The following is a 72,089-nucleotide window of genomic DNA, read 5'->3' as shown; positions in this document are numbered from 1 at the left end:
TAACTACTCCTCTTAGGCTTGGTATTCCTTTATAGATCTGGTATTCCTTTTGCACATAACTTTGACAAAACACTTTGAGTCAACAAGTGACATTAGGTACTTCTCTAAACGGGAGTGAATTTGATCTTGAACTCATCGAATAGACAAAGTTTGAACTTAACGCACTTAATTTGCTTTGGTCGCTTTAAAATATGTGAGGTCATACTCTTGACCCTGAGATATCCCCTGTTAGGTCTATTCTAGGATAGACCTTCAACTCTATCAAGTCTATCTCAACGCAGACCACCATGACTGGCTACAGAGTATCTATGGGCACCACGAGCACTTTGTACTCATGTCATTATGCGGCGAATTCATTAGGTTTGTCTCAACAAAACCACCCTTTCTCAAAGAGTTATGAATTCATTAAGAGCTGTAGCTCAACCTCACATGCGGTGAATTCATTAAGTTTGTCTCAACAAAACCACCCTTTCTCAAAGAGTTATGAATTCATTAAGAGCTGTAGCTCAACCTCACAGGTACACACACTGTCGGAATGACCAACTAGTGTACTATTTTGTAACTCTTTTCATGGTTTCGTTTGACCACAGAAGTGGGATCCACCACGAATTCATTACCACTTGGACTTTAAGTCCTTCCAATGAGTCAACGACTAATCCTCATAATTAGCCCTCAAGTAAGTTGATTCTCTTGACCAAACTTACATGCACTTTGACGAGTACTTCGTTTACTCGTAAATAATCCCTTGAGATTTTCATGTTTAACATGAAACATTCTCTTTCATCATTATTCTCGATCAATACTACAGAGAAACTTTTGATGAAAATATAAGGAGTTTATTACCCCCACAATGCAACACTTACAAATATTTTTGTCAAACGTATTTGATCTCTTACTCAGACTGATCTTTGGTTCCCAACTTTAGCTCCTTTGTAGACTGAGTTTTGCCGATTTGCTTTGTGGAGCATTATAGAAGCTTCGCACTCTGCCTGATACATGCTCAACAGTTGAATATATTTCAACCAACTTGGTTATTTCAATTGATCACAATTACCCTTTAACTAGGAATTATAGGTATTTCAATATGACTCAACCAAGAGTTTAAATAATATATATACAAATGCTCATTGTTAGTAAGCCATAGAAATAATGTTGTCCACATGCTACATCAAGTTGAACAACATAATCACAAATTTCACATCATATTCTTATAAGAAATTAATCTCATACAAAAGGAATATGTTTGAGCTCATATTTATTCGGAATATCTCTCAACAATGAGACTTCAGAGTTGCCACTAGCACAATTTTCCTTCCCTTAAGGAATTTAAAACTCATATAAAGCATTTATAGGATGCAGATGAATATTACTATTGCAGTACTTCAACAACTTCTATTGCAAGGCTTTGATTGTATTAGCAACATATGAAAGTCATCCTCATTTCAGGTAAAGATCAAGTGGCGCTCTAACTAGCCTGCATGATCAACACCCTACCTCTTAAAACTCCCAGGTCGAGTGGTGAAACCGAAGTTTACTTAAAAACCATCTTCCTAGACAGAGTGTTCAAGAATAATGACTTTTCCATGTTCTCACTAAATTACAATTGAAGCCTATGATATATGCTCTTAATTTTATACAAATAATTTTAGTAAAAAGTTTGAGCAATATCTATGCACGAATTATTTCAATCAATGTCATTAGTATTCAAAATACTAAAGAAATAAGTACTACTAAGTAATCAAAATCTAGACAGCTCAACTAGAATTCAGTACTAAGATAACCATACTTCATGCGAACCCTTAGAACTAGAGCAAATATAGTTACTCAAAATAACTATTTATTTAAAGAGACTCAATACTCATCTTGCTCTGTCAGATTGACTTTTGTTAGTTTTGCCCTTCTGATGGTAGCACTGGTGTGCTCGGTGTCCTTGCTTTTTGCATGTAAAACACCTTCCTTTGAACTTCTTGATTTTTCTACTCCTTTTGTTGTAGACAGTTCTGACACTTTGATTTTCAGTTTCATTGGAACCGTACTTTTCTGACAATGATTCCCAAATGACTTTTGCCGAATCTTGTTTGACATAGACGTCGAACAAATCGTCATTCATTTGTGACAGCAGGTATCCTCTGACTGCCGCATTGTCATTTCTAAATTGAATCAGATTTACACCCGGTTCTTGACCCAGAATGTAATCTATTTCAGGACTGCTTTCTCTCGATTCTTCACCCGGAGTGTAATCAGGTTCATGATTACATTTTGTAGCACAAAACGGAGATAACACTGTTGGAGTAGGTTCAGGTGCAACTGAATATAGCACGTAAACCAACTTTAATTGTTCGAAAAGAATAAGCATTCTTTTAGCCCACCTATTGTAATTTTTCCCATCAAGGGCGGTGATTTTTGATAGATCCGGTATGACAGTAGGTGCCATAATGCTGAAGGTTGACTGTTGCAGAATAACGCTTTTAACTGTTGGGGAAAATAGCAACGTCAACGCACGATCTGGAAGCCTTTTAAGAAGCACGGACACTATTGGTGTATGGTTGAAAGGAAATCTGTGCCGTGTTACAATAACACTACCTTAAAAGCGTTATTTGCCGGTAACGGTGCAGTTAGAATCCTGGCACGCTTTCGACAGGCTACACAGACCTACTACGGACAGCTTGCACTAGCAATCACGTAGGCGAACCTCACTATTGCTCAGGCCTTAACCGATAGACACGAATTATATATATTATATTATAATATATATTAATTCTTGTATAGAAAGAAGGAAGAAGCTTTTTTCCTGCCTTTAGACAAGATTTCCTTGCTTGTTTATATAGTGTGTAGGAAGGTGAAGACACCTTTTGTCCCAACCACACAATAGCTACAAGCAAGGGAAGTGGTAATGACAAAAGGTCATTTAGCCACATCATGTACACAAATGACGGAAGTCATTTGTTGGCTCCCCAATAATTAAGGCCGATTGTTTGAATGGATTATATCCAACAGTTTTAAAGATGTACATTCGTGTTGATTTTGTTTGTGCTCAATTTGTGAAAATATTCATTAATGCACACAAATTTGTGTGTGTGTGTGTGTGTGTGTGTGTGTGTGTGTGTGTGTGTGTGCGTGCATGTTTGTTGGACATGACCCATATAGTTTTAATTGTGTGCTTACATGAAATTAAATAAATTGAAGAAGGCAACTACCATGTAGTGTGATGACATCCCGATTATCATTCCAAATGGATGGTCATAGGTTTGAACCCTGGTGGTGGGGACTTAGATTCTTTGGGCTTCTTTGGGTTGAAAATGTTTGAGAAAGTATAGCATAGAACAGATACTACCTTGGAGAAAAAAGAGGATGTACACATATGTGATTATTTTGTTATGTAGAAAAATAAGCTTATTTTGTTGTTGACTTACATATTTTTATGAAAGTTTAGAATTTTGCTTGGACAGATTTTCCCTTTTAAGTGATTTTATGGGAAATTTCTATTACTTATTAGGTGCATGAATTTAGGATATTGACGTTTAATCATAGTCATTGATATCTTAATTTATATGGTTTAGATATATTTTGATATTCTCGTGTGGGGAAGGGTTCTCATATGATCAAATGAGTTTCATCTTCTATCTGAAAAATTGTAGACTAATCCTGGCAATTCATTTTGTATTTTTTTATGGATGTGATTTACTGTTGCACACATGACGACACAGATTCCTTTGTGTTTTTAAGAAGTGGTCGTAGGGTTATTTTGTGTATTTTTGTAACTGCATGTTGGGGGTATACGTATGTTGCATGCGTGATTGAAAGTGTGTTTCCTATTTTATTGTTTGGTTTTCTGCTGCAAGATTGGAGGTGTTATTTCGTCGTCTTTGATCCCGTGTTCATCCATGGAAAGTGGCAAGGTTTTTTTTTTTTCCTTTTTTAAATTTTAAGTATAATATTGCATGTATTTGGATGTCAATGTATGTGTGTGCATTTTGGGTGGTACTATTGTGTAATCGGCTGTGTTGATTGTGCAATCCATTGTTGTGAGTTGTGCAGTGTATTTCGATTCATTTGTTCGCATTTGTCTATGGTTTTTTGGCGATTCTTCATATGATCAGAACTTTGAGTTTGATTGTTGGTAGGGCTCTACTGTAAGTTTGAGTTTGGGTGATGGTAGGTCGCAAATGGCAAGTTGCACAAGGTTCGATTGTTGCGCAACTCGTTGTTGTGGGTTGTACAACGTATTTAAATTTCATTTGCTCGCCTATTTCTATGGTTTTTCGGTGACACTGTGTTTAATCAAAACATATATTGAGTTTGGATATTGGTAGTGGTTTTATGTAGGTTTGAGTTTCAGAGATAGTGGATCACAAATGGCAAGTTGCACATGGTTTTCTTGTGTGGGTTAGTTATTGGAAGCATCATTTACTGATTTACCCTTATTTGAAGGTTTAGTTGTGCACGTGCTCCTCAATTAACGGGATGCAGCTGTATTTTTTCTTTCAAATCTAGCCATTGATCATTTAAAATCTTTGGTCTTAATCAGCCCACAATTCTTACATGGGGTTTGGTTCTCATAGGAGTCAATAAAAAATAACTTCTTGTTAGTTTTAAATGTTAGAGATATTATGCAGGTTGTGCAACTTCCGCAACATCTTTCTCTCTCTTCATGTGTCATCGCTTTTGACATTCTTTTTTTTTTTCTATCTCCGTTATTGTCACTATTTGAATCGTTAAATGTAAAGTCAAAATATTAATATAATGTATATGAAATTTCTATTTTGATATTACATTTAACTGTCAAAGGAAATGTAATAACAAAGAGGAGAAATAGCCACATTTGAAACAATTGAGAGGATAATGTACATATACAAATAATTCAAATATCAAGTTAACTATTAGCATATCATTTGAGGGAAATCTCAATTTTCCCTTTATATGTTTATGTTGTACTTACCAATATTTCAACGCCCCATTTAAAATATTTATAGTAATTTGCATTATGAAATTTTCCTGAAATTTTATATTAAAAAATAAAGGTATTTTTATTTACAAACAATTACTAAAATAATTACAATAAAGAATTCTGATATATTACAAATAGATAATTTTGTCATCCTTAAGACACATAAAATTAAGACGAATTGAGTACTATTTCTTCAATCATAGTCTACATGATTAATACAATATTTTCTGCATAAAGTTTCAACCTAGTTTTATCTGAATAAACTCTACAATTTCATCCACAAATTAAAATAACTAATATTATTTTTTGCATACGTCATCCAGTATTCCATCACTGTAAGACTATTTCAATTTTTTCCTAAACTACGCCCATAAAGTTCTTGATTTATATAAAAGTTTATCTTTGCAACTCTAAGATGCGCTCTGTGCAGTGTTAAGTTTGTCTTGTGACCCTAGTCGGCAAAAGACTACAAAGATGTAAACAAACGTAAGTTGTCCATATAGCTGATCAAGTCAAATCGAGAAGGTAAATAAGTAGCTCTCACATATGATCAAATTTAAAATTTATAGTTACAAGTCAATTGTTTAACTAATTCCGCTCAGGTTAGAATCGGTAAAGTTTAACGCTTACTCAAGAAAATGTAGGACTCGAAATCAATATTATAATTTTCAATGTAAGTAAAATATTGTGGATGAACGGCTCAATGATTGTATACTTGTAGTATACAAACTATCGTTTGTGTACTTCAGGAATACCGTTGAGCTACATGATGAAATTAAGGTGGTTAAGCCGTAATTAGTATAACAACTTACAACTACTTCTAGTTATTATAAATAAATCTCTGCTAATTTCAAATTAGAAAAAAAAATAGCCCACACGAGTTTAGCTCAATGGTTCAGTACGTAGGTCAACAGTATTTAAAAGAAGAGGTCAAGGTTCGAACATCGGCAGCGGCAGTGTGCGGAATTATGTCTAGGGACGGAGCTAAAGGGAGGCAGCAGCCCCCCATCCCATATATAACTTTTGTATGTATATATGTATATATAGTATATGTTTTAATATTAGTATAAAAAACCTGTTGAATGTTAATAAGAAATAAGTTAGATTAGTTGGCAGAGCACATATTTAGCTATAGTAAAGGTTTAGGGCTTCAAATTCTTTGACATCAACATATAAACAATTTCTAAATCCTTCCATCCCTAATTATGTCCCAGGCATTTAGCATGTCTGCTTAAGCCATTAAACCATGTTAGGTCGGAGTGTAAAAAACTTGTGGGTGAAGAAGGAACAACAAGAACATGATTACATGAAACCTAAGCCGTTATGTTTCGGATACGTACGGTTGCGTACTTGCGTCAACGTAAGCCGTTATGTTTGGGATACGTACGGCTGAGTCTAAAAATCAAACAGCCATAAATAATCTTTATTATAAAGATAAATGGTATGATATAACTTCATCGTAAGGAATAATACAATATAATATTAATGTATGTAATTTACGATCTACTCTACTAAAACTTTGATTTCAAATTCAAATTTCGAAAGGCAATAGGCATAAAGTGTCGCTCCAAATGTGCAAAATATCATTACTCAATTACTCCGTATACATTTGTTCAGCACATTCTAATACCAAATTTATAATGTTTGTAAACGAGTTCAATTTTTGTTCACTTATAATAATGGAGTAAAGGACATTTTTGATCCTAGATTTATAGTGGCACGGACAATTTTAGTCCTCTTTAAAAAAAATCAGACAATTTATGGACACTCTTATTGTAACGAAAATTTTGGTCCTCCGTCAATATTTCCGTTAGATGCCCCGTTTGAACAGGGATAATTGCGTCTTTTCAACAACAGACCCATTTTCTCTCTGTTTCTCTCTATTCACGAAAACAACAACAACAATGGCAGCCACAATACCACTCATCCTCAACCCTCTTCTTCTTTGCCAACAACAAACAAGTTTAATCCACCAACAACCCCCATCTCATCCTCTTTTCCTCTCTCTCTCTCTCTCTCTCTCTCTCTCTCTCTCTCTCTCTCTCTCTCAATGGCAAATCGACAGTAGCACAGCTCACCAACAGTTGCAACTCTCCACCGGCGGCATCCTCTGGTTTTCCGGCGAAGCGGCGACAAAGTGCGGTAGTGGCAACGAGAGAAGTCCCTCTAGCAGCGACGAGCTCCGCTTCCCCTCTCTTTCTCTTCTTCTCGTCGACGGCGACAACGACGGTCTTCCTCGACGAGCTCCGGCGACCTTTGGTCCTTTCCAGCGTGTAGCAAACATGGGGCGCTCCAGATCCGGCAATGACGACCTTTGTTTCCGACAGTGGCATGCTAGTTCAAATTTTTAGGCTAAAATCACCCCAAAGCTCCCGTCGCCGCCGCCGTTGATTGCCCAGAACAGATCCTCTCCCATGGAGTTCACGGTCAGCTTCAACGTGCGAAAAATCCCAGATCCAAGCAGATGCGTTTCAAATCCCAAATCCGAACAGCTCTGAGCCTTCGCCGCTGCCGCCACCCCTCTCGTCCGCTCGCCCGCCTCCTCCACCCAAAAAACTTGGCCACAATCAAAACCCTAGCTTGTTAATTTTCTTTGCGATAGCTGTGAAGTCTCATATCGATGTGAATTTGTGGAAGAAAATTGGATTGAGTTTGGAGAAGAAACGAACAAGAAGGGTTTGTTTGGGGAAGAAATCTAATCGGAAGTTAAACCCCTACCAAAACAAAGGAAATTGAAGGGTGAGTTCGTTGAGATCTCTAATTCTATGATGGATTTTTTTTTCCGTTTGGTCAGTAGTCAGTAATCAGTAAGAGGGAAGGAAGAAGGAAGGAGGAAGGAGGAAGGAGGTCTAAAAAGACGAAATTACCCCCTATCTAACAGGCCATCTAACGAGAATATTGACGGAGGACCAAAATTGTCCTCGTCACAATAAAAGTGTCCACAAATTGTCTGATTTTTTTAAAGAGGACTAAAATTGTCCGTGCCACTATAAGTCTAGGACCAAAAATGTCTTTTACTCTTTTTGTTTGCATCTGGGGGAGTTGGGTTTAGGGTTTTGGCAAGTGGATGCATGTGTGCCTTTACATTCGGAGTTGGAGTTGCAACGAGGTTTATGTCAGAACTTAAGGTTCACCGTTCATGGCAAAAGTTTAGATTATTTAAGGAATAATGGTCAAATAAGCCTTCCAATTATATACCAAAAGACAATTAGACATGTTGAAAATTTTTAACAAAAAATAACATTTTAAGTGATTATTGTTGGCTAATAAGTTGGAAAACCCAAAAATAATAATCTTACGAAAAGATTATTATTATATGGAAAATATAAGCTAATATTTGGGAAGGAAAGGTGGATGATTCGGTTAGTGGTTTGGAGTCGGGTTTTTAGCACGAGTTAAACAAAGCGTTATTTTCCTTAAAACCTTATTTGCTACCCCCCACAAGTGTTAGGAGCGTTGCCGCCTAGGTTTCCCAGGATAAAACGTGCTACAGTTCAGCGTTTGAGCACCCAAACTTTGAACCCGGCGAACTAGAGCAAAGCTTAGAACACAGTAGGCTAAAAGAGGAGTAGAAGCACAGTTCCGCTCGGCATAACATTGCTCGCAAGGCCTACCAATTTCCGGACAACATTCATGTCCGCGTACACGAGTTTAGGCTAGGACCAAGCCAGCTTAGAACACAGTAGGCTAAAAGAGGAGTAGAAGCACAGGAGTACAGTTCCGCTCGGCATAACATTACTCGTAAGGCCTACCAATTTCCGAACAACATTTGTGTCCGCATACACGAGTTTAGGCTAGGACCAAGCTTTTTTAGTCTCAATTAGCACCCCCACTACGCACAAGAGAGAGTCTCTATGCTATACAATTCATTTCAATAAGCCTTAAAAGAACTCTTGTATAAATAGTGGAGCAAATCCACTTCCAAAACCAATGTGGGACAAAAGTTTCACTTTTTCCCTTCATTTTTTCAACTCAAATGGGTCTACTTTGAGAATTAATATCTCATTCACCCATTATCCGTTTTGAGCGTACAATATATCAATCTCTTCGTCTCACTACGAAGAACCCGAATCCACTTTGACCCGACCCAAATCGAAAGTGGATCCCACTGATAATTGTACCACAAATTAGTTACTTAAAATACCAATTTATGCTATTTTTTCCAACAATTATTTTGTAGTACAAGTATATGTGAGGTCTACTTCTAATAAATCAAATCATTAAAGTTATATATAGATTCGTAGAGCATTCCATTGATGAGTTTTTGCTCATTTTGTTTTTAGATACACTAGCTTAGAGAGTTAGATGGAGAAGGTAGAGAAAGAGAGAACAAAAAAAATATAGGGGTAGTTTATTTCATTTTTCTGTTTTTCATTTTTCAGTTTTTTAATTATTTTTATCCATTTCTCTAGTTTTTCATTTATTCAAATTTTTTTTATTTCATTTTACAAATTCAATTTTTAAATAAAAACAACCAATCCATGCCGCTAATACTAAATGTGTAAATTAAAAGGTAACAAAAGTTAATAATAGAATATTACTAAATAACTTGCAACTACCATCAATTACGCGAAGGGGGAAATAGAGGAAACTATAATTGTACATGTATGTGAAGGGAAAAATTGAATAATATTATAAAATAATTATACATTTAGCGTGCAAGTTGTGTGTGTGTGTATCACAATATCCAAGTTATATGATATTTTTTTTTAAAAAAAAATAATATTGCAATCGTTTCATTACATAAAAAAATTCAATACACTAATACTAAATGTACAAAAAGTATCAAAGATAATAATAATAATAATAATAATAATAATAATAATAATAATAATAATAATAATAATAATAATAATAATAATAATAATAATAATAATAATAATAAAAAAGGGATATAAAGAGGGAAAATGAAAGAGTTAATTCCACCGGAGGTCCATTGTCTTTGATAACAATTACAAATTTAGTCTCAGACTATCGTTTGCCATTTAACATCCGAGACTATCATTTTTGGACACCTTTGGTCATTCCGATAATTTTTCAAGTGAGGCCCTATTTTTTGCAAGGGTATTTTTGTCTCTTCAACTTTTTTATTTTATTTTGCCAATTTTTTACTAATTTACTCTTCTTCTTTTAAAAAAAAAAAAAAAAAAAATTAGCCAATTCTTTTGTTCCATAATTGACAAATCCTTATAGTCTAAATCATCTCCTTCACCATTCTATTTCCCCTTACTCCTTCACCAGCAATTGTCACTATTGTTCAGCACCTTTCGCTATCGTTGTTCACTAGCCTTCGCCGCCATTGTTCACTAGCCTTCGTCGCTGTTGTTCACTAGCCTTCGCTAGGGATGACAACGGGGCGGGGCGGGGCCGGGGAATGGGATCCCTGTCCCCGTTCCCCGGCGGGGATTTTTCGGGGACGGGGAATCCCCGCCCCGTTTTTTGGATGATGCCAATGAAAAAAAAAATATTATGATATTATCAATATTTTAAATTGTTAAGCCTTGAATCCTTAAACAAAGTCCAAAATACATGACTATAAATACTAATCAAAACTAATTACTAAATGTTGAGTTATCTTTTCTCCTAAAGAGCATATTCGCCAAGGTGAAGATTGTTGAGTTTGTCTCATATATGGATTAGGAATAGGAGTTTGTCTCATACTAGGAGTAGGAGTGAAACGGGTAGACCTATTGTATAGGGATTAGATGCCTATAAATATATTGGTTGTATCCCTAATGGGTCGTGTCACCACTATCACCATCACTATGAATAAGAGTATTGTATCACTCCCGTGGATGTAGGCACTTTGCCGAACCACGTAAATCTTGTCTTCTTTACCTTTTTAGCCATTATTATTTTTCTTGTTCTTATTAATCTTAACAAATTGGTATCAGAGCATAGTTGAGATGGTTAGTTCAAGTACAAAATTCGATGTATCAAAGTTTGATGGTATAGGGAATTTTGAATTATGGCGGTCTAGGGTAAAGGATTTGTTGGCATATCAGGGCCTTCTGAAAACCTTGAGGGCGAAAAATCCAGCAAATCTGGAAGAGGGCTGATTGGGATGAGTTGAAGAAACAGGAAGCTACGGACGTGGTACATGCTGATGACTCTTATTATAGTGAAGGTGATGTTCTAGCAGTCACAAGGAACAAGTTCGAACATTGTTTGGACTTGTTGAGTGTTTCTAGACGCTAGATGAGAAAGTGGTGAGGGGCGCTGTAGTGTTGGGCAGCGCGGATACCAGGAGGGGTCGTGGACTTGGTATCGATATGGGTCAATATTGGCTCGGTATGAGTCGGGTTTGTCATGAGTCACGGCTGGTATGAGCTGGGCTAATATGGCTTGGTGTTACGGATTGCTTGGGACGAAGCGATTCGTGAACATGCACTGGGAACGTTTGATGCTGCGTTGTGCGTGTTGCTGCCCAGTGGTAATTGCTGGTTAGTGGAGCATTGGGCAAGGCACACGGGTTTCGTGTGACTTTGCAGGGGCGCTGTTGTGTTGGAGGTTGAGTGGATACCAGGAGGGGACATGAACCTGATATGGGCGGACTCTTCAAGATGAAGAGGTTCGTGAACATGCATTGGGAACATTTGATGTTGTGTGGTGCGTGTTGCTGGCCAGTGGTAAATTGCTGGTTAGTGGAGCATTGGGCAAGGCACACTGGTTTAGTGTGACTTTGCAGGGGCGCTGTTGTGTTGGGGACAGCGTGGATACCAGGAGGGGATATGGACCTGGTATGAGCTGGATGCAGGAGGTCAGCTAAACGAGACAGTTAGCATGAGTCGCGGCGGTATAACAGGTCGACGGCTGAGGGGCGAATGGCTTGGAACAAAGCAGTTCGTGTACATGCACTGGGTAACGTTTGATGCTGCGTATGCATGTGGCTGGCTAGTTGAGATGAGCATGGTTGTTCCTACCCATGTGTATATGTGAGATAAGTCATTTTCTCCTAAGGGGCATAATTGCGAAGGTGGAGATGGTGAGATAAGTCTTTTCTCCTAAGGGACATATTTGCTAAGGTGGAAATTTGTTGAGTTATCTTTTCTCCTAAGGGACATATTCGCCAAGGTGGAGATAGTCTTTTCTCCTAAGGGGCATATATGTGAAGGTGGAGATGGTGAGATAATTCTTTTCTCCTAAAGAGCATATTCGTCAAGGTGGAGATTTGTTGAGTTATATTTTCTCCTAAAGAGCATATTCACCAAGGTGGAGATTGTTGAGTTTGTCTCATATATGGATTAGGAATAGGAGTTTGTCTCATACTAGGAGTAGGAGTGAAACGGGTAGACCTATTGTATAGGGATTAGATGCCTATAAATATATTGGTTGTATCCCTAATGGGTCGTGTCACCACTATCACCATCACTATGAATAAGAGTATTGTATCACTCCCGTGGATGTAGGCACTTTGCCGAACCACGTAAATCTTGTCTTCTTTACCTTTTTAGCCATTATTATTTTTCTTGTTCTTATTAATCTCAACACTAAATACTAAAAATATAAATTACAAAATAAACTATCTTGTTTAACACTTTAGCTATTGCCTACTGCTAGGAGTTAAGAGATAAAAGTTTTGAATATTTTGTTTTGAAGTTGACTAATCAAAACTAATTACTAATTACTAAACACTATAAATGTAAATTAAAAAAATAAACTACTTTGTTTAGCACTTTAGCTACTGCCTATTGCTAGGATTAAGAGATAAAGGTTTTGAATATTTTGTTTTCAAGTTTTTTTATTAATATTATATATATATATATATATATATATATATATATATATATATATAATATTATACGGGAAGTCGGGGGCGGGGATCGGGGTCGGGGCGGGGAATGTCCTCCCCGTCCCCGTCCCCGACCCCGGCGAAGACGGGAAAATTCTCCCCATCCGGACCCCGGCGGGGGATGGGGAAATTCTCCCCATCCCCTCCCCCGTTCCCTGAAAAAATTCCTCGTACCCGCCCCCATCGGGGCAGGTTGAATTGACATTCCTAGCCTTCACCACCATTGTTCACCAACTTTTATCGGCGTTGTTCACCAGCCTTCATCGCCGTCATTTTCTAAAACTCGACACCGGCGTATTTCAGCCCTTTGCCCAACAAATTGTTTATTGAATGAGGGATTAATACAATAATACCTGGTGCATATATTCATCATAGATGGATGAACAGTTTCTATAATAAGTCCATTTTCATCCTTACAGGTACAGTATATGACACTGAAATGCAAAGAAGTTCTTTTAATGAGATCTATTAGGACTCTATGTATTTGAGTTTGATTATGATTCCCTATCCAGTCTCTCTGAGACTTCCTTCTTATATATACCTGTAATCTGTACATTGTATTATTTTATTGAATACACAACTCTATTAGCTCTCATATGGTATTAGCTAAGCTAGGGTCTTTTTCTTTCCAATGGCTGACGGATCTGTTAATTACACTGAACGGACCATCTCTAATGCTCCTATCTCTTCCGCTGCATCGGTAGTTAATTCTTTATCCACCACTCACCACTTCATAAGCATTAAGTTGACCTACAAGAACTACCTATTTTGGAGAGCCCAGATTGTTCTGTGTCTTGATGGTCACGATCTTCTTGGATTCGTAGATGGAACGAAGCAGTGTCCTCCGGCCACCCTAACCCACGACGGCGACGATACGGCGCCCGCGCAGCTCAATCCAGCGCATCGTGCATGGGTCCGGCAGGACAAAGCCTTGTTATCCATGATGATGTCGTCCTTCTCTGATGAGGTCATGCCTCTCGCCATCGGCCACCGCACCAGCCGGGCTGTCTGGGCTGCTGTGGTTAGTGCCCTCGCGTCGTCTTCTCGCTCCCATGGTCTCAATCTACTTGGACAATTGCAGACACTTGATCAAGGCGACATGTCCGCAGTTGACTACATCGGCAAGGCTAGGGTTTTGGTGGAGGAGCTCGCTCTCGCCGGCCGACCTATGACCCTTGAGGAACAAACCTCTACGTTCTTCGGGGGTTACAGCCAGAGTTCAAGGGTCTCGTGTCGTCTCTCAACGTGCGCGGCCAGCCTATTACTCTCCAAGAGCTTGCGGATCTCTTGGGCGTGGAGGAATTTATGACACGCGGTGGTCCCGATGGTGGCTCGCCGACCGCTTTCACAGCGCAAAAGGGCGGCTAGAAAGGCCGCGGTTCCAGACGCGGTAATGATGGTCGTGGTTCCGGCCAGAACAGTGATCAAAACAGCGGCCAAACTGGCCAGCTACGTGGTGGTGGTGGCGGTCGCCGTGGTGGAGGACGCAACGGCAACTGGCAACCCAAGTGTCAACTTTGTCATGTGTTAGATCATACTGCTTCCACGTGCCATCTTAGGTGTGTTAAGGATCCTCGGGCTAATGTCATATTTGAAGAAACTCCTTCGGATCCTCAAGGTTCCCACACTTGGCTTCCAGATACAGGTGGCACCAATCATGCCACTCCGGACATTGCTGCTCTCTCCTTTTCGGAGGACTACAATGGTAATGACACATTACGTGTCGGTGACGGTATGGGATTACCTATTATTCATATTGGTCATGCTACCTTTAATTCCCCCTCTAGATCTTTTCAATTGTCTAATATTATTCATGTTCCTAGTTTGTCTACATCTCTATTGTCTATTCAAAAATTTGCATCAAATAATAAGGTGTTCTTTGAGTTTCACCCATCTTTTTTTTGTTGTGAAGGATATCAACACCAAGGAAATTATTCTACAGGGCAATAGTTCTTGGGGGCTTTACAAACTTCCCATTCCAAGTTCGTCATCAACTGCGTTTCTTTCAGCTAGAACCTCAGCATATGTGTGGCATGATCGTCTTGGTCATCCTCATCAACGAGTTCTTAGTCAAATCCTTTCATCTTGTTCGGTTAGTGGGTCTAGTAGTAATATTTGTTGTTCTTCTGGTCTATGTAATGCATGTCAGTTAGGGAAATCTGCACGGTTTCCCTTACCGCGTGTTGAGTCCTCTAGTTCGTGTGGCCTTGATTTAATTTACACAGACATTTGGGGACCTGCTCCCATTCTTTCTACTAATGGATATCGTTATTTCGTTATTTTTGTTGATGACTACTCTCATTACACTTGGTACTTTCCTATGTCACAAAAGTCTGGTCTCTATGATATCTTTGATAAGTTTCGGGCTATGGTTGAACGTTCATTTAATCGCAAAATAAGATCCATTCAGTTTGATCTAGGAGCTGAATATAAAAAGTTACACTCCACTTTGGCTCAGTTAGGCATTCTTCATAGATAATCATGTGCGTATACTCATGAACAGAATGATCATGTCGAAAGAAAGCATAGACCACATTGTTGAAACTGGTCTAGCTCTCTTAAGTCGTGCCATCATTCCTTATAAGTTTTGGGATTATACTTTTGAGACTACGGTTTATTTAATTAATAAAATGTCATCCGCTGTGACAAATAAATCCAGTCCTCATCTTCTTTTGCATAAATCTCCTCCATCCTATTCATTTCTTCGTGTCTTTGGTTGTCTGTGATATCCTTATTTGTGTCCCTACAATCATCATAAAATGTCTTACAAGGACCAAAGGCGTCCAAAAAATGATAGTTTGGGATGTTAAGTGACAAAAACGATAGTCTGTGACTAAATTTTGAATTGCTATCAAAGACAAGGGACCTCCGGTGGAATTAACTCGAGAAGAAAAAAAGAAAGGTGAGACGCATAAAGAAGGATTCAAACCACTGACCTTTTAGGAAGAACCTGTGTTTTCTCCATTTCTCTATTTGGAGAAGTCCAAAATTGGATTCTCCAAAAACATACATAAAGTGAAGAATGGAGAGAAGATAGGAAATTGAAGAACATATTTTAGACAAGTTTTCTATTTTTCATTTTCCCACTTATCCAAATTTCTGTTTTTCTAGAAAATATATAATATTTCCATTTTACATTAGCCCACATAGCCTTTCTTGCAAGTGTGAATTTTTACATAATTTTTTTAGGAATAAGGGTCAAATTGGCCACTCAACTGCACATCAAAGTGCAATTAGGCCATTAAATTAAAAAAGAATGCAATTAAGCCATTGAACAACACAAAAACACGTAATTTAGCCCAAAATGACCTGTTTACCTGATGTAGCAAGTTACCGATTTTAAAAATAATTTATAATAATTAATTAATTAGAATACAAAAAAAAAAAAAAAGTCATTTTCCTCCAAAATATACTTATTTTTCTTTGACTAAGGCATCATTTTCCATTGACCTCATTTTTTCCTTCTTACTAAACACTGAAAATCTGAAAAACATTTTTTAAAAATTATTTTCCAAGTTTCGAAAGGCACCTTAATTTACCAAATACCAATAGGAGTTCTCAAAAAAAAAAAAAAAAAAAAAAAAAAAAAAAAACAATAGGCATCGGCAGTCTGACAGCTTCCTCTTTTCAAGCAATGAAAGCAATAGACAATGCTCCCATGACCAGTCTAATCGCACTTCACTTTGGTCAATTCAATTCAGTGCCTGAGAAGCAACTCTCCTCACCTTTCCCAGATTTTCTTCCTTCAGTCACCTCTTTTCACCACATTTTTATTACTCCGTAACGCACAACTCAACACTACAACTCCGCATCTCGTGCACTCCATTGCCTTCACAAATCACGTTCCACTATTCCTCACATAAAGTACTTAATTGTATTTACTTTAATTTTCTTAATTTACTATTATTTATTTTCTTAATTTAATATATAATTTTACTACTTTTTTTTTTCTCTTTTTCTAGTAAACTGTACATAAAATCTAAATTATATCATAGATCATGATTCACATTATAAGGTGTATCATTGACACAAGTTTATTTTTAATATATTAAATGTTCATTTTTAATATACTATATATTTACTTTTTTAAGTAATATACTAAAAATAAATCTTTGATTTACAAAAAAGCGTATAATTGTTACATGAATGCTCATTCTATGTGAAGTCCGTCATGTGACCCTAGTCAATAGAGGACTACAATGAGGTAAATCAGCTTAGATCGTGATATCCCTCAATCCTATTCATTTTTTCGTGTCTTTGGTTGCCTGTGATCTCTTTATTTGCGTCCCTACAATCGCCATAAAATGCCTTACAAGTCTTCTTCATGTGTCTTCCTAGGCTATCTTGAGTCATTTAGGGGGTATAGGTGCATGGACCTTCAGACTAACAAGGTATATATATGCAGACATGTTCGGTTTGATGAGAATGTTTTCCCTTTTAGCAAGACAGTTTTGCAAGCACCATCAGTTCAAACGACTCAACCATGGGCTGAGTCTGTACTTGTTCTAGCTTCATCATCCATCTCGGCTCAACCGGTCTCGCTTGAACCGGTCCCGACCAGCAGCGAATTCAGCCAGTTAGAACCGGGCCAGGATGGGCCCTCGGCGAACATCGAACCTGCGCCTGCTTAGCGATGTCGTGGCATGGGTCACTTCCTATCTAACTAGAGTTTTGAACGTGAACATTATAAATGAAACTACCTTAAAACTCATAAAGGTATTTACGGTCCTTGAGATCTTACTAAACACAAACAAGTGGCCATACACATTAAAAAAAAAATTAAAAAAGTTAATTTCATTTTTTGTCCTAGATTTATAGGTGGTAATCCACTTTTAATCCTTTTTTATCATAACATCCTCATTTGGTTCTAGTATTATTGTGGCATGACCATTTTTGGTCCTCTGTCAACAAAATTGTTGAAATATCGTTAAATACAATGATATTTTGATCTTTTTTTTATACAAAACAAGTTGACCCGTTATAATATTTATGTTTATTATTTTTTGAAAAAATCCATACTTGAAGATCAAAATGCCTTTGAATTTAACGAAATTTAAACTATTTTGTTGATACATGACCAAAAATGGTCATGTCGCAATAATGCTAGGACTAAAAATGGATATTCTGTAAAAAGAAGACTAAAAGTGGAATGTCACCTATAAATCTAGAACCAAAAATAGAATTCACTAAACAAAACAAAAAAAAAAAAAAAAAAAAAAAAAAAAAAAAAAAAAAAAAAAACTACTTTTTCTTATTTGATCACATATGCATCAATGTTTAATTAGTTATGATTTTTTTTTTAAATCATAACCTCAATGTCAACTACAATAGTTATACGTACTTATAAGTAATGATTACTTATAAGGAAAATCCGAAAATATAATTAATGAAAAAGAAAATATTTTTATATTAAAATATAAGTGTTACATTTTCTTTCAAAAATATTATATTTTTTCATATAAGTAATTAACAAACATTTTATTCATGGTTTAGTGTTACATTTACTATTATAATTATTACAGTTGTATATTGACTCAACCCGACTCGTATCACATATAAGGATCCGTAAAACGGTTTCACACAAGTGTGACCCATAAATAAATACAATCAAGAAAGTGGAGTGGTGGAAGTATAACATATATAAAAGTACATTGGATATATAGTCTCCTCCTATGAGAATAACTCTCTCTAGGTAAGAAATGTAAACAATTTCTAACAATCGATCTAATAGATCTAAAGATTAAAAATAAATAAAATAAGGGAAAAAAAAAGTAAAATAAAAGATGTTGTCAATTTTATAAATATTACAAACTTAGAAAGTTTGTAATATTTATAAAAATGACTCAATTCTTTTTTTTTTTTTTTTGTTTTTTTTATCTTATGTTCTAGCCACTAAGTATTATAGATGCATGGAACGAATCGTTGAATCATATAGTGAACACTTTTCATATGGAGTGTAGCATACCCCAACTGGTATCCTTCCATTATAGACTAATTGAGATTTAACTCAGATTGTGTTTATAGAATTTGACTCTTATTAAAAAAGTTAGGGTCTGTTTACCAACAGAAAACTGTTTTCTATTTTCTAACTTTTAGTTTTCATTCTCAGTTTTCCATTCTCTGTTTTCTGTTTAGAAAACTTGTTTACTAACTGAAAACTGTTCGATGTTTCCTGTTTTCTAATTTATCAGTTTTCACCTAAAATTTAGTTTAGATAATATTAATAATTTTTGAGTATTTAAAATATTTTTTTGGATATATTCATTGGAATGACATGTATATGAATATATAACTTTTACTTTGAATTCTAATATACTTGATAATGTAAATAATGTCCAACTTTAAAGTGTAAGCAAATAAATTATGTTATAAGTAAAGTAAGTAGAAAAGATAGTGATAAGTAAAATAAGATGATAATAAATGTAATCATAGTAATGTGATTATAGTGACATATAACTAAATAAATGATAGATGATTCTGTTTTCCATTTCGAAAACAGTTTTTAAGTGTGTTCCAGTTTTCCAGAAATTTTCAGAAATTATTTTCAGTTTTCAAAATGGAAACTGTGTTAGTAAACATGTTTTCTGTTTTCTATTTTCCAGTTTCCAAAAATTTTCAGAAATTTCCTGTTAGTAAACGGCACCTTAATCTCTAATTATTTTTGTAGTTACATAACAGGTCGTTTTGTTGGAAGAAATGAATTAGGTGGGAAATGAATTGTAATTCAGTGGGAAAAAGAATAAGGTGAGAATAATGTAGGAATTCAAATTACAGTGTTCGGTATGCAGGAATAGGATTACAAGGAATTGAAAGGGAATAAGTGATACAATGACTGAAATGCCCTTATGTTATAATAATAATAATAATAATAATAATAATAATAATAATAATAATTATTATTATTATTATTATTATTATTATTATTATTATTATTATTATTATTATTATTATTATTATTATTATTATTGTTGTTGTTGTTGTTGTTGTTATTGTTATTGTTGTTGAATATTATATTGTATCATAATAGCCACAAATTAAACCTCAACTATAACAGCCACACACATACTGAATAAAACAACAAATTATATTGCTGTCATCCTACAAAATTCAACGCTACTTGCTGTATTGCGGAAGAGAATAGATGACAGGGGCAAAAATCCCTTTACAGTCTCCAATTCAATGCTGAATTACAATTTATAAGGAGTCCAGAATTGTAATTTTGCGAATGGAGGGAATTACAATTCGGTGGAATTGCAATTCCCTCTAACCAAGCAACGTAATTTAAGACTTCAACGAATTGCAATTCAATTACAACGAAATTCATTCAACCAAAAAACCTATAAACACTTTGCTTACCAATCACCTAATTAGTGGGTTATAAAAGTAAATAGTTTGGGTAGCCAAACAAGTAGACAACTGTGTATAGTTTAACACTTACTCTTTTTTTGGTGATTATTTTTTTTTTTTTGGTGAATTTGAAGCCCTCAGTGAGAGCCTTATCTAACCCTTAAGTAGGGCGTGTTAAACAGATCGGCAGCTAGGAGTTTGGCCAAACCAGTAGGAGCATGATTCAGGATGTTAACACCCCCAGTCGATCGTTTGACCCCAGTTTGCTAGCCAGTCAGCACATTTATTTCCTTCCCTTTCGATGTGGGTGAACCGGATGTTACGAAACATTGAAGCAAGGTCAAGGCAATCTTTGACTAAGGCTACCATAGTCTCAGACTGCTCTCGTCTGGTCATGATTGCTATTACTGCCGCCGAGTCCATCTCCACCCAAATTTTATCCAACCCCAATCTCAGACTAAGCCGTAGACCCTCCCTTAGGTCCCACAGTTCAGCCGAGAAGCTATCCGTAGTACCAATCTTGATAGCAAAACCCTTAACCCAATTTCCACCTTCATCCCGAATGAGACCCCCTGCGCTTGCCAAGTCGGGGTTGTATTTTCTTGCTCAGTCCGTATTAAGCTTAGACCAGTCTTGTTGTGGCGGCAACCATGCGATCCACTTCCAAACACCATCTGGAGTCCCCCCATGCACCATGAGATTATCGTTGGCTTCTTTAGCCAACTTGTGAGCCGAGATAGCGACCTGGAGCGGCACACCTATCTTGTTGTTGAAAATGAAATCATTTCGTGCTTTCCATATCATCCAAATGGTATAGATAAACATTGTGCACCACGGGATGCCATCCGCCATCAACTTTGAGCTTTGGGCGTTGCTCTCGAACCAGCGGGAGAAAGGTGCGTAGATATGTGAGGCAACTCCTCCCATGTTCCGAACCTGATCCCAGCACTGAATAGCAAAATCACAGTCTCGGAGTATATGATTCGCCGTCTCTTCTTCGTTGTCGCACCTTGGGCAGGAGGCGTCATCTGTGAGGTTCCGTCTCCAACGTTCCATATTTGTAAGGAGTTTGTCTTTATTGATAAGCCAAAGAAACACCTTGATCTTCTCCGTGCATTTCACTTTCCAGATCCATTCCCAGTTGTTATCTTCCGTCTGAGTACCTGCGATTAACAAATAAGCAGATTTAACGGTGAAGGTACCTGAGGTGGTGTCCGGCCAGGTGAGTCTGTCCGTCGTGGTCTCCTCGACTGGGATGGGAATGGCACGTACTTTGCTGACGATTTCCATCGGCAGAACTTCCTCCAAGGCTCCCACATTCCAGATTCGCTCCTCTGTTATGAAGTCTGATACGCATACGCTGTAAGCATCCTCGGGTATGTCCACCTCCGGTTCCAACCCCAGGGGTTTGTCATTCACCCACCAATCTGACCAAAAATCTAAGGACTCCCCGTTTCCTACTCTCCATCGTGCCCCAATTTCTATGATGGTTCTCCCATTGATGATACCCCGCCAGCTCCAAGAGGCCTTTTTCGGGATGCCTGCTGTGAAGAAGTTATCATTGTGGACATATTTATGTTTCAGAGCTTTAACCCACAACTTCTCAGGATTGTTGACTACTTGCCAAGCTAGTTTGGCCAGGATGGCCAAGTTGAAGTCTTTTGCCTTTCTGAGCCCCAAACCCCCCGCTGCTCGAGGGGTACAAACCTCTTTCCAATTTACCGGATGGATTCTTCTTTTAGAGTCATTGGAGCCCCACAAGAAATCCCTGCAAATTTTATCAATTTCATTGCACGTACCTGTAGGGAGGGCCATAGCCTGCATCGAGTAGACCGGGATAGTGGCAAGGGCGGACTGGACAAGGACTCGCCTGCCAGCAACTGTCAGCGAGTCGGCTTTCCATTTTGTCAATTTTTTCCTCATGTTGTCCAAGATATAGGTAAAGGTCCTCTTGGTAACCCTTTTTTGTAGAATGGGCATGCCGAGGTACTTCCCAAGGTTTTCAGTAATCGGAATGCCTGAGATGGCTCCCAGCCTCCTTTTCGTCCTGTTAGGAGTGTTAGTCGAACAAAAAATCAAAGATTTAGAGAGATTGATGTGCAAACCTGACCAATGAGAGAAACCTCGTAAGCAACCCATGGTAGTGTGCATTTGATCTTCGGATGCCTCTCCAAAGAGCATAAGGTCATCCGCAAAGAAAAGATGAGAGACCCCCACACCTCCTCTCGAGATTTGAATGGGTTTCCATTGATTCCTGTTGACCTCGTGTTGAACCATGTAAGACAATTTTTCCATGGCTAGATTGAACAAGTAGGGGGCTAAGGGATCCCCTTGTCTTAGGCCCCTCCCCGGTTGGAAGGGGGGTAGTTTTTCCCCGTTCCAGAGTACCCTGATTTGACTTTCTTTAAGAGTGAAGAGAATAAGCTTGATTAAGCGACCTGGGAACCCAAAATCTATGAGTACCCTTTCCAAGAAGCGCCAGTCTATGCTGTCGTAGGCTTTATGAAGATCCACTTTCATCACAAGTGCACCCTTTTTGCCTTTCTTTTGATTGATGCTGTGGACAATTTCTTGCGTTAGTATGATGTTGTCAAGAGTGGATCTTCCCGGAAGGAAACTGTTCTGGTGGGGGCCGATCAACTTGTCCATTAACGGTCTCAATCTGTTGACAATAACTTTTGACACAATTTTGAACATAACATTGAGCAGAGTGATAGGTCGGAAATCCGCAGCAGTTTCTGGATTATCTTTTTTGGGAATCAATGTAATGAAAGCCTCCAATAAGCTAGCAGGTATCGTGGCTGTGGCCAGTGTCTCATTCACCAGGTTAGTTACTGCGAAGCTTACCTCATGCCAAAAGTCTTGATAGAAAGCTGCCTGGATGCCGTCAGGGCCCGGGCTACCCATTCTTTTCATACCAAAGACAGCGACTCTAACTTCCTCAACTACGGCCGGGCGAACTAAGTTCTCGGCTTCTGTTGGAACCAATTTAATACCGTAGTGGGTAGTTGGTGGATAATCACCTTGATCTGCCCTGCCAAATAAGTTAGAAAATAAATGCAATATATGGTCTTTGAGAACCTTACCATCTGAATTCCACTCGTCGTTGATTTTGAGGGCTCTAATCCTTCCTTTGCTTCGTCTAATGATGGTGGACCGGTGATAGAAACGGGTATTCTTGTCCCCATCTTTAATCCAGGCTCTCCTGGATTTCTGGAATCAGAGCAGCTCTTCTTGAGCCAGAGTTTTATTGAGATCTTCCTTAAGCTTAGTTTCAAGAACTTGGAGTCCTCGGGAGGGGTACCACACCGAATTTTGGATGCCCTGAATCCTGGCTTGCAGTATCCGTTTTCTTTTGAAAATGTTGCCAAAAACCTCTTCATTCCACTGTTTACTAAGTCTCGTCACTTCTTCGATAGCTTCCACCACATTACCATCTATGTTACTCCATGCTTTCTTCCAAATCTCTTTATATTCCTGGTGTGTAAGCCAGGCTACTTCAAAGCGGTAAGGTCTGTTAATCCTTTCTGGGGCCGGGCCGGCATAGCTAACGAATGTGATAGGATGGTGGTCTGAGTGCGTTCTAGGAAGGACTTTGGCTTTGGCTTCCGGAAAAGCCTCTTGAGCTTCAAAATTCCATAAGATACGATCGAGCCTCCTTCTTGTAACCATCCGGCCACCTATGTGCCTATACCAAGTAAAAGACGGACCAATGGAGTTTACTTCTATGAGACCACAACTCTCATAGGCTTCACAGAACCTGGTTAGATTATTGAGGTTCACTTGCTCACTCCCCCAGTGCTCATTCATCTTTGCAATGTCGTTGAAGTCACCTTGCATGACCCACGGCCCAGTAATGGAATCACTAAAGGCTTTACAATCCTGCCAGAACAGCTCTTTGGCTCTCAGGTTGGGCCTGACGTAGGCAAAAGAGTGATACAGGAAAGAGGTCCCTCCCTCCGAAATTTTGCAATGGATCGTTTGGGAGTTACTTCTAATCACCTCCAAATTGAGAAGACTGTTGTTCCAAACTAGCAAAAGACCACCTGCAAAACCAAGCGGGTTAACAATAAAAGAGTTATTAAAGCCCCACTTACCGAGCGCCTTAAGAAGCTTGTCGGCTTTGTTAGTTTTGGTTTCTAGGAAGCAAATAGCCCCCACGTCTTTGTTGTCAAGGACAATTTTGGCGTGACGGATCGTTTTCTGGCTACCAACACCCCGACAGTTCCACGAAACAACAATCATTGAGAGTGATAGGGAGGCAAGGAAGTTGAGACATCGCCTTCCTTAAGCGTCACCAAACTGGGGTTGCTAGTCACGTTATGCTGCCCACCTTCCATAAATCTCATCCTATCGTGATTACCGAGGTTGGTTTGGTGCCCAGGTACTGCCCCAAACACGAAACCCCCATTAAAACCCAGTGTAGACTGCTGAGCTGATTGGTTCATGTCTGGTGTTTGCTTAGGATCACCCACCATATTTGAAGCTTTACCTTTTCTATTTTTCTGGGGTTTTTTTGTGGTCTTCTGTTTACCACTAAATTCCTCTTCCAGAAAAATAGGAGCTTCATGCAAATCACCGATTTCCTGTAGAACAGAAAAACCATTAGTAACAGGTAATGAAGGAGGGGCCGACGGACTTACCTTGTTCACCGGTGGAGGTGCCGGTTTCGTTTTCCGACGTGCAGTTGCCGTTTTGCTGGATTCCGGTTCAACATCAACCACAACTCCTTTCCCTTTTCTGTTCGGCTCTTTCTTTTTGTTTTTAGAGATCGCCGGTTTCGAATGATTACGACCATCCTTCTTGGTTTTGTTACCCTTGTACGATACGATCATCCAAGGACCATATTTTTCGATCGGCGTAGCCATTGGAGTTTCCCCTTCGTCACCCTGTGCCAAGTCGTCAACATTCATCTCTGACGTGGGGTTGGTTTCCGGTACATTCTCCTCCAATGGTCTGTTTAGCTTGCAATGCGTAGATACATGCCCTACCTCACCACATGTGAAGCATATGGTGTGCAAGCCTTCAAACTCCACCTTTTGAATTCGATCGAGAACCCAAACCATCGAGACAAGAGGCTTCGAAAGATCGATCTCAACAGCCGCACGCGCAAACATCCCACGATCTACGCCCGCTGTGCATCTGTCTAGCTTGATCGGGTTTCCCACATGAATCAGAATATTCTTGACTGCATCATCTCGGTAGTATTCTGCCGACAAGCCTGGGAGACGAACCCACACGGTCATCTTCTCCATTTTAGCAGTCTGGGGGTCAAAATTTGGCCTCCATCTCTGGGGAATCACATAACAACCAAACAGTTTCCAAGGACCATCAAGGAGAACGTGCCTATATTCAGAAGCCACGTTAAAGCGTACGATGTAGAAGTTAAAGCCAACGTCTATCATCTCCACCTTGTCGTTGATGTTCCAGAGTTTGAGCAGCCTTTGTTTCAGAAGTGGGAAAGCTGGCGGCTTCCCCAGGAACTTGACAATAAGCGCCTTACGCCAAGGTTTCACAAGCTCTTCGCGGAAAGCTTTAGGAAACTTGGCAACTGGGATTCCATCCCTTACACTCTCCGTCTCCTTGTCTGGTTCGACCACGAAGCCTTCGCCCAGCCAGTCATCGTCCGTCTCTTCCACCATGGTGTCATCATCTAGCCTGGGGGAGGCTGTTGCAGCTTCAGCAAAGGATCGCTTAAGGATCTTAACTCTCTTACCCGAGTGGGGGGCCCTTCGTGCTTCACCTTCCGCCACCGGCTGGGTGGCTGACGGCAGCCCTCCGGCCACTTCGTCCATGGAAGGTAAGTTCCACCAAAGGTGGTTCTACCGGTAACTTGCCAAAGGAACTAGCCACGCGAGAGGAAAGTTAGAGAGAAAAAGGAGAGAATCACTAATCCTTTGGTGATTATAATATAACCTATCAGTAGATAATAGTATACTAATATCTTCTCAATATAATTATATCAATATTCTTGATTAGAATGAGATTCAAATATGTGACATTCTGTTTAAAATAATAACAATAATGTTATCAAACGGTATCCAATATTGTATCGACGATATGATGATAAAAGTAAACTTCAGGTGTGTTTAGTTGACAGGTTTAGCTCTGAAGGAATGTTTATTAAAGTGATTGATATTGTTCGGTTGATAGGTTTTTAGAACACTACTATAAAATAAGGGTATCATCCCCTTTAATTCCCTTATTCCTTCTCATCCCATTTGATTAGTGCTTTTATATATATATATATATTGAAAATAAAGAAGCTAATTCATTAATCATAGGTTGTACAATAAAGATTGATGGAATGGTCCAGCATTCCTTACAGTCAGACATAGAAACAACTTCCCTAGCAATGCTACAGAAAACTTGATTCGTAGACTGTTTCACAAATTTGAAGCTGAATTCTTTGGAGGAACTTAAAGATTCTTTAATGATTTGGTCAAACGTACCCAAGATTGGCACTGGTTGAATAGTCTTGCACACCACCTGAGTATCTATTTTCATTATGTTATCCATTGACAATATCTCCATCGGGTTGAATTGCATATCACGGGGTGTTTGGTTTGAGGGAGAGAATTACGTGAGAAAGGAATTGCAATTCCATGGGAGATGAATTACTGGGAATAAAGTGGAAATTTAAATTCCAGTGTTTGGTTTACAAGAATATAATTACTGGGAATTTTAATTCCAATGTTTGGTATACATGGGAATTGAAAGGGAATAAGTAGTATAAAGTCCAAAATGTCTATTGTTGTTGTGGGCATCAATTTTAAGTTAAAAAAAGAAGGGGTAATTTTGTCTCATAATTAGCTTTTTTTCTTCCTAAAATCCATGGAATTAAAATCCGGGAGGGGGGGGGGGGGGGGGTGTTGGACATGGGATTTTAATTCCATAAAAATAAGGGAATTGCAATTCCTTCCAACCAAACTAAGGAATTTAGTGGTCTTTGGAATTAGGTGAGAATTAAGTGGGAATTAAATTTAAATTCCCTCCAACCAAACGCCCTGTCATAGTTCAGAAGAGTCTCTTTTTCATTGTCATTCAGGATGAGATTCACATACGCCATGACCAGTTTTATCGTTTCACGCTTTATGAAAAGAACTCGCCAAGTAAACGAGAAGAAGAAACTCGTCAAAACAACGAGAGGAAAAACACATAAACTCTCAAACAAAATTAAACCAATAAAACAAAGCAAAGGGAAAAAACAATGCACAAATGAGGGAGTAACGACCGGGAGCGGTGGAGATGGAGGGGTGGGGCAAGGTGTAACCGGTGGCAAGGGCGGAGAATGGAAGAGAAGACGGTGAAGACAGAGAAGATAATGAAGGCGGACGCTGTCTGCAGTGGAGATGGTGGCAGGGGAAGACGATCGAACGCCGCCTCCGATTTGCTTGCTTCACGGAGGAGGCGGCCGTATAGAAATTTGAACGGTCAAAAACCAAAAACGAGAGAGAATTAGAGAAACCCTGTTTTGGATGTCTTTATATCAGAATCAATTGTCTTGATTTTGTGTTCTTGTATTTTTAAAATCTTTATTCCCATTATATGATCATACATAACCAAACAACATTATTGATAATCATTCACATCAGACGTTATATCATGCACCGCGGTGCATAATCGATTATGCACCGCGCGTCAAAACGGCGCCGTTTCTGCAGTTATAACGAAGTGACACTACAGTGTGTCTAAACCGACACTGTCTCACGTATTATTTTTATATTATCAAATGAAACTGCAGTTATATCAAAATGATACTGTAATTGTGGTGAAATGAAACTACAGTATATATAAAATGAAACTGAATAACATTTCACATATTTGAGTGTATATTGTACAATGAAGCTGTAATTATATTGAAATAATCATGTAGTTGTATTGTAATGAAACTATAGTGTATGTAAAATAAAATTAAATAACATTTTCACATATTTGAGTGTATAAATATTGAATGAAACTGTAGTTATATCGAAATGAAACTGTAGTTGTGTTGAACTGAAACTGCAGTGTATACAAAATGAAACTGAAGAACATAGTTATTTTTTGCGAAAATTCTGTTTATTTTTTTTCATTAAATAAAACGACGTTGTTTTGATGCGCAGTGCATAATCAATTATGCACCGAGGTACATGATATAATTTGCCATTCACATTTCACCCTACTACCAAATGCAAAATATTTTCACTAAAACTCATTATCAAGTATTTAATACAGATTCTGATTCCAATTATCATGTGCTAACCAAAACACTCTTCATTCCATCATGGCCGTACTCGAATAGCTCAATAGCCTAGAGATACCCAGATTCGTTTGGAATTTAGTAAAGACATCCTAAATAACAACTTTCATCGAAACATTAAAATAAAGAGTAGACGACAGATGTAGGATGTAGGCATATAACGAGGCATGAAGTGACTGTTTCTCCGCATGGAGATTGGAGTTGCGCCATGTGCCATTTTCTACTAAACAATTAACAAACCTTGTTGTCATGTTCTACCGTTGACATTTTCTTTTGTAAAATACTATTTACTTATATTTTTTTACTTCTAATTTTTATTATTTTACTGTCACACACAAAACTTTGATGTTAACATTTATATTGAAACTCATATAAAAAGAGATGTTTATTGATGTCTACCACATCAAAGAATAAAATTTAAAGAGTAAGATTTAAGAGTTTATGTAGTATAATTTTTTTTTTTTTTACTTTATAAATTAAAGGTTTTCGGTTGCGTGGCGCCACAAAAAAAAAAAAAACAAAAAAACAAAAAAAACAAAAAAAACAAATAAAAAAATTAAGGAGGAAAATATAGGACATGAAATACTTAAAGAAAAGTATAAATATACAAATAAATAAGTGTATATTTATAAATACTTTTACAAATATGTATAAATATTAACAGTTTAGTAGATTATTTATTAAAAATATTTTAAAATTTTATAAATTTAAGATTTTTTTTTATATAAATTTATGAAATGAAACATTTTTGAAATTTAAAAATGAGATTTTCATGCAACATAGGTTTTGGGACCAAAGTTTTAACCCAAAAATAAGAATATCCATTTTGGAATAAGGTTCAAATTGGCCACTAAACGTAACCTGAAAATGCAATTAGGTCACTGAACGAAAAAAAGTGTAATTAGGCCACTGAACACTCAAAAAACGTGCAATTAGGCCACTGAACTCTCCAAACGTATGCAATTTCACCGGATAGCAGGTTACCATCAATTTTAGCAGGTTACCTGCTTACGTGGCAGCTGAGTTGGCATTTTTAATAATTTTTAAATAATTTTTAATAATTAATTTTAATAATAAATTTTATAAAAAATTGAAAAAAATAAATAAAAAATAAAATAAAGTCGTTTTTATTTTTTAAAAATTTTTTTAAATAAAAATTTATTATTAAAATTTATTAAAAAATATTTAAAATTTATTAAAAATGACAACTCAGTTGCCACATAAGTAGATAACCTGCTAAAATTGAGGGTAACCTGCTGTCAGGTGAAATTGCACATTTTTAGAGTATTCAGTGGCCTAATTGCACTTTTTTTTTTTTTCGTTCGGTGGCCTAATTGCATTTTCAGGTTACGTTCAGTGGCCAATTTGAACCTTATTCCTATCTATTTTTGAAATTTTTATTATATTTATCTTTTCTTTAAAATAATTATTCTCCAATTTAAAAACAAATATTAAATAATTCTGTACTAAGAACAAATGTGTAGATTAGTAAGATTATCTACCATTTTAATATGAACCAATATTGTTAGGCCCTTAACGAGAATTAAAAAATGTTGGTGTAACAATACAAAACCTTAATGTAGCCTCATTGTTCCAAATTTATTCAGGGACACATGCGTGTTGAACAATTAAATAAATGTTCAATGTACACGAAAGAAATAGTCTTTATGCTATACAATTCAACCACCTTCTAAAAGGCTCTTGTATATATAGTTGTGCAAACCCACTTCCCAAACCATTGTGGGACAAGTGCCTTTTTACAAATTAAAGCATTTCCATCTTCATTTCCAACTCAAATAGGTTTACTTTGAAAATCAATTTCTCATTCACCCATTATCCGTTTTGAACATACAATATATCAGTTTCTTTATCTCACTACGAAAAGTGTAAATCCACTTTGACATAGTCCAAACCGAAAATCGAGCCCACATATATTTGTACTACAAAATAGCCCCCTCCTATGTCATTTTATGCTAAAAATTCCAACATAACCAACTTGCTTACACTTCTCTACATTTACTATGACATTTTGTGGTGAGTTAAACATTGAATTAAAAAAGAAAAATTAAAAACTAACATAACAAAAATAGTCACATCAGATAGTGTAATTTTGGTAGGGGGTAGGAATCATTTCCACACTAATAATTAGTAAAAATCAAATTCCACTTTTTCCTTTTTTATTTTTTTCAAAATTTGAAGAATTTTTTGATTCATCTTTCAGTTTCCACTAACATGTGAATTCTGAATGTATACAAGAGTTTGGTCCCAGGTGGCTGCTGGAGTGGAGGCCCATTCCATTTGTCTTCCATTGTTGTAACAGAAGGGACCTTTCGTTTCGAGTATTGATGATGAAGATCTTACTATATCTCTAAGGTTTGATTTCCATTTTCCTACTTGCAAATTTAAATTACATTTTTTTAGTGCCCATGCCCACATATTCCACAAATTATACCGTAGATTATAGTTTATTTTGCATGCCTACATATTTGACAAATTTTATCGTGGACCAGAGTTCACTTTATATGGTAGACCTAGGTACATAAAAAAAAAATTTAATTTGTAGATATAAAAAAATAGATATATAAAAATAATACTGCAAGCCAAGTATATAAAAATGAAATCAATTAACAATAGTGAATCTATGTACTTAAACTCTTACAGGCCGTTTGGTTGGAGGGGAAAATTACGTAGGAAAAGAATTGCAATTCCATGGGAAATGAATTACTGGGAATAAAGTGGAAATTTAAATTTCAGTGTTTGGTTTACAGAAATAGAATTACTGGGAATTTCAATTCCAATGTTTGGTATACATGGGAATTGAAAGGGAATAAGTAATATAAAGTCCAAAATGTCCATTGTCGTTGTGGTATTAATTTTAAATTAAAAAAAGATGGGTAATTTTGTCTCTTCACTAGCTTTTTTTCTTTCTAAAATCCCAGGAATTAAAATCCGGGGGGGGGGGGGGGGGGGACATAGGATTTTAATTCCATAAAAATAGGGGAATATAATTGCAATTCCATGGAATTGCAATTCATTCCAACCAAACTAAGGAATTTTATGGCATTTGAAATTATGTGGGAATTAAGTGGGAAGAGAATTTAAATTCCCTCCTACTAAACGCCCTGTTAAAGTAGTGAATTTATGTACCTATGGTAATTAATTTATGTACTTATAGTAGTAACTTTTATGAACCAAATTTTTGTAACTAAATCAATGACTTTATGCACATCTAAATTTATTTCTTTAAAAATTAATATGAGTGTCGTTTAAAAGATATCAATTAACGTTTTTTAATGTTATATATATATATATATATATATATATATATATATATATATATATATATTTATTTATTTATTTATTTATTTATATTAGTACGCAATATTTACCAAGTACATACTCTTGGGTAGTGACTGTGGTGGATTTTTCTCATCACACACAAAAAAAAAAAAAAAAAAAAAAAAAAAAAAAAAAAAAAACAAAATGTGTCGTAATTTAAATGAGTTTTAGTTAAAGCATAGTATTATCTTTGTTTTCGTCCTAATAAACATGAATTAGAATCAAAATAAATATTTAATAAATAAATATGAATATAATACACATGCACGCATGCACATATGTCTTTAAATTTAATAACTATCACATGGAAGGTGACTTTTAATTTATTATTATTTTTTCTTCCCTATTTTAAGAATCCAATGTCATTATTCATAAAAGAATCCAATGTCAAAGAGGGTAATAAGTTTTACTATTCTTAAAAGATTTTAATCTAACCCGATAATCCAATAACAAACATAGCCAAACAAATAAGCTAATCATAATATATAAAATCATGTGCAAGTTATGAACAAAACACCCCCGATATGTTCCTAAGACATGACCCTATAAGCTAAGATTCCCATAAGAATAAATTGGTAAAATTAGCTTTTTTTTCATAGAATATTGAGAGTGTAGCTGAATAAAGTAGAACCACAGACAATTATATTCTGGTCCTGTTTGGTAAATGATTGTTAGCTGTTAGCTGATTAGGTTAATTAGATGGTATAACTAGTTGATAACATTAAATTAGCTAATTGTAAAAAAGTGTTTGGTAAATTAACTATTAGCTAATAGTTGTTTGGTATAATTTTTTTTCTCAAAAAGTTAATTGAAAAAGTTGTTTTGAGCAGCTTTTTGAATTTTAACATTTTAAAATTACAAAAAAAAACTAATTAACCAAACACATATTTTTTAACCAAGTCAAATAATTAATAGTGGTCAAATAAGTCAAAATTGACTGATAGGCTTAACTATTTTACCAAACACGGCAACTATGTATTCTACATATATATTATACAAGTACAATAGCATATATGCAGTTAAGTATATATACATGAGTGAGGTTTAGAAAAGCATTAAAAGAGTGGAAAGACAGTAGTGTATTAGGTGATAATAATGGATCCGAGTGTGGAGTAAAATGCAGGTGTAATAATCAAGATCAAATGATAAGAACGCAAATTAAAGAAAAAAAGCTGGCCTTGGGTTGGTAAGACTACCTGCAGAGCTCATGGATCAGAGCAGGCCACCCCGTACAAACAACTATATACATATATATATATATATATATATATATATATATATATATATATATATATATATATATATATATATATATATATATATATATATGCTTTAACAAACACTTCCACTGCACCTAGCTAGGAGAGATGATAGATGATGAGGATGTAAATTAAACTTGAGTTGCTTGTGTGTTAAAGTTCCCATTATGAAGCAAATATGATTAAGTGTCCTCCCCGCCCATTTGGTGTAAAATTAAACAAAATATATGATCGAAAGCTAAGTAGCTAAGGTAGCCCACATTTCAAGTCTACCTTTATTTAGTTTTCCACCGTCCAAGAATGAGAATAATATTGCATTAGCTTCCAATATTTGCCCACCAACTTTTAACCAATAATCTAGATGGTTCATAGCTGATTGGTTCAAATCGAGAAGGCAGTCTGTTGAGGAAAATAGGATTATTAAAAGATCAAGAACAGAAAACGAAAATGATCAAGATAGAAGAAGAATATTTATGTGATTTAACATAGAGCATATGTCCACGAGAGTGAAGACGATGCCTGTTTTATTAATTATGATGATAAAATATCTAATCTTACAAACGTTCACATGACCCTTTATTCTGCTACGCTCCACTCCATTACTCTATATCACCTATTAGATATATACAATAGAGTTAAACTTAAAATCTTGTAGTTATTAAATATATAATCAATTCGACTGAGATTGTCTTGGACGGCCCTTTCTGCACATAATATTTGTAATCATGGCTAGTTTTGATTATATCACTCATGTATTATTATTATATAGTATTCCCCAATTCAAGCTGGTAAATATCATATCATTATATTGCTGCCCCAACCACTTTTTTTATATGGCTCAGCTCATGCCCGGATTGGAATAATACCTGCATGGTTATAAAAGTTTCATGTTGCTTTTACAATCAGCATTGCTTTTGTCCCACCTACAATTATCTGAAAGTAAAATGATATATGCCTTAGCTTCTGAATATAACGACTCCCGCCACGTATTTTCATTTTATAGATTAAAAAAAAAAGAGTAACAAAAATTGTAGTTTACTATTTTTTCTTGAATGAATCAGAATGTCATGTAAATAAAAAGTACAATTTGCACTACAAAAAACTGATTTTTTAGCGACATACACTTAGCGACAGTTATATATAACCGCCGCTAAATGAGTATTTCGCGGCATTTATAACAACCGCCTCTAAATCTTGTACTAAAACTTAAAAAATTAATGATTAGTAACTGTAATCCACGGAAAGCATTAATTTGTTATTAACATGGTCGTATTATAGCGGCGGTTATATGACCGCCGCTAAAACTCACACTAAATTATATATGAGAATGGTTTCTCCCAAATTCTATTTTTCTCAATTCTTCCACAATTCCCGCCGCTAAAACCCCAGCATTAATCTCAAATTGTGCGTTCCATCTTCATCTCCCATACCTTCTTAAATCTCCATCTCCAATACCTTCTTAAATCTCCATCTCCAATACCTTCGTGCATTCAATTCCCAATTCAATCAAATCCTTCCTGGACCGTTCATTTTGCTTGTAGCCGACAAAGTTCGTCGCCGACAACGGAGTTCGACAGAATTCAAACACGAGGAAGCCCAAGCCGCCGGAGTTCGTCGCCGCCGGAGTTCGATTTCACTTCAGATACATTTTGTTGCTACGGTAACTGTACTAGTCTAGTCCTTTACAGTTTGCTGCTGTTCGATTACTACTCGTGACCCTACTTTACTACTACAATATATTTGAATATTGTATCTAACAAATGGATATATGTAGTTTGAGCAGAGGTTAGAAAATTTCTGATCCCTTAACCCTAATCTCTCATAGGCTAAATTGTATAGAGTTGAATTTCGGACATTTGATTTGAGGGCACTTGAAATACTTGTGTTTGAATGAATTGGTTTTACAATCAGATATTGTAATACACATTATGATGCTAGAAATCTTTAATGAAATTAAATATTAAAATAAAATTAAGAAAGCAACATAGGAAAACTATGGGAGGTTTAGGAAGGATACAAGAATAATACTTTAGTATAAAGAGGCAAAGACAAAGCTCCTGCCAAGCTTAAATGAATTTGTTCTTGCATTAGTGATATTTGGACCTAAATATAGTGGGAAATAATGTTTTGCTTACAAGTACAATTTAGTTAATGGTTTGCTTACCAGAGAAGAAGGTTGCAATGTAGAGACATATTTAGTATGCCTTCTGATTACTTGGACTCCACCTTATAGAGCCATTTGTTAACTGATATTATGTGTTGTTAGATTAATGGTTTATATTCTGGTGCATTTAGTACATTAAGATAATGTGAAAGTTATGATATGCTACCTGCAATTTTCTGCTTTCTGCAAGGAGGTCTGAGTTTGATTCTGCTATATAAGTGTTTTCTTTCCCTTCTTTAAATGCATGTGCAAAGCTGCTGTAAGGGAGGGTCTATTTGCCAATATTATATTATTTTGTTTATTTTAATGAAGTGATAATCATCGTCATTCTTTTCTTCTTGGATAGTGAAACCGTTAAATTTGGACATAAGCAACCATATATTGAAGCACGCAAGGCTGCTGATCAATCTGCCAATCTCCATATTGCTATTTTTACCTACAATGAAAGCACAATTTCTGCTCCCTACAATAATCTTTAATTTTTCATTTAATGTGTAGATATGCCAAGATCAAAAAGGTTCACGGATATGAGTCGGTCAAAGTCTCATCAACAATCTTCTTCATCAACACATGAGCAATTGTTGAATGATGCACCACTTGAAGAACAAACCCAGGATAATGAAACACCTCAAGAGCAAGCTCAATATAGTGAGACACGACAAGACCAAAATGATGAAGATTTGCAATCTTCATCTAAAAGGAAAACGAGGACTGCGTGGGAAGTTGATGTGATTAGTAAGTTTACATTATTATATTTATTGATTGACATGTACAAAAAGTCTAAATAAATCAATATATTCATTTAGTTTCATTTATTGACAGATGAAGAAGGATTTGTGAGGAAGAAAAAATTGAAAGTTAAAGAAGTTTGGACACTCCCATTGGGTGAAAAAATCATAGTCCCATTTGACAACTTTGATACACCATCCACCGACGTAGCTGGATTATTTACTGGAACACTTGCAGGGTTGGCACAGGAAAGTAGCACATTTCCAATCAATTTTACTGATTGGAGATTGATGCCAAAGCAATATAAAGAAGATACCTTTTCCAAAATAATCAAGGTAACAAAATAGATTCAATTATTTGCTTTATTCAAAAAATAAATGTATAATGCTAATAATTACATTTACTATGATTTGAAGCTCAAATTTCACTTCCAAAATGATGAGATTGCAAAACATTGGACACTTCAAAATATTGGGAGGAAATGGAAGGACTTCAAATCTAGGCTGTGGATAGAGTTCTATGATCATACGTTAAATCGGGATGAACTGATTAGTAAGTGTCCAATTGGAATTCATAGAGACCAGTGGTCAAGTTTTGTCAACTATCGTTTGTCAGAAAAATCTAAGGTAATGTTTCTGAAATCTGTTTGCTTATTATTTTGGTCATATTTGCCTAATGTTTTAGTATTGTACTCTATTATTAGGAAATGTGCAGAAAAAATGCTGAAAGTAGAAAACAACAAAAAATTGCACATACTTGTGGATCAAAGAGCTTTGCTAGGAGAAGGGCTGAGATGGTATTTGAATTTGTTTTTTTTGTTTTTTTGTTTTTTGTTTTTTGTTTTTTGTTTTTTTTTTTTGTTTTTTTGTTTTTTTGTTTTTTTTTTTTTTTTTTGCAATTAACTAAGTTGAATGTTTATTTTTGTTCTTTAACTACTAACAATTTAATTTTCATACAAGGAAATTGAACTCGGGCATAATGTTAATCGCTCAGAACTATGGATTGATACCCACAAAGTAAAAAGAGGGTCATCTGTTAATGAAGAATGTAGAATTATCACAGTAAGTATGTTTTAATTTATTTTGAATAGGGTTAGATGTTACACTGCAAATTGATATTTGTTTAATGTAGGAAAAAATCAGAAATGAAATGGAGAAAGGCTCATCTTCTCAATCACAATCTATTTCACAAGATGACCCTCTTGGCAAAACTTTAGGAAAAGAGCACAACGGACGTGTTCGTGGGTTAGGTTTTGGACCATGCCCATCTAAGGTATTTAACAATACTTTAAGGATGAATGACAAAGATTATGTGTCCACTTTGGAGAAAGAGTTAGCTGCAACTAAAGCTCAATTGCAAGTTCAAAGTGATAAATTGCAAGTTCAAAGTGATAAATTGCAAGTTCAAAGTGATATGCAAAAGGCCATGGGAGGGGCTCTTGTTGCTATTTTGGAAAGAACTTTTGGCAAAGTTCCTGAAGAATTTGCTACCTTCCTTAACCAAACATCTCAACCAGTAAGTGCATTTTTTTTTTCAAATACTGATTTATACATTAAGAAAAACGGATTGTATGCATTTCTATATTGTTGTGCAAACACCATTGATTTCATTTAACTATTTAGAGTCGAGCATTGAAATTTATACTATGAAATGTAGGTACCCGATGAAGGAAGCAAGCAACAATCTTCACAAGGGAGTGGAAAGCAAAATTCATCCTCTAGTCATCATGTTAATGGACAATCTTCTACATGATATGCAACTGTAAGTAGTTTCATACAATCTTCTATATGAACTTTCTGCTTTGGAAGATTAAAGAATATAAATTTGTAGCACCAAGTTAATGTTGAAGCTAGGAAATCCTTTACATTCTTAATCTATCATAGGGTTCATTGTTAAGGTTCTGCAGTTTCTGGGCAATGTAGGACTGCAGATTGGTCATTGGTTGTTGTTAAGGCAACTCTCTTCATTGTAATGGAAAAAGACCGAGATGTCCAATTGACTGTGAAGGCTGGAAGTATATAACTAATAAAACGGCAAACAATTGCACATTTTCTATTTACATGGACTTCTTATTCTAGAGCGGTAGAAATCGGCTATGAAAATGTATTGGTAGATGTGATGATACAGTAATGATATCCTAATTGGACACTGTCATATTTTATGTTTTTTCTCGATAATGCTTGGGCTGATATTTGTTGTTAAATGTGCAAGGTTGCAGAGAGACTCACAGTTAACGAGATACTTGAAAACTGGATGAAGATAAAACCTGTAATAGTGGAAGAATGGAATGAAAACAGAAATGAAAACCTGTGGCTATCGCGCTGGGGACCGGAGCAGCATCTCATCCCTAATCGAGACTCACCTATGTCTCTGGTATGGCTCCAGCTTCCTTCTCTTCCCATTCATTTATTCGACGCAGATATGCTATCACGAATTTGCGCACCTATTGGAAGAGTTGTGGCCCTAGACTCTGCAACAATCCGACGGACGAGGCCTAATATTATGAAGGTGAGAGTTGAATTGGATGCATCTAAGCCTTTGAGCGATCGAATTTTGATTGAAATAGATGATGGAAAAGGAATTCCAGTTGGCTTTTGGCAAATTGTTGAGGCGGACAGAGTACCACAATACTGTTCAATTTGTGGCAGATTTGGGCACAAAATGGAATGGTGTAGAAGGAGTGGTTGTGAAGTGGAAGGAATTGGGGGTAAAGGCTTGGCAGAGGAGATGGGAGCAGTTGGACCTCCTGTTCGCCAAATGCCAGAATGAATTGTGCAGAGATGGCTAAGACTTTTGAATACATCCTGGAAGAGGGGAAAGATTCTCAGGGAAAAGAATCAGTGGAAGGCCTAAAAGCTGACATGATTACACCTGATCGGGTTACACCTAATCTGGAGGCAACACTGGCTTCCCTTGCTGATGAAATCATTGGTGAGGTAGCTGCAGGTCTGATGGAGGAGATTGCAGAAGAAGTTTTGAAAGAAGGTGATCAGAAGGCTCCAAGATGGGCTGACATGGTGGAGGAAGAAGCTCAGGCTGAATCTCCTGCAAATGAGAAGGTTGATGTGCAGAATTCTAAGGACAAGCCTGCCAAGGCTTTATCAAAAAGCCAAATAAACAGGATGAAAAAGAAACAACGAAAGGCCAAAAGTGCTGAACGTGTTTGAAGAATAATGTTTTGAACTGTCAGGGAATGAAAATGCATTAGAGTTAAAGACCTAGTATTATTTTATCAATATTAATTACAATTGATTTTTTTCAATTAAATGTGTACATAGAGTTTATTTGTGATTGCAATACGCATTTGAATATAACGATTTTTGAAGAAATATAGTTAAATAATAATTATAAAAATATAATAATATAATTATAAAACAACATTTAGTGACACTTAATTATGAAAACAAAAAATTATTTAGCGACACTTAATAACCGCATCTAATATTTTAATAAATAAATAAAAATAAATATATAGCAACACTTACAAACCGCCGCTAAAATTTATTCAAAAAAAATTTATTTATTTAGCGGCGGTTACAAACCGCCGCTAAAATTTATTCAAAAAAAAAATATTTATTTAGTGGCGGTTACAAGACCGCCGCTAAAATTTATTCAAATAAATATATTTATTTAGCGGCGGTTATAAACCGCCGCTAAATGAATTCAAAACCGCCGCGAAATAAGTTTCCCATGAATTCCCGCGGTTGTAGAAAACCGCCGCTAAATGCTTCGCGACACACTATTTAGACGCGGTTGAATAACCGCCGCTAAACATACTAGTGGCGGTTTCGAACCGCCGCTAAACGCCTGTTTTGGTGTAGTGTTGGGAGCAAGTAGAGTATTACTACTCTATTAAGAATTACAATATTGTGTGAATTTTACATATTAAATATTGATTCATTTGTGATTTGACTAGGAAGAATATGACTTTTTGAGAAGAAGGAATTAATTCATTAAATCAGCTTCAAGAACGTTTACAAGAAAAGAAGGTGGAGAGTCCAACCACTCCCCGCAATCTGACACTAGGAAGAATATGACTTTTTAAAATAAGTAATAAGAACTAAATAGGCACTTGAACTGCACACGATAATGCAATTAAGCCACCGAACCTAGAAAATCTACAATTGAATTCCTAAACTAACCAATTTCATACAATTCCTCCAATTTGCAAGTTTCCAACATGTCAACCCAATTAAAATTATTTTTTTAAAAAAATACATTTAAAAAAAATTATGAAAACAAATTTTATTTTTATTTTTGAAAAAAAAAAAAACTTTCTGCCGGAGACGAAGAAACCGATCAGACACAGGACCACGCACCGAACACCCCCACCACCCTGTTTCACCCCAACCCACACCAAAACAATACTACCCACCAACCACACACAAAAACCTTCACAACCAATTCTCAAAAACCACAGCTCTCAAACACAATGCATACTTAACACACGCAGAGACAAAACACCAAATGCGCATAGGCTCTATTTGACAGAACTTATTTAGGAACTTATAGCGCGTTTATTTTAAATTACTAATAAGCTATAAGCACTGTTTGGTAATGTTCTCAAAATAAGCTCATAGCTTAAAATAAGAACTTATTTTGGAGTGCTAGGTAGCGTTTCAAAATAAGCTAGTAGCTTCCTAACATTTTTTCCATTTTTACCCTTATTATTTTAAAAAATTGACATTATTTACCCTTCCCGATTAAAATTATTTTCTCTTCTCATTTATCCGCAACTTTCACTGCAATTATTATTACTATTACTATTACTATTACTATTACTAGTAATAGTAATAGTAATAGTAATAGTAATAGTAATAGTAATATATATATATATATATATATATATATATATATATATATATATATATATATATATATATATATATAGGGAAGGGATCAGGTGCATTTGTGGCTTCCCATGCGGATGTGCGGTGGATTAATGTGCGTGAGGTTTATACATAATGTGCGCGAGATTTGTACTCAATGTGCCTGAGATTTGTACTTAATGTGCGTGAGTTTTGTACTTAATGTGCCTGAGTATTGTGTTTAATGTGCGTGAGTATTTCAGAATTACGAGCTTAGAAGGAAGCAGAACAGAAACTCACACACATTAACGCCCAAGCTTCTTGTTACTTCTTCCTTCAATTTGGCCATGGATTCTGGATTATATAAATGACGCACGCACAGTAAAATTTGCACAACAGCTAAGTGTGGATTTCTGTTGTATTATTCCCATAATTCTTAACCACCATAGCCCGCCTCCGCATCATCATCATCAGGGAGGGGGCAAATGGCTACTGGGGATGGGGAAGAAGCTGACATTAATATTTTCTGCTGCATTTTACACATTCACGCACATTAAGTACAAATCTCAAGTACATTAAGCACAACACTCACGCACATTGAGTAGAAATCTCACGCACATTAATCCACCGCACATGAACCTTTCACTATATATATATATATATATATATATATATATATATATATATATATATATATATATATATATAGTTAGTATTTTAATTTTTGAAACTAGTACTTAAATTTTAATTTTTTATTATTAAATATTAAAATTATTTAACATTTTGAGGAGGAGTTGACGGGGAATGGGGAATCCCCGATCTAGGGGTGTAAATGAGCCGAGCCGCTCGCGAGCCGCTCGTGAGCGGCTCGGTCAACGCTCGGCTCGAGCTCGGTCAAAATCGAGCTCGAGCCGAGCTCGAGCAGCTCGTCAAATAAACGAGCACGAGCCGAGCCTAGATAATCTAGGCTCGTGGCTCGTCGAGCCGGCTCGCGAGCCGTATAATATACAATATAATATATAATATTATATAATTAAAATATATAAAAATAATAATTAAAATTTAAAACTCAAAAGTCAAAACTTAAAAGCCCTATTGTTTTGAACATATCCGGGACGAAATATATATGTACAAGGAATCAAGGACTACTACTGTTGACTTGTGTTTTGTTGTGATTTGCAAACTTATTTTGAATGTTTTGAAGTTTGAACAAACAGACTTGTGTCTTCACTATCTTTTACTTCGTTGCGAAATTATTTTGAGTGTTTTGATTTGAAGTTTGTATTATTTATGTATGGATAAAACAGAGCAGTTTAAATTTTAAATCAAATAGGTTAAACCGTCAAATTCAAGGTTAAGATCGAGCACGCATTTGAACCCGAGCTCGAGCCTGATCTCGAGCTCGAATTCGAGCTCAAAATCAAGCTCGAACTCGAGCTCAAGATCGAGTTCGAGCTCGAGCAGCTCGATAATTGCCGAGCTCGAGCTCGAGCATCCAGTTACGAGCTCGATCGAGCTCGAGCATAGCTGCATTTAACGAGCTCGAGCTCGAGCATACCCATGCTCGAGCTCGGCTCGACTCGTTTACACCCCTACCCCGATCCCGTCTAATTCCCCGTGGGGACAAGTATGGGGAACATTTTCAATTTTCCGCGGGGGACGGGGATGGGGACGAAGTCGCGAGGACGGGGCCGGAGAGTATACTCCCCGTCCCGTTGTCATCCCTACTTCAGCTCATAGCTTATAACTTTTTAGCTTTCAGCTCATTTATAAAGATGTCATCTTTTGTCTTTTTACATTTATCAGTTTATCAAAAAGTTTTTTTTTTTTTTTTTTGAATGCTACTAGCTCTTTTACATTGTAGTATCTGTTCATATACTTTCTCAACCTACTGAAACACAACGAGCTAATAACGCCTCCATTGAGGCTCAAACTTACAACCTTCTAAATGGAAATCCAACCCGGGTACCATTAGACCACATAGTCCTGGTTATCAAAAAGTTAATTTTACCAAACACTTTCAAGCATAACAGTTAGTTTAACAACTCTTCAGTTTTCAACTCCTAGCTTATAGCTTTTCAGCTTTCAATTGCTTTTTTAGCTAGATTTGCCAAACATATCTATAGTGTGAACAACAAAAGCACACATAGTAAAATCAACTGTCAACTAAAAAATAATAATAATAATAATAATAAACCTTTTGAACTTCAATATAATCTTACCTTCAAAACAAACTAACAAAAATCAAATGTGAACTAAAAATGCTTAACTACTATTCACCTCAAAATATTTAAAGGGAACGTTATGCTGTGGAATCGTGCCCACGGTTCCAGATTTATAATTTCTATGTTGTAGATTAATTATTTTAAATTGTAGATTCATAATTTAAATACAATAGATTCATAATTTTTATACAGTAGATTCATAATTTCTATACTGCAGATTCATAATATCTGTATTGTAGATTCATAATTTATAAAGTGTATAGTTATCAAATTATGAACATATAGTTCTGTGATTTGTGAATACATAGTTCAACAATTGGGAATATCGAAAATTATGAACATATATTTATAAAATTATGAACATATAGCTCTATCATATGTTCACAAACCTAATACTGTAGATTCATAATTTATACATTATAAATTCATACTAAAGACGAAACAATGCGATTGTGAAGAGAAAAACGCCTTTAACGACAAGTGAAAACTAATTTTTTTTAATTAAAAAAAATTATAAATCTACAATATAAAAATTATGAATATGGAATCGTGTCCGCACGTTTCCACGGCATAATTTGCCTATTAAAAGCCAATCGTTATACCCTGCACCACAGCGCACATAGCACTGTGCGTCCCGCGTCTCCCAAAACGACGTCGTTTTGGTAAGTTATGTAGGGAGTTGACGTGATTATGTGTATTTGTTTATAAATTATGTGTATTTGTTTATACAATTATGTTTATTTGTTTATACAATTATGTACATTTTTTATACAATCATATACATTTTTTTTATACAATTATGTACATCCGAAACAGAAAATTTATGTGTATTATGAAAAGAGTTGATGTTTATTATGTTAAAAGTTTATGTATATTATGTATTATGTTAGATTATATGTATAATCTTTTAAAAAAAAGTATGTGTATTTTGTTATACAGTTATATATATTCATGTATACAATTATGTGTATTCTAGTATAAAATTATGTACAATTTTAAACGTAAGATATTTTTTAAAGAAAATTAACCACCAACACAGAATAGCAAAATTTAAAAAAAAAAATAAAAATCTGAAACGACGTCATTTTGCATCAGGACACACAATGCAATGCGCGCTCTGATGCAGGATATAAATTATCATTAAAAGCCATTCCGCTTGGTAACCAACTATAGGCCCAATAGCAGTCCACAATATGGGCTTCCAGTGCGCGAGCCTGACATATGGCAGATGTCATGCATCGTGATCGAAATACATTTCAGTGGCAAAAAATTATATCGTGCACCAGATTGTGCGACCTGATTCAAAACGATGTCATTTTGTACCTTTTTGTGTATCTGTTGTTTTTTTTTTGGTGTAAATTACACATCACCTGGTTCGCTCCGAGAGGCACAGAAGCTGGCCCAAAGGGAATCGTCACTTGTTGAAATCGAACCCGGGTTATCCCAGAATTTTCCCCCACAAAGAGAGCTCATTTGTCACTTGAGCTACCCTGTTGGGTTTGTGTATCTGTTGTTAATTCTTTAAAAAAAATTTATGTTTTAAATATACATAATTATATAATAGAATATAAAATTGTATATCTGAAAATACAGAATTATATAACTGAAAATTTTCATATTTTTTAATGTACAATCAATTCAATACCCGTATCATATGTCAAAAAAAGTCCAAACTGACTTGTCAGCGTCAACGACACAACAAAACCTCTGCAAAATGCAAGCATACCGCCATTTCACACTCAGAATGGATATGGCTTCCGCAGCTACTCACCACGATAAGCAAAATCCGTCTCTAGGTATGTCTAATTTGCGTGCGCGTTGTAAAATTGCGATGCGTGTTTTTTTAGTCTGGAATCACAGCAACATGCAAATGTTTTTCAGGCTCTTCGAAGAGAGTTGCGGTGGTTGGTGCAGGCGTCAGGTATCCGATTTCCTAATTCTTCTCTGCTTGTTGAAATTGGCGAATTTGAATTGTCGCGTTTAGTATATGAGGAGTAATTGTCAAGTTATAAATGCATTTTTTAATTTTGATCGTACGTATTCGAATTCTGATGATGTGGATTTTCAGCAGGCTGTGATGATGTGAAATTAGTTCCGACTGCAGCCTAATCATAGAAATTTTATGTGTTATCACTCTCAGCTACATGAAATGTAGGCTGAGATTCGACGTTGTTTTATGTTTTTTCTTTTTGAATTTTGGATTGTTGCTGAAAGAAAAGTTGTCATCTCTATTTCATTATGGAGAATGAATGTTGGATTGCAGGGATCTATTTAAGAGAATTTCAAATTGAGTATGTGCACTGTTGTTTTGGCATTGATGACATCATACATAAATGATAAATATGTCATAACCTGGATGGAGCAGAATCACAGATACATATGAATGTATGCATTTTTGATACTTTGGGTGTACTCTTCGTATGGAAGATAAATTGATAATTGCGGGAAGGGTTTTATGTGATCATAAACTTTCTTAAGTTGAAAGGAAAATTCTATTCAATTGCAGAAATGACCATTGAATTGGTTGGATAAATCAATTAGGAAGAGTGATATAATGGTTAGTAATAGTAGATAGGAACTGAAAAGGTAGATTGAAACACAGTTGGATTGAAGTTATTAAGAAAGATATGCTAACTAAACTGTCTTTGAGATTCACACATAATGGAGCTGAATGGAGAGTACAGTCCATGTAGCTCAACCCAGCTAGATTGGGCTTAAGGCTTTGTATGAATTGAATTGACTTGATTTCATTACTTGATTGCTTCCTTCATTGAGTTGCTCTTCTTATAACTCTTCTGACATTACATTACTTTCAAGTGGTCTTACTGCAGCATACAAGTTGAAATTGCATGGTTTCAATGTCACTGTACTTGAAGCAGATGGGAGAGCTGGAGGGAAGCTGAGAAGTGTTTGCCAAGATGGCTTAATATGGGACGAAGGAGCTAATACCATGGTATGTTGATTCATAATTGCTGTTGGAAGATTTAGTCTTCTTTCCCTCTCTCACAATAGTTTCAATCTCATTGAATAATGTTTTTTACACTAAAGTAAACATTATATGATCTGGAACAGACTGAAAGTGAAACAGAAGTCAGATTTTTGCTTGATTCTCTTGGCATAAGAGAGAAACAACAATCTGTAAGAGTTCCCCACTTTTATTCTCTTTCATAGTTTGAGACTTGGCGTTGCTTAACTCTTAATAAATAAAGGGCATAGGCCTTGCTTCAGATTTCAAATATTCTGTTAATTAAACGTTGAGGTTTAGGGTTTTATATGGGGCTGGAACTCAGTGGCTGAAAAATGTTTTTCCATGCTATTATAATTGCAGCCGCTTTCACAGAACAAGCGCTATATAGTCCGGAATGGAACTCCTGTATTGGTAAGATTCACCGGCTACATATCTTTCAAATCGCAATCACTCTTCTGTTTTGTGTTATTAATGTTCTGTTGATGTCATAATAAGAGTATTGTTTTGTTACTGGCTTTTCCTTGCACTTTTTTTAATGTCTCAGTTACCATCAAATCCCATTCAGTTGGTAACAAGCAGCATTCTTTCTACAGGGTCAAAGGTATGATTTTATATCCTGAACATTTTGTTTATTATTTGTATGCTACAATACAGTAGGGGTTTGGCTCCTATTAAAGTCCCTGGACAATACCTATAATGTCTTATTGTCTTCTATACTTGTTGAATGTCATTCTGGTAGAAGCATAAAAACTAGCTCTTAGTTACTTGAAATCAAGATCTGTTCCACATTTATGTGTTTTTCTCTTAGTAATTGGTGATGTTTAGTCAAGAGAATTTTATTAGAGCATTACTTTCATCTTGCAGCTTCATCTACTTATGGAGCCATTTTTGTGGAAGAACAAAAAGCTTCAAAAGGAGTCTGATACACATGAAAGGTTGTACACAATTGCTTCTGAGATTCAACAACTTTACTTGTTTACCTTCATATTCAGTGCTGAAGTGGACAGGAAATATGGAAGGAGATTATACTTTTAGTTATGTAATAGTGAGGCATTGCACCAATATTTCAACAATTGACCTTTTAGTTCATTGGTGAATTTATGTTTTCAAAAGCATAAAAATTTTATTGACAAGCTGAACTGTTTGGCTCCAGAGAGAGAGAGAGAGAGAGAGAGAGAGAGAATTAAGCATTTGAGTGGAAGTATTTTACTTACTATTTTGCTCATTGTTTTTTGTAGTGTTGGTCAATTTTTTCAGCGTCATTTTGGGAAGGAGGTATTGCACTCTCTTTTGATTCTGATATGAAACTAAGCATCTATGCTGACATATTGTAATTTGAAAATACATATTCAAAGCAACTAAAAAATCACATTTGGTTTGCTGGACCTGCAAGGTTGTTGAGTATCTTGTTGATCCATTTGTTGCGGGCACCGCTGCTGCTGATCCTGAATCACTTTCTGTGAGTATTTGCTTATGCATCTTATATTTGTTATGTTATATTCATCAAATGAGTAAAATAAGGATTACTATTCGATGCACCAATGGCTTGGAACTTACACACCATCGATCAACCAAATTATGTCATGACATTTAAAAACTAAGACAAAATTAAGGAAACCCTTTTATGAAAATAACCATTTACTAATTTTGTCATGGGCATAAAATTCTGGCCTATATTGTCATTTCAAGGATAGTAGAAAAAGATGGAGGGTGACCTCTGTCTTTTTCCTAAATTTCTTTCATTTTGTTGAAATTGTGAGGAAATTCAACAGACAAGCATATGAAGCCATGAAGGATTGCTGGCTTTTATTAGTTTGCGTATCTTAGGAGCCTTTTTGTACAAGTATATATATATGTGTGTGTGTGTGCTCCAGTTTTATATAATGAAAAAATATGCTCCTTTTATTCTTTGAATTCAACATAGTATGGTAGCTATATCCTAATTTTCCTACATGAACATGGGTATCTTAGGAGCCTTTCTGTACTAGTATAACTATGTGTGTGCTCCAGTTGTATATAATGAAAACAATCTGCTCCTTTTCTTTTCTGAATTCAACACATTTTATGGCCTTTAAGTTTTCACTTTTAATATTAAACATCATCAATATTCACTGTTTATTTTCCACCATCAAATAGATGCGCCATGCATTTCCAGAACTGTGGGATATAGAAAAAAGGTATGTTTGCACACAACTTTTTCCTTTGTGTTACACAGCTAGATAAGTATCCATCTTATGGTTATCTGAAATCCCTGCTCATTAGGTTTGGCTCAGTCATATTTGGGGCAATTCAATCTAAGATATCAGCTAAGAAGAAGAACCAAGGGCAAGTTGGTGCTTCAAAAAATAAGGCTCGGCGTGGATCCTTTTCATTTATAGGTGGAATGCAGGTAAAGTAAATGTAAGTAACTTTTGATCCATACATTGTGAGCCAAGAGAAAGAATTTAGAACATTGACCTTCCAGTTTTGCTATGCCTACCATTTTTGTAAAGATCACCTTAGGATATGCGCGGTACCACTTCCTATTACAGTAATTGTAATAATTTGTATAATTAGTATGCGTATTGGATATCATCAAGGAAAAAACTGAGAAAAGTGAAATTTGTCCTTACTGGTAGCACTTGGAGAAATAATACATTTTAGTTTTGATTTTTTGATATCTGCAATTGTGTCTTAGTCTTGCTTTTGTTTTCTAACCCCATGTTTTGCAGACACTTACAGATGCACTGTGCAAGGAACTAGGCAAAGATGAACTTAAACTTTCATCCAGGGTTCTAGAATTGTCATCTAGCCACAGAGAAAACTCTCTTGATAACTGGTTTCTTTCTTATGCCTCACCTCATAGGAAACACTCAGCAGAGGAATCATTTGATGCTGTTGTGATGACGGTGAGTGTCAAAATATTATCCCATTTGAAGAATTGATGTCTTCTTTTGGTGTGCACCAAGTTTTTCAAATTCAAGTCATTCAATAGCTTGCAATTGATTTATTATGTGCTAAAAATGTGTATACATAATTTACATACATACCTGAGTTCACCGAATACTGATATGTCAATACCATGAGTTTGTTATAACATGAAGTTCTATATTTTTATCTATAGGCCCCTCTCTCTGATGTTAAAAATATGAAGATCACTAAGAAGGGAACCCCATTTTTGCTCGACTTTCTTCCTGAGGTATGTAAGTAAATATGGACATTCCTACTCTTTTTTGGGTATAATGGTTCTAAACTTTTCTCATCATTTCTGTAAAACTATTTTCATTTACATGCTAGAAAATCAGTGAGTTGCTATTCACATTGTTCTGTAGGTCAGTTATGTTCCTGTCTCTGTCATGATCACAACATTCAAAAAAGAAAATGTAAAGCGGCCACTTGAGGGGTTTGGAGTTCTTGTACCATCTAAAGAGGAACAAAATGGTTTGAAGACACTAGGTAATAATTCAGGGCCACCTCATATGATTAGATCACTAATACTTAATGATTTGTGCCTATGGTCTGATAAGATCTTTATATGCAGGAACTCTTTTCTCTTCAACGATGTTTCCAGATCGAGCACCAAGTAATGTTTATCTTTACACTACTTTTGTCGGTGGAAGTCGAAATAGAGAACTTGCAAAAGCTTCAAGGTTTTGTATGCTTCAAAATTCTATGCATTTGACCAACTCCATTTGTCCAAATGAGTATGTTATTCTTTTCAAGTGAGCAGGTTTTCACATATAAATGATTTTGTAGGGATGAGCTGAAGCAAATTGTGACGTCTGACCTTAAGCAGTTGCTGGGTGTAGAGGGAGAGCCACAGTTTGTGAAGTATGTAAATTATTTAAGCCTTAGGAAATTCTTGTTTCTAAAGCCTCTAGGCTTTGCTCTTATTGACACGAGATAATGAATGAAATTCAATGAATATTTTGTAGTGATTATCTGCTTCGTTATTGCAGCCATGTCTACTGGAGTAAAGCATTTCCTTTATATGGTCGTAACTATGATTCAGTCCTGGAAGCAGTTGAAAACATGGAGAAGAACCTCCCTGGATTTTTCTATGCAGGTAAGATTTCTTTTTCTCTTTATTTAATTCTCTTATCCCTAATAGATGCTTGCTTCTTTCAACTAGAAAGCATTAAAAACTAGCTCTCACTTGCAACCAGCGCTGCTAAAATGACAAGGGTTCTCCTCAAACTGAATAGATGTCTGTGTAGCCATATTAATCTAGGAAGCAGAGAACACCAAAGCTTTTCCATCAATGTTGATTTATTGGCTTAGAGCAATCAGCAATGCCCCTCCCTTTTCAGGCATTTGGCCTGGGATTGGATGTCTTTTTCCCTTTTACCCCATTGATATACATACTTGGTAGACAATTGTTTGATATAAGCCTCACTTGTTGTAGGTAACCATAAAGGAGGACTATCTGTAGGCAAAGCAATTTCATCTGGTTGCAGTGCAGCTGATCTTGTAATCTCATATTTGGAATCTTCATCAGTTGAGCCTTCAAATCACCAATGAATGCAGTAGATAAGGTGCCTTTCATGTTCCTATTTTATAGTGTGTTTGTATTCTTTTCTTGAAATATTCAAATGCTATTACTTTTGTATTCTTTTCATGTGCCTCTTTTTTTTTTTTTTTTTTTTTTTTAAATATAATTGGTGTCATGTCCCTTCCCTATGTTCCTATATCGACAATTACATGTTCCTCCCTCTCTGCTTGTGGCAGTGAGTAATCTTATTGGACCACATGAATTTAGTATGCTGCAGAGAAGTGTGACCTTACTACCAAATATCAACCACATCAATGCTGTATGAATAAATGGATTGTTTGGGTGTGAGGGAAATTGTGCACAACCTTTCTGGTTTTGTTTTGTTGTTACTGCAAGTGGATGGAGTATCTGTACCTGTTTTGGTGAAAATGGTCCCCCTGACCCCTCAAATGTTTGATCTTTGCACTTTGACCTCTTCTACGTCTTCCCGTAATGGTTAGGTTAAGACTATAGCAGTAGTAGTGTGCATTAAAGAAGCTGAAATATATAGGTGGTGGGTGGTGGGCAAAAAGGTACGGCTTCCCGTTCTTCATTAACTCATCCAAAACTCTTTTTGTTATCCCGTACTGTTGGCTTTTATTATCCAGGCATCTTTATCATACACCAATACTTTTGTGTTTGATATACTCCGTGTATGTTATACTATATTAAGCTTATGGTTATGGCACGGTTAACGGGGCCTTAAAATCTTTCAAACTACAAAAGTAGTGACTTTTAGATTTACAGTTAAGTACATTTGTCGATCCAAGCCAGTTAGTCTTTTGCAATCATATCATATAAATATAACTGAAAGTTGGCATATATGGAACGGCGTACCCTCTCTCTCTCTCTCTCTCCTCAAAATAATACTTTGTTGGACAAAATAATGCAGTCTCTAAAATCTAAATAATTCCTAGATTCAAGGCATTAATAAATAACATCTGGTCCTAACTTTTGTAAACAGGAAATTTCACTATGTTGTTCCTGATGCATGTGGGCCTGCGTTCTCGTTCTGGTTTATAACATGCTTTCTTTCTTCTGCAGTCTGAACTAATTTATATTCAAAAAATACTTTTTCTCTCTTAAATGTTTTACCTAACTTTTCACACACATCTCCTCTCAATTCCTCAACATTAATTTAGAAGGAAACGCATTATTGAGCGACTCAAAGTTGCATAGGATTCGAATGGATTTGGAGGGCGCCCATAGTATGGGGCCGGGTATGGGTGTGGTCCCAATTCCCGAACAGTCAGTCAACACAACCAACCTAGTTCCTTCCAATAATTTGTCTTCTCTTGTGTGTACTACCAGTAGCCAGTAACCAGTAGGTCTTCAACTTCTCCAACCTCCAATCTAATAATTTACTCATACTGACTATTATGCTGTTTTCCTTTTTTTTTTTTTTTTTTTTTTTTTTTTTTTTTTAATTGTCATTGTTCATAACCTTCTTGCTATTGTTCACTCTCCAGTCTCCCATCATTCTTAAAATATATATTTTTTTCGTTCTCACTATAATTATTGCAGTTCATCACCATTTTTTTATGCTTACAATTTTAACTTACTTATAACTTTATTAAAAAATTGTCACTAGCTATCACTTCAAAATGACATTTTCTAATTACCTAATTTACAACTACAAGGCTTACAAAGTATGTAAACCTTACAATAGGTGGCATTATTTTATTTTTATTTTTATTTTTTAAGGGCCTTTTGGGTGTGGATACGCTGAATCCGCTGATGCCGAGTGACACGCATCAAAGAAAAGAAATAATTGGTGGTTTAATTAGTAGAAGGTTTAAAAAGAATGAATCATATGTAATTAGAGAATAATGGATTAAATATTAGTATAAGGAAATTATGTATATTAGAATATATCATTGCCTTGTATGGTTAGAATAATTTTAGTAACTTAATTATTGTAGGTGTTAGTAATTTAGTATAAATAGGTCCATTGTATATGAACACCATGAACCCACTCAGAGAAATATATTGTTATTATAATCTGTTAGCTATTCTTCTTGGAGTCCTCACACGCTCAAAGTGTGAAATTTGAGTTTGCCGTAACTGGAATACAATTAGGAGTCAGAAACCTACTTGAAAAGTTTCCTATTTGTTACGGTCCTATCTAGGGTCGTAACACCAGGTCCTTTAACCATAACTATATAGCAAATCTTACGTGTTATCATCCTATATTATAGGTAAACAAATATAAAACATGGAAAACAAGAGAGAAGATATTTACATGAAAATTATACAATTTGATGTTTAGTAGTTTAAGTCTTTTATGTTCATAAATTGTTCATTAGTTAATTGACATTATCATAAATAAAATCATATAAACATGTGTTAGGTGTTTATAATCATGTGTTAAATAAAGAACGATATTAAGTGTACTTGATTTTGAGTGTATTGGATGAACATACATGCGTTAGCTATTATAACAAACAAACACCAATTCAAACACTTACAATTTAAGATGTTCAACATATAATATATAAACATAAACATGCAATCAAGTATCATTTTACACTTTTAGTTGAGATGTAATACATATTTCAATTTGAAACCCTTCAAAAAATAATTGGCATACACATATAAGGGGTGTGTTGAACATCTACTATACTAATAAGAGCCCAAGAGAGTTAGGCCTAGAATGGGTAGGAAAAATGGCAGTCAAATTTTTTAATCAAATGAATGGCTCAGATTGATCAGATTTTAATTTTTCTTTAAGATTTCCTAATTTATCCTTAATGAATATGATTATCCGTTAACTTTTCCGTTAAATATTATCTTTTCCGTTAATTTATGTTACTTCACCGTTAACTTATTCATTAATTTCAATAAGAAAGGTCTTAAGTTCGAACCCCATCCCAATCAAAGTTGGCATAATTAGTACTCTATTTTACTCTTATTAAATTGAATAATAATTTAGTAGCTACAACAAAAAATAATACATATGCATTCCTTTAATTTAGAATTATGTGTCTACAATGTCTTTATTCAAAAAAATTATTCATTATCAATAAATTAAATAAGAGAAAATTTTCATTAGTTATATTGTATTTATTTTTCTCCAATATAAAAATTCTTTACATTCAAATTCATCAATTGATTATATTAGCTACATTGTCCCTATAATGTCTTTATAAAAAAAATTATTCATTATCAATAAATTAATTAAGAAAAATAATTTTATTCGTTATATTGTATTTATATTTCTCCAATTTAAAAATTCTTTACATTCAAATTGATCAAGTGATTATATTCACTACATTGTCTATTATCTTTTTTGTGCACTACTTTTTACTTAAATATCAAAGTTATAATACAAAATAATGGTATATATTTATTTACCAAGTATTTTATTAATACCATGAAAAAATTAAAAAATATAATTAATAAAGCCAATCATATTAACTAATTGAGGGATTTGTTGACAAAGAGAGTATTCAAATCACACAACAAATTGAAGTGAGAACTACCTCGCAAGTCGCAATGTCCTTATTTGACAATCAGCAGTTAGCGGTTAGCGTTAGCAGATTATATTAGCGAATTTGATCAGCGAATTATATCAACGGTTGGTAAAAAGATATTTAAAAAAATTAACTGTTTAGATTAACATGTAAAATGACCTAAGGGTATAATAATAATAATAATAATAATAATAATAATAATAATAATAATAATAATAATAATAATAATAATAATAACAATAACAATAACAATAACAATAACAATAACAATAATATTAATAATAATAATAATAATAATAATAATAATAATAATAATAATAAAATAATAATAATAATAATAATAATAATTGTTTTAAAAAAATAAAAAAATATATATAATTAAGCTAATCATATTAATTACTTGGAGGATTTGACAAAAAGAGTATTCAAATCACACAACAAATTGAAGTGGGGAAACCATCTCACAATGTCTTTGTTTGGCAATCAGCAGTTAGCTCTTCAATATTAGTATATATTTAATATTTTATGCCCTAATTTTTATTTGCTCTCCCTTATGTCCCGTATTTGGTTTCAACCATACATATACAATTATTTTATTGACAATTATAATCAATCTTGACTATATTATCTTGCATTTGTAAACTTATAATTGCCTATTTAAATACACAAATTTAACATTCTATTATCTATGCATGAACAATTCCAATATAATCTTGCCTTGATATACTTTAAAGTACTTATTTAAAAAAAAAAAACATTGGGCATTATTCCAATCGCGCAATGCGCATAATAAACTAGTATAATATATAAATATAAAAGGTTAATATACCTCCAGTGGTCCTCCGAGTATTAGCGATTTACCAGCTGTGGTCATTCGAGTTTTAAATGACCTTCAATGGTCCGCCTTGTTTTAAAAAATAACCACCTGTGGTCCTAATTCTTAAAAAAAAAAAAAAAAACTAGAGTTTAAAATGACCACGAGACGTCCTAAAATGACTACATGTGGTTATTTTTTAAAACACGGAAGACCATTGGAGGTATTAACTCTAAATATAAATGTGCAATCCGACTATCAACTTAGTTTTTTAGTTGAGACGGAACACATCTTTCAATTTAAAAAAGTATTTAAAAGTAGTCAAAATACACAATAGGTAATGTTAAATGTATATAGATTTTTGTATGCAATTTTATACGATCTCTTTATTTGATTAATTCTTAGTAAAATCTATCAATCCACTAATAAAAACATCTTTAAAACCACTGTGTGTAATGTTATGTGCAAATAATGTTTTCTATACAAAATATACTAACATATAATTGACTTTATCATATTATTTATTAACACTTTTTTTTTTTTTTCACTAAAGTATATAGTATGCATTAGCATATAGATTAATAGCTATTTAATCCAAAGAACTTGTTTCTTTATTAATACTTACGCAACTTTGACACGAGATTCAAATTTGAATGATATATTTCATAGTATTCATTTAGTTATATATGAGTTGGTGGCAAATTATGTTGTGCAACTGTTTGTTTGCACCATGCATGGTGCACACGGAATTGGATCTAAAATTTCTATACTATAAATTCATAATTATTGAAATTTATATTCACAATTATAAAACTCTATGTTCATAATTTTCAATGTTCATATTTTCAATTATTGAACTCTGTATTCACAAATTACTGAACTATATGTTCATAATTTGATAGTTATACAGTTTAGAAATTATGAATCTATAGTATAGAAATTATGAACTTATAGTATAACAATTATGAATCTATATTATAGAAATTACGAATCTACAGTTTAGAAATTATGAATCTACAGTATAGAAATTATGAATTTATAGTACAGAATTATGAATCTATAGTATAGGAATTATGAATATATAGTATAGAAATTATGGATCTAATTTCGTGTGCACCTTGCATAGTGCTCACGGTTGCACAACATAACGCTCATGAGTTGGTGGGATAAAGTTTCAAGTTGGACTCTTTGTAGAAGTTGTTTATTGGACTTCTTGATTTTAGTTGTTTAGCTATTTACAATTTAGACTGATTTATTTCCTTGTGATTTTTTAGAGTCACAAGATGGACTTCACATAGAGCACATATTCGAGCAGTCGAACTTTCTTATAAATCAAAATAAGAGCATCTTTAACCTGGAGGGTGTGGTTGAGTGGAAGGAATTCATTCATCCTTAATCAAAGATCTCTGCTAGGGGATTAGTGCGACGGTAGAAACCCTAGGTGAAAAAAAAAAAAAAAAAAAAGCATCTTCAAGAGTATACTTTTTGAAATTAGTTTTCAAAACCAAATAGGAAAGCGAGTGAAGAGAGTGCTAACCGTTTTGTTTTGATTGATGCGGTCTGATAGTGAATACTTAAGTACTATCTACATATTAACACCATATAAAACCCCTCAAATTTAAATATAATATAATGATGATTAAATGAGAAATGCAATATAATTATACGAAATTAAGGATGTGTTTAGTTCGCATGTGAAAATCGAAATCACAATGAGTATTAATTATTAAATACTTGGTAATGGTAATGAATTTTGGTAAAAATATTTAACATGTTTGGTAATAGGATGGAATGAGAATGGTTACCAATAGTAGTGCTTGAGAATGAACAAAGGGTATGAAACTCTTAGGGTGTGTTTGGTTCGCAAATAGTAATCGGAATCGGAATAGGTATCAAATACTAATGAGTTTTGGTGAAAGTATATAACATGTTTGGTAGTAGGGTAGAATGAGAATGGTTACTAATAGTAGTGCTTGAGAATGAATAAGGAAATGAAACCCTTATTGTATTTGGGTATGAGTTTTTCAATTGATGGGGTATTCGAAACCCATAGTAGTGTTCTAAAAACCTATCAACCAAACAACAACAATCACTTTCATACTCATTCCTATGGACAAAACCCACCAACCAAACACACCCTTATTTTATTTGAGTATGAGTTTTTTAATTGATGGGGTAATCGAAATTTATAATAATGTTCTAAAAACCTATCAACTAAACAATAACAATTACTTTCATACCGATTCTTATGGGCAAAACCCATCAACCAAACACACCCCAAGAAACAAAAGTTGAATTGATTGATGCGGCCTGCGAGTGCTAACCGTTTTGTTTTGTGAAGATTGATTCACATGGCATGATAGATACAGATACCCTTCCCTGGACTGGTATGAGGGATGAGAAGAAGAACCGAACCGAACCGACGCCATTAATGCCTCTATCCTATTCTTTGTCTCCTTCATTCATTCATTATATTGCGCTCAGCTGCATTTACTGTTTCTCCCCACTCTTTCTTCAACCACCTCTCCTCTTCTCTCTTCCCAACGACTCTCCCCTGTTTGTTTATTTGTTTCTTTCAAAACAAACAAAGGACATTCCTTTTGGCCAACATTTTACCTTTTCTCTCTGCATTTCTTTCATGGCTTCTCGCAACCACTCTACATTTTTAATGCACTTTGGGGCTCTCTGAATTTCACTCAGATTGTTAGAGCTCACTCCACCTCTTGAATAACCAAGAATTTAGCTCATTAGCTGAGTTCTTGAAGAATTTTAGGTGGGTTTGCTTTTAATTCTCATGAAAGGATTGGCATAAAATAAGTTGTTCCTACTTCCTAGGGTGTTGTGTTTTCAGCTAAGATGGGATCTCTGAAGATACCTGCTCTTCTTATGCTCATATTCTGGGCTTCCTTCATCTCAAATACTCATCAATTGCAGTCTTATCATAGGCAACTTCTTCTGCAGTTAAGGAAGCATTTGGAATACCCAGTGTTGCTGGATGTTTGGGAGACTTACAATGGTGATTTGTGTAACTACCCTTCATCACCACATATGAGCATTGCATGTGAAGGAGACTCAATTACTGAGCTCAGGATTATTGGAGATAAGCCAGTCAAGGTTAGTGAGTTCAATGGATTTGCAGTTCCAAACCAGACCTTATCTCACCATTTCTCCATAGATTCTTTTGTTGTTACTCTCACTAGACTAACTACCTTAAGGGTTCTTAGCTTGGTGTCTCTGGGTATTTGGGGACCTCTTCCTGATAAAATTCATAGGCTTGCATCACTTGAGGTAATGGACTTGAGTTGGAATTTCATGTTTGGTTCCATTCCATTTAAGATGTCTAGACTGGTAAAGCTCCATGCTTTAACATTAGATGGGAATTTCTTTAATGACACTATGCCTGATTGGTTTGGTTCTTCATTTCAAAATCTAACCATTCTAAGCCTAAAGAACAACAGGTTAAAGGGTGAGTTCCCTTCTTCATTGTCCAAAGTTGCAGCTCTTACTGATGTAATGTTTTCACACAATATGCTGTCGGGTAAATTACCGGATATGAGTGCATTGTTGAATTTGCATTTGTTGGATTTGAGGGAAAACCGTTTTGACTCTGAACTGCCTCCCCTGCCAAAAGGGCTGGCCACAGTTCTTCTCAGCAATAATACATTCTCTGGTGAAATCCCAGAACAGCTAGGTGAACTACACCAACTTCAACACCTTGACTTGTCTAATAACTTTCTGAGTGGGATACCGCCTGTTGAATTGTTCTCTTTGCCTCATATCAGTTACTTGAATTTAGCATCCAATTTACTGAGGGGTTCACTTTCAGACCGTATCAGCTGTGGGGACACGCTTGGTTTCGTTGATATTTCCTCAAACAGGTTGGTTGGCAAGCTTCCTTCTTGCTTAGACCCCACCTCAGAGAAGAGAATTGTTAAGTCTGGTGGGAATTGCTTGTCTGTTACTGTTAGTACCCAAAATCAACATCCTGAGTCATATTGTGCAAAAAAAGAACTTGTACAAGTGAAACATACTAACAGGAAAAAAGTAGCAGTACTGGTAGGCATTGTCGGGGGAATTGCAATTGTTGTGGTACTTTTGGCAGTTGGGTTTCTACTTATTTTTCGGAAAAAACTCCACCATACACAAGGCACACTGGATCACCATACACAAGCCACATTTCCAAAGATTGTGCAAGATGCTTCACCACAGACGGGGATTTCATCTGAACTCCTTGCAAATGCCCGTAAGTTGTTGGTTTAATTTATTTTCCTTCTTTTGATAATCTCTCAAAGATTAGTTCTAACATTAGCTTTAGGTTTCCAGAAAATAACTTCATCACTAAATCAGTTAACTAATTAACCAGCTTGATTGGGCTTCACTGGAAGTTTCTTGTTTGTTTGTCGTTGTTATCACTTATCACCACCATCATCATTATCATTGCAGGAATCATATCTCAAGCAGCAAAGCTAGGACCTCAAGGTTCTCCAGCATACCGGGTGTTCTCCATTGAAGAGTTACAAGATGCTACCAAATATTTTGATCAGTTAGCTTTATTGGGTGAAGGCTCCATGGGAAAAGTAATTCTTAAATGTTATGTTTTTTTCATCTTATAATCCATCAGATGCTCACGTTACATATCTATGTGAGAATTAGTGAATTCCACAAAAACAACCTGCAAATTGGTTTTCATTTACAAAATCATTGTCAACCTCTCATCACTCCATCATTTAGTTTATTCAGGATTCTGTTCTTACATCATCCGTCTTTGTTTCTTCAGATTTACAAGGGAAGGCTGGAGAATGGAACCTGCATTGCTATTAGGTTATTGGCCTTGCATAAGAGACATCTGATCCGAAATCTCAAAGTTCGATTGGATTTGCTTTCGAAATTTAGTCATCCAAACTTAGTTAGCCTTGTGGGTCATTGCATTGATGGTGGAGGGCAAGATGACTTAACAGTCAACAGAGTTTTCCTCGTGTATGAATTTGTTCCTAATGGAAGTTTTCGTGCTCATCTTTCAGGTGAATGGAGCTAGACCCTCATACTCGCCTAAATTCTTCATTAAATTAAAACTTTTTGTTTTATTTTTCTTAGTTAGGATGATTATTTTCCCATGTTCCCCATGCAATATGCAAATCTGTGATCCCGGCATGCTTTTTTACCAGAAGCTCTTTAACTTGTGTTGACCAACATCTGTATCTGCAGAAACGAGCCCGGGAAAGGTTCTTAAGTGGTCAGACAGATTGGCAGTTCTGATTGGTGTGGCCAAGGCTGTTCACTTTCTCCATACCGGGGTAATTCCTGCTTCTTTCAGCAATCGATTGAAGACACATAATATATTGCTTGATGAGCACCAGATTGCAAAGCTGAGTGATTACGGGATGTCCATCTTTATGGAGGAACCTGACAGAGTTGAAGTAAGTTTATTTGCTATTTTAATCAGTGCGGTAAATGTTCATTGCTCTCTCACTATTGAAAGACATAATTATATCTGACAAGCGTGGTATCCTTAATCCAGGGCAAGGGAGATGTCTCCAACTCATGGTAAGCATCGTTTTCCTTAAAACAAGATTTTCAGTCGTGTCTTGAGAGACTCCATGATTATATTCCCTCGTAGATATAATTCAGTAAAACATAATTTTGTTCCTCTAAAACAGGATAAATAATATGAACTCAAATCATGTACGTAAAAGATGGGTGTGATTGCCCACAATAGTTTCTATATCAGGAGAAACACGAAAAACGTAGTGTAAAATGACATGGTACTGTGGTAGTAAAGTCTCAATATTATGTACAAGTTAAGTTATTATAAAAGTATTGGATATATCGGCAACAAATGGAGTTTAGCACAGGCACAATGGCATCTATCTTTATGGGGTATTCGATCTGGAGAAGCTGATTCTGTGTTGCAGGTATATGACAAAGAAAGAGGATGATGTATACAATTTTGGGTTCATATTGCTGGAATCACTAGTGGGCCCCATTATCAGCGGAAAAGGAGAAGCATTTTTGCTGAATGAAATGGTAAGATTTTGCCATTGCTTTCTAAAAGAATAACACATTCTTTAACCCTTTATTCCCATATTCTGCAATTATAGATATTCTTTAACATTACCTTTACAATTTCTGAGCAGCCGTTTTCATCCCAAATCGTGTTTTTCCTTAATGTTTGGCATGCATTGTTCTTCCTTAATTGATATCGATCACATGGTTGATACAGAATCTTAGAATAATACGAGTATTAGTTATGCAGTGAGCTTGTTGGATATAATATAGTGAAAATGTGGCATTTGAATGACAGGCATCGTTTGGTAGCCAGGATGGCCGACGAAGAATTGTGGATCCAATTGTGCTAACCACTTCCTCACAAGAGTCTCTATCGGTTGTAATTTCCATCACCAACAAATGCATCTCCCCCGACTCATCTACTCGTCCATCTTTTGAAGATGTCCTTTGGAACCTTCAATACGCAGCTCAAATCCAGGCCACCGCTGATTCAGAACACAAATCTGATGCAACTTCAATGTCATGATCGAGAGAGATCATCTGCATCTTGTGAAAACCCCATTAATCTCGACAAATTGAAGAAGCAAGCTAACCGGCTTAATACTGAACCCTTGAATGAATGGCTGCCAATATGCACATACCCATTCATTCTTGACAGTAAATGCCCTAGCCTTCAGATCTCATGCTCTCATTCTGATCAGTCATCATAGCAAGTACAGTGTCTAGTGGGCCTAGGAATTAGGATACATGTACAAACTAGATAAGTTTGATTTTTTGTTTAATTAGGATTAGGATTTCATACTTAGTTCACCCATAATGTTGTGGATTCCTTAATGTTGAACAATGTGGTACAAGGTTTATAGCAAACAACTCAATTATGGGACAAACATCAATAATCAATCATTTATGTCTGTTTTCCTTATCTTAATATCCAAATGCCACCTCTGTCTTGTTGCTTATTGTGTTAGATTATATGCTGAAATCTGATCACAAACATCTTAACTTTCATTCATAGTAACATTACTAAGTCTTGTGTTTATAAATCTCTTTATGTTTTGTTTTATTTGCTACTACACAGAAGAGGTAAATCATACTATGAAGATAGTGTTGGCAATAATTAAACTAATGATATTTATGTATGAGAATTATATTCCACCTATTTGCCGACGCCCTTGAGGATAACTAATTTCAATTTTGATCATTTGCTTTAACATTATTATCATTTTAGTCATTGATTACATAATGTCCAATATTAGTTTTCAGACTATTCTATTTTCTTCACTTTTGGTCCTCCATTATAATTTTTATGATATATTAATGACATTCTGTGGAAAGTTGCTGATCTAACTTCTATATTTCATCTGAATTCAAATAAGAGTACTCGAGTTGAACTAAAATTATTTCTTGAGATTTCTTCTATTAGGTTTGAATTTCCACAATTTGTTTTATATGGTTTTGGGCTGAGCCGGTGACGTAATATATATTTTGAGAATTTCAGGAATATAATTAAGATTTTTAATAATATTATGCACACAGTTAAAGATTTGGTGGTCATAATAGAATAAAAGAAAAGAAAAAGAAATTACAAGCTGGAATGGGTTGGAATGCTGGATTCGGAAACGACTTGTATCTGTCGGCGGACACGTCCAAACACCAAAATAATGTACACACCCCGCTTCTCCACGCGCTTTTCCACACACTGCTTTCACTCTCCATATTTTCGATTTATTATTATTATTATTTTTGTCTGATACACTATAAGAGCATCCACATCAATTTGATTTGCGTTAATTTCTAAAATGGTCCTCTGACTATAGCCTTTTCTCAAATTGGTTCCTTGACTTTTAATTGCACCCAAAGTGATTCGACTATTGAATTTTAAGTCAAATTGGTCCTCCGTTAACTTTAGTGTTAACTTGCTGTTAAAAAGAATGACAAAATGGACAATTCATATTGTTTGTTGTTTAGACAGCCCACAGCGATGGCCGTGCATCATCCATTCATCCACGACATCACATCTTCCTCCTCCCCGACGTGCTGCCGAAGCTTCGCATCACCGGAACAGTCCACTCCCGCCCACCACCGGCATCTCCCTCAAAGATGAAATAATATTTCTGAAGTGATAAATTAAACGGAGAAGATTACACAAGCTTTATAAAGAGGTTCAGCACCATAATAGGTGGAACAGAAAAGTCTACGCTAATGACTAACAATATGCTAAAGACTATAACAGTATACTAACAAAGTGTTATATCATAACTGTTCCAATACTCCCCTCAAGCTGGCGGGGGGCAAGGAACGACGCCAAGCTTGTAACGAAGATCATTAAAACGAGCAGCGGAGAGCGGTTTTGTAAACACATCGGCTAACTGATCGTGAGTTGAGACAAAGTTGACTTTGAGAGCTCCAGACGCAACTTTGTCTCGTACGAAATGGTAGTCCACCTCGACATGCTTTGTCCTGGCGTGGAACACCGGATTAGAATTTAGAACACAAGTAGGTGGCCCCCAGGTTATCACACCACAACACCGGGACAGTTGTTGGTAGTAACCCGAGCTCACGCAGTAGCGACTGAACCCATGCGACCTCGGCGGCAACATCGGCGAGAGCTTTATACTCAGCCTCGGTTGAGGACCGTGCTACCGTCCGTTGTTTCTTGGAGACCCAAGAGAGAAAATTGGGGCCCAAAAAAACTGCGTAGCCACCTGTTGACCTCCTGTCGATGGTGCAACCAGCCCAGTCCGAGTCGGAGAAGCCGTGCAGTACCGGAGTAGTAGAGGGAGCAATGCAAAGCCCAAGATCTAACGTACCGTTAACGTATCTCAGGACTCATTTGAGAGCCGCCCAGTGGCCATGTGTCGGGGCTTGCATGAATTGACACAGTCTGTTTACGGCAAAAGCTAAGTCCGGCCGTGTGATTAACAGGTACATCAACGACCCAACTAGCTGTCGGTATGGTGTTGGATCGTCAAGTGCTTCTGACTCACCCGGGTCTAGTTGAGTGTTTGTAGCAATGGGTGTAGCTAGCGGCTTGCATGCGTCCATCCCTGCTTTTCGAAGAAGTTCAGTCATATACCTCTTCTGTGACAGCACTAAAGAGTCAGCTACCTCAACGGCTTCAATACCCAAGAAAAACCTCGGTTTTCCAAGATCGCGGATCTTGAATGCCGTAGCGAGCTTCGAGAGAATGTCCTGAATCATGGCCGGGTCATTGCCCAAGAGCAAGATATCGTCTACATATACAAGTAAATAGGCACGGACATTTCCCGAGCCATAAATAAATAAAGATACGTCTGTCTTGGAGGGACAAAACCCAATTTGGACCAAAAACTCATGGAGTCTCGTGAACCAAGCCCGTGGGGCCTGCTTGAGGCCGTACAACGACCGTTGTAGTTTACATACATGATTTGGACAGTTCGGGTTAACATAACCCGAAGGTTGCCGCATATAGATTTCTTCACTGACGTGCCCGTTCAAGAAGGCATTGTGTACGTCTAGTTGACGCATCAACCACTTGTTAGAAACGGCATAAGACAACAGATGCCGAATAGTTGTCGGTTTGACCACCGGGCTATACGTTTCAACATAGTCTTGGCCTGGAATCTGATTGAACCCCTTGGCTACCAAGCGGGCTTTATAACGTTCAATAGCGCCGTCAGATTTTCTTTTGATGCGGAACACCCACTTACACCCTATTATGTGCATACCCGGATGCTGTGGGACAAGATTCCAAGTTTGATTGCGTAATAAAGCATTAAACTCTACGTTCATGGCTTCACGCCAATGTGGTTCTTTGACTGCTTGTGAATGGCAAGTGGGTTCGACATCATCGACTGAAGCAATTAACGCTGTTGGACGCCGTCGTTGAGCGTCAGTGGTTGTGCGTAGGCGCATCACATGTGTGCGCACTGTTGGCCGTTGGCGCCGCCGTCTAGTTGTAGTGGTGGTAGAGGTCGACGGCTGGTATGAGGATGACGCGGCAGCTGCTGTGGATGATGATGTTGGCAACATAGGGACATGTTGTTGACTGCTGGGAGTCGGCCTCAGTCCTTGGGTAAGGGCTTGAGACGGTTGTTGCTGTATTTGGGCACATGCCCATGGCGGTGCACTTGTCGACGTAACAGGCGGATTGTCGACTGCCTTTGAGAATGGAAACACTGACTCATTGAATCGAACATGGCGTGCAATGTAAACACGACCAGAATTCCTGTCCAAACACCTGTAACCATAAACGGATTCCGGGTATCCAAGAAACACACAAGTTGTGGAGCGATAGTCCATCTTATGAGCGTTGTAAGGGCGTAAATAGGGAAAGCATTCACACCCAAACACGCGTAGCATTGTATAGTTAGGATGTTGACGATAAACTTGATAATACGGACTTGTGTCATTAGAAACAGGAGATGGCATACGGTTTATTAGGTGCACTGCCGACTCAAAAGCATAGTACCAGTAATTTTGAGGAACTTGACCATGAGCTAATAACGCTAGACCCGTTTCGACCACATGCCGATTTCGGCGCTCCACACGACCATTTTGTTCGTGTGTGTGAGGACAGGATTTTCTGTGTAATATTCCTGCGGTGGCAAAAACCGAGCTCAACTTAAGATACTCACCCCCCATATCTGATTGAATAGTTTTTATAGGCCGGGAAAATTGTTTCTCGACTAGTGTACGAAACTTAGTGAATATGTGGTAGATATCGGATTTAAGTTTCATAGGATAAATCCACACAAACCTAGAGTAGTCATCGACGAACAACACAAAATATTTATGACCATTAATTGATGGTACGGGAGCAGGTCCCCAAATATCGGAAAAAACTAAATCTAGAACAGAATGACTTGATGTTTTAATTCGTGACAACGGGAAGCGCGCAGACTTGCCCATCTGACACGCCGTACATAAATTATTTAAAAAATTAAACGATCCTTCAACCGGACAGGAAGACAAAACCTATCGTAAGACACGAGAGTGTGGGTGACCGAGGAGTTCATGCCATATTTTTGGAGACGCTTTAGCTGACAAGTAGGCAACTGGTTTAGGTAGAGTCAACGTGTACATCCCGCCCGTGCTAGGACCCCTAAGTAGAGTTTGCTGAGTGGTACGGTCCTTCACAAGAAAATAGTCGGGGTGAAACTCAAAGTACACGTCATTATCACGTGTAAACTTTTGGACAGATAAAAGAGATGCACGTAATTTTGGAACATGTAATACGTGCTTTAGAAACAAAGACCGAGACTGTGTATTTAAAGAAACAGAACCTGTGTTTTGTATATCCAAACCTGAGCCATCCCCTACTTGAAGTGTGTCACCTCCTGTGTATGTCTCAACGCCTGCTAAGCCGTTAACATTTGGAGTCACATGGGCATTGGCCCCTGTGTCAGGCAGCCATATATTCGAAAAGGGCGCGGTGGTGAGATCATGCTGTTGCTGTTGGTACGCGACATGGGCCTGGGGCTGGGGCGCTGTATGGACTCCAGATTGTGCGGGAGGAAGGCGCTGGCCACCGAAATCTTCAAACCTTCGGTAGCACGTCAGGGCCGTATGGCCTGGAATATCGCATATTTGGCACCTAATGCCTCCTCGACCGCGCTGACCTCTCCCCCGCTGGCCCCTATGGTTCCGGCCTCGTCCACGACCGTCGTCGTGATTGTTTCTGGGATGTGACGGAGCTTGCTGGGCAACCATGACTGCCGGCTGAGGGAATCCAGTAGGTACGGCGTCTTCCGGGAAGAGGTAGCGGTGAGTGTTTAGGAGGTCCGCAACTTCTGGAATTGTAAGTAGTTGGCTCTTGGTAGTCAGCGACGCCACTAAGGACCGGAACTCCGGCCGCAACCCCCGGAACACATGGAGGTTTTGTTCATCTAAGCCGATCGGACGACCAGCCTGGGCAAGTAGCTCGACAACGATTTGCGCCCGTCCTAGATATTTGGACGTTGACGAATCACCTTGTTGAAGGCCCTGTAGCTGCGTTAACAGGCTCAACGTGCGGGAACGAGAGGTAGACCCCAGGGCAGTTTCTGTCGCGACCCATACTCCTCTGGAGGTGTTGTGGCCGATCGCAAGGTAAAGGACCTCCTCGGCAAGAGACGAGATCAACATACTCAAGATCGACTGATCTTGTTGCACCCAATCGGCATGAAGCGGATTGATAGTCGGAGATGCTGCGGACGTCGAGGTGGGAAGAAATTCCGGCGGACAGGCATTCGTGTCATCCACAAAGCCATACAAATTCTGGCCTCTCTAAAAAGGAACAAGCTGCGCTCTCCAGAACAGATAGTTCGTGGCCGTCAGCTTGATAGACACATAGTGATGTGCTTGCTGCAACATGGTGGACGCCCGGCGATCAGCAGGTGCGATAGCTTGAGTTGATCGGTCCGAAGAATCAGCCGGGGAGGTGGTTGCGCCGGCTGGTAGGGTAGCATCAGTTTGATTGGCCATAGGACCGAAGTTTAGGCTGATACTAAATGATGAAATAATATTTCTGAAGTGATAAATTAAACGGAGAAGATTACACAAGCTTTATAAAGAGGTTCAGCACTGAAAATTTGTAAAGCGCAGCACCGAAACTGAAGTTGTAACACAAATAATCTGTAACGCAGTTCGGGCAAACAACCCTAATCTGCGAGGCACTTCTCAATTTGAGAACTTGCCTAAATCCACTAAAAGCTCAATATTTAAAGTACACTGTTTGGAACCTAAGATTACACAATAGAATGATCTTTCCCACCAAACTATTGAAACCTAAACACATGTACTACTTTCTAGGGGAATTTAGTATCCTATTCTCAAAGACTCTCGTACCTCACAAGATTAATGTTGAATGCTTGAGATCTACAGTAAAGGACATCCCCTATTTGTAGTAGCTATTCCTAACAGATTCGTGAATAACAAACTATTCCTAATCAAAATAGAACTAGAAAATCTTCAACAACAAATCCCCTTAGAACTAGTATTCTTCAATAACTATTCCTCTTAGTACTAATATTCCTTTATAGAACTGGAATTCTTTTTGCACATAACTTTGACAAAATACTTTGAGTCAACATTCTCCCCCTTTGTCAAATTTTTGGCAAACACATTGGTCTCTGTCTTTCTCACCCTTAGTTGATGCCACAATGGTGTTTGATTGATGGTAGATTAATGACAGGTTAGATCACCATCCCATGTGTAGCGTTTATCAGATGATCTTTTCCCCATCATAACACATTCATGTTTTTGGTTGTAGACTTTACAATTCTCTTTGGAAAATTCTACTTTGAGTTCATCATCACACAGTTGACTTATACTGATAAGGTTTGCTTTGAGTCCTTGTACCAAAAAGACTCTTGGTAATCTGGGCAGTCCATGGACATTCAAGGTACCACTTGCGATAATCTGTCCTTTTCCTCCATCTCCAAAAGTGACCTGCCCTTCATTTTTGTACTGGATATTCTCAAGATAATGTGGATTTCCTGTCATATGTCTTGAACATCCGCTGTCAAAATACCAAACACTTTGTTTTTGGCTTGTTTCTGAGGTATACGCAACAGCTTGTGTTTGTTCCTTTCTTACCCATACTTTCTTGCTGTTATTTTTGCTTTGTACTGCCCAATCTCTGTTGTTTTGTCTGTAATAGAGATCATTTTGTCTTTTGAAGCAGTACGCCTTTATGTGTCCCAATTTGTGGCAGTAATAACATCTAATTCTCCTTCGGTGTTGAAAGTGATGTTGTGACACCTCAGGATTTTCAGAAGAGTGGCTTTCACTGGACGCTGGATTTGGAGATCTAGGCCTTCCATCTAGTGCCTTGATTTCTTGTAACAGTTTGGCCTCTCTGTTTTTAGATTCTAATAATTCATTTTGAGTTTCTTTGAGGCGCTTTTCTTCTCTCTCTTTTTCACCTTTTAGAAACTGATTTTCTTGCATGAGCTCTAGATTCACTTTGATGATTTGTTCCCATTTAGCATACAATTGGGTATATGACTCTAGCAGTTCTTGCATATCATTTTCGTTTCCGTTGTCATTCTCATGATTTGTGGTGAATGCTACGAAATTAGTGTTGGTGTCTTCTTCACTATCTGAGTCATCGCTTAGTGTTGCCACATATGTTTTGTTCTTCCTTTTAAAATATGTTGGACATTCTGACTGGATGTGTCCAAACCCTTTGCACTCGTAGCACTGAATTCCTTCAGGTTTTAGACTCTCCCTTCCTTTTGAAATAGATTGATTTTGTCCAGTTGGGAAGTTCCCTTGATTGATTGAAGCACTTTTGCTTCTAAATTTGTTGAATTTTTTGAGAACTCTGTTGAAATTCTTTGTTAGGAGAGCAATTGATTGTTCCATGGTTTCAGTATCAATTTCTGGACTCTCTTTCTGCTTTGATTGGAGTGCAATTCCTTTGTCATTATTTTTCCCTTTTTGCAGTATCTCAAGCTCATATGTTTGAAGATTTCCCATTAGATCACTGAGTTTGTAGGTGTTTAGATCTTTGTTTTCTTGGATGGCTGTAACCTTTATCATAAATCTCTCAGGTAGGGAACGTAGGACCTTTTTGACGAGCCTAGGTTCAGGAATAGGTTCGCCTAGGTTAAACGCATCTCCAGCAATCCCTAAAACTCTTGCACTAAACTGTGAGATATCCTCATCTTCTTCCATTTTTAAATTCTCAAACTGTGTTTGTATCATTTGCAGCTTGGATTGCTTAACAGAAGTATTTCCTTCGTGATGATCACATAGTATATCCCATGCAACTTTAGCTATGCCAGTGGTAGCGATTAGTTTGAAAGTATCTTCACTTACCGCTCCATAGATGACATTCATTGCTTTTGAATTGTAATTATATTCCCTTCGCTCTTCTTCGTTCCATTCTATTTTAGGTTTTTGATTACCTTTATCATCAACTGGATTCTTCCATTCTTTCTCAACGGCATCCCAAACTCCTTCTCCTTGTGCCAAAATATAGATTTTCATTCTAGCTTTCCAGTAGGAGAAATTTGTACCAAAGAGAGCAGGGGGCCTGGTGCTTGACAGTCCTTCTCTGGGAAACTCCATTAGGATCCTGCTAATAACTTAAGCAGTTTGGCTCTTATATCAATTGAAAATTTGTAAAGCGCAGCACCGAAACTGAAGTTGTAACACAAATAATCTGTAACGCAGTTCGGGCAAACAACCCTAATCTGCGAGGCACTTCTCAATTTGAGAACTTGCCTAAATCCACTAAAAGCTCAATATTTAAAGTACACTGTTTGGAACCTAAGATTACACAATAGAATGATCTTTCCCACCAAACTATTGAAACCTAAACACATGTACTACTTTCTAGGGGAATTTAGTATCCTATTCTCAAAGACTCTCGTACCTCACAAGATTAATGTTGAATGCTTGAGATCTACAGTAAAGGACATCCCCTATTTGTAGTAGCTATTCCTAACAGATTCGTGAATAACAAACTATTCCTAATCAAAATAGAATTAGAAAATCTTCAACAACAAATCCCCTTAGAACTAGTATTCTTCAATAACTATTCCTCTTAGTACTGATATTCCTTTATAGAACTGGAATTCTTTTTGCACATAACTTTGACAAAATACTTTGAGTCAACAAGCACCATAATAGGTGAAACAGAAAAGTCTACGCTAATGACTCTAACAATATGCTAAAGACTATAACAGTATACTAACAAAGTGTTATATCATAACTGTTCCAATACTTAATTGATGTTTTCCAAATAGTTCGGTGGCTTATTTGTACTTTATCCATATTAAATAAAAGAAATTAGTATCTACGACCAAAAATAATAAATATACCTTTAATTAATTTAGAATTAGATGTCTATAATGCCTTTATTCAAAAAAATTATTAATTATAAAAATTAAAAAAGAGATATAATTTCATTATTGTTAACAGGAAAAACAGAATAGAGAGATAAGGGAGGAAAGGGATAATCTCTTATTCATTCATCTATCTTTACATATTACAACAAAACATATATATATATATATATATATATATATATATATATATATATATATATATATATATATATATATATATATATATATATATATATATATATATATATATATATATATATATATATAGGGTTGAGTTCAAATGAGGACAACAATATATAGAGGACTGTGAGGACAAATAATGGGCACACAACAAATTAATATCAGGCACACAACTTAATACATAATGGCTCACCAGAATAAATGTAAACATCAGGTTTCGAACTCAAGCTCTATAAATTAACAAATCTAGCACGCGACATACAAAATGTGGCACACGACTACATTTGGCCATGCACACAACATACCAGCTAATGGCACACACTACATCTGTCATCACAGTCCTCTATAATATACTTGTCCTCATTTGAATACACATCTATATATATATATATATATATATATATATATATATATATATATATATATATATATATATATATATATATATATATATATATATATATATATATATAATATACATTTGTAACGGAAGGTAATAATGGTAGACATAAATGCCACCGTTACATCAGTTACATAATCAACTCATAATGTCCACACTTAACTATATTTATAACACTTCCCCTTGGACATTATAACACCATGATCTTGTCTCATTAAAAATTTGCTAGGAAAACCTTCTGGGAAAAACCTAAACAAGAAAAGAGTATAAGGTATATGGATAGCATATTTGAATACATTCATCCCTCATTAAAAACTTCACTAGGAAAACCACATGGAAAAAAACCTAGTTGAAGAAAAGAGTACATGATATTTGTAAAATCATATATTCTACTGATTGCCTCATTAAAAACCTTAACTTAAGAAAACCCTGTGGGGAAAAACTTAATTAAGGAAAAAGAGTACAATCATAAGCTTTCAAGGCATAATCTTCAGGATTTTGGAGTTTGTTTACTGAAGCAATTATTTTGCAACATTTCCCCATTTGCATCATTATATCATACTCATGCCTCGTTAAAAGCCACACTAGAAAAACCCAATGGGAGAAAACTAGTGAGGAAAAGAGTACATGATATTTATGTATTTATGTGTTGCAAATAGTGCACAACTGTTAGTCTTTTATGGCTTAATCTTTAGGATTTTACGTCCAATCTTCTGGATTGATTCGAGTAAATGCACTTCCCTCTCCCCCTGATCCCAAGTATTCGGCTCCTACCCCATGGCTGACAACAGTAGCATAAATTTCTGAGTAGCATCAGCAGAAATTTGGCAATTGGCTTCTCTAATGCAAGTTTTAATTTCCAGAAAAATCGGCCTCCCGGCCCCACATCGTCATTGTCACGGGGCGGCGGTTCTGGTCACTGCTCCTTCTGATCGATCAACAACGAATGAAGTTTCCAATTTTGACTTTTACGACACCCAATTTCTCCATTATTGTTCACAAGATCACAGGAAAAAATAATTGACAGTCATTGATGTTCAAGAAGGATGAACCTCTTTGGAGTGAGA

General features: G+C 36.2%; 5 protein-coding genes and 1 long non-coding RNA gene across 6 annotated transcripts; 4 read left to right on the top strand and 2 right to left on the bottom strand.

Moving 5' to 3' along the window:
* The first annotated feature begins 3,188 nt into the window (after window positions 1-3,188).
* On the top strand, window positions 3,189-17,539 carry LOC109149957. The gene is made up of 3 exons (XR_002049056.1): window positions 3,189-3,258; window positions 3,843-3,851; window positions 17,529-17,539. It is a non-coding gene; the product is annotated as an uncharacterized LOC109149957 (long non-coding RNA).
* A 6,789-nt stretch (window positions 17,540-24,328) lies between these two features.
* LOC109149917 lies at window positions 24,329-25,882 on the bottom strand. The gene is made up of 2 exons (XM_019297908.1): window positions 24,731-25,882; window positions 24,329-24,673 (listed from the first exon to the last, which is right to left on the bottom strand). The coding sequence occupies exons 1-2, from the start codon at window positions 25,880-25,882 to the stop codon at window positions 24,329-24,331; spliced, it is 1,497 nt and encodes a 498-aa protein (XP_019153453.1).
* An 8,350-nt stretch (window positions 25,883-34,232) lies between these two features.
* LOC109149981 lies at window positions 34,233-39,153 on the top strand. The gene is made up of 10 exons (XM_019297962.1): window positions 34,233-34,587; window positions 35,590-35,826; window positions 35,914-36,155; window positions 36,237-36,446; window positions 36,524-36,616; window positions 36,780-36,881; window positions 36,952-37,172; window positions 37,215-37,335; window positions 37,477-37,581; window positions 38,032-39,153. The coding sequence occupies exons 2-9, from the start codon at window positions 35,592-35,594 to the stop codon at window positions 37,570-37,572; spliced, it is 1,320 nt and encodes a 439-aa protein (XP_019153507.1). The 5' UTR covers window positions 34,233-34,587; window positions 35,590-35,591; the 3' UTR covers window positions 37,573-37,581; window positions 38,032-39,153.
* A 5,377-nt stretch (window positions 39,154-44,530) lies between these two features.
* On the top strand, window positions 44,531-51,048 carry LOC109149980 (protoporphyrinogen oxidase, mitochondrial). The gene is made up of 19 exons (XM_019297961.1): window positions 44,531-44,649; window positions 44,735-44,774; window positions 45,671-45,806; window positions 45,926-45,991; window positions 46,182-46,232; window positions 46,366-46,422; window positions 46,686-46,756; window positions 47,060-47,096; window positions 47,215-47,280; window positions 47,958-47,998; window positions 48,084-48,210; window positions 48,533-48,709; window positions 48,925-48,999; window positions 49,133-49,256; window positions 49,342-49,450; window positions 49,557-49,631; window positions 49,760-49,866; window positions 50,206-50,335; window positions 50,529-51,048. Exons 1-18 carry the CDS (start codon window positions 44,568-44,570, stop codon window positions 50,319-50,321), a joined length of 1,557 nt encoding a protein of 518 aa, XP_019153506.1. The 5' UTR covers window positions 44,531-44,567; the 3' UTR covers window positions 50,322-50,335; window positions 50,529-51,048.
* A 5,955-nt stretch (window positions 51,049-57,003) lies between these two features.
* On the top strand, window positions 57,004-61,491 carry LOC109149979 (probable inactive leucine-rich repeat receptor-like protein kinase At3g03770). Its single transcript, XM_019297960.1, has 7 exons — window positions 57,004-58,861; window positions 59,062-59,195; window positions 59,396-59,639; window positions 59,824-60,035; window positions 60,137-60,162; window positions 60,531-60,642; window positions 60,920-61,491. The coding sequence occupies exons 1-7, from the start codon at window positions 57,475-57,477 to the stop codon at window positions 61,148-61,150; spliced, it is 2,346 nt and encodes a 781-aa protein (XP_019153505.1). The 5' UTR covers window positions 57,004-57,474; the 3' UTR covers window positions 61,151-61,491.
* A 4,089-nt stretch (window positions 61,492-65,580) lies between these two features.
* On the bottom strand, window positions 65,581-66,729 carry LOC109149916. The gene has a single exon (XM_019297907.1). It carries the CDS (start codon window positions 66,727-66,729, stop codon window positions 65,581-65,583), a length of 1,149 nt encoding a protein of 382 aa, XP_019153452.1.
* Window positions 66,730-72,089: the final 5,360 nt, after the last annotated feature.

Source organism: Ipomoea nil, unplaced genomic scaffold, assembly GCF_001879475.1.
Source record: "Ipomoea nil cultivar Tokyo-kokei standard unplaced genomic scaffold, Asagao_1.1 scaffold2165, whole genome shotgun sequence".
In the NCBI taxonomy this organism is placed as follows: domain Eukaryota; kingdom Viridiplantae; phylum Streptophyta; class Magnoliopsida; order Solanales; family Convolvulaceae; genus Ipomoea; species Ipomoea nil.
This window is presented reverse-complemented; position numbering and strand designations above follow the sequence as displayed.

What these genes read in the sequence shown, in the direction of transcription:
- LOC109149917 (XM_019297908.1), bottom strand. Translation starts at nt 25,882, where the DNA reads ATGGACGAAGTGGCCGGAGGGCTGCCGTCAGCCACCCAGCCGGTGGCG. An exon ending in CACCTCCACCGGTGAACAAG is followed by an intron (nt 24,674 to 24,730) that starts GTAAGTCCGTCG and finishes TCTGTTCTACAG; the next exon opens with GAAATCGGTGATTTGCATGA.
- LOC109149980 (XM_019297961.1), top strand. Translation starts at nt 44,568, where the DNA reads ATGCAAGCATACCGCCATTTCACACTCAGAATGGATATGGCTTCCGCA. An exon ending in ACGAAGGAGCTAATACCATG is followed by an intron (nt 45,807 to 45,925) that starts GTATGTTGATTC and finishes GATCTGGAACAG; the next exon opens with ACTGAAAGTGAAACAGAAGT. An exon ending in GAGTCTGATACACATGAAAG is followed by an intron (nt 46,757 to 47,059) that starts GTTGTACACAAT and finishes TGTTTTTTGTAG; the next exon opens with TGTTGGTCAATTTTTTCAGC.
- LOC109149981 (XM_019297962.1), top strand. Translation starts at nt 35,592, where the DNA reads ATGCCAAGATCAAAAAGGTTCACGGATATGAGTCGGTCAAAGTCTCAT. An exon ending in GTGGGAAGTTGATGTGATTA is followed by an intron (nt 35,827 to 35,913) that starts GTAAGTTTACAT and finishes ATTTATTGACAG; the next exon opens with ATGAAGAAGGATTTGTGAGG. An exon ending in TTAACCAAACATCTCAACCA is followed by an intron (nt 37,336 to 37,476) that starts GTAAGTGCATTT and finishes TATGAAATGTAG; the next exon opens with GTACCCGATGAAGGAAGCAA.
- LOC109149979 (XM_019297960.1), top strand. Translation starts at nt 57,475, where the DNA reads ATGGGATCTCTGAAGATACCTGCTCTTCTTATGCTCATATTCTGGGCT. An exon ending in TTTTCGTGCTCATCTTTCAG is followed by an intron (nt 59,640 to 59,823) that starts GTGAATGGAGCT and finishes CTGTATCTGCAG; the next exon opens with AAACGAGCCCGGGAAAGGTT. An exon ending in GGAGATGTCTCCAACTCATG is followed by an intron (nt 60,163 to 60,530) that starts GTAAGCATCGTT and finishes TCTGTGTTGCAG; the next exon opens with GTATATGACAAAGAAAGAGG.
- LOC109149916 (XM_019297907.1), bottom strand. Translation starts at nt 66,729, where the DNA reads ATGTTGATCTCGTCTCTTGCCGAGGAGGTCCTTTACCTTGCGATCGGC.